The sequence below is a fragment of the Chelonoidis abingdonii genome, chromosome 11, assembly GCF_003597395.2.
Source record: "Chelonoidis abingdonii isolate Lonesome George chromosome 11, CheloAbing_2.0, whole genome shotgun sequence".
Taxonomy (NCBI): Eukaryota; Metazoa; Chordata; order Testudines; family Testudinidae; genus Chelonoidis; species Chelonoidis abingdonii.
In genome coordinates this window covers 34,682,863-34,748,984 of record NC_133779.1, presented here as the reverse complement: position 1 = coordinate 34,748,984, position 66,122 = coordinate 34,682,863, and the positions used below count along the sequence as shown (strand labels likewise).

Sequence of the window (66,122 nt, the reverse complement as noted above, 5' to 3'; positions counted from 1 at the left end):
TCCATATGAGATAGGGAGGCTGTGCCTTAGGCAGGGGGAGAGCTTTATGCATATGAGATATGGGGGGGAGGGATAGCTCAGTGGATCGAGCATTGGCCTGCTAAACACAGGGTAGTGAGATTCAGTCCTTGAGGGGGCCATGTAGGGATCAGGGGCAAAAAGATAGGATGATTTCATTGGGGATTTGTTCTGCTTTGAGCAGGGGGTTGGACTAGTTGCCTTAAAGGAGGCAGGAGCCTGGTGTGACTCAGTGCAGTTGCCCAGGGATGGGAAAGCCTTTCGCTTCCCTATCACAGCACCTCTTCCAGCTTCCCCTCAGCCCTCGCTAACTGGCCAGCCCCTCCAGCTGAGATTTCAAAGGGTTAACCCCCGTTGGGTGTCTGAATCTGACCAGTGGGTTCCCTCCCTGGTTGGGATGTGCAGACAGGCTGCTGCTGGTACCCAGGGCCCCAGACTTAAAATAAGCCCCTCCTTTTGTTTGCCTGCTGCCAGAATCCCACAAAATGTTTCCAAGCAAACGGCATTTTCCAGTGTAAAAATAGTTCCACCGAACTTTTCCACCTGCCCAACTGACCCTCTGAATCTAGCAACCAAGGCCCTGGCTGTTTTTTGCAGGCTGGGTTTCCCTGGTGTTTCCCCCATCCTCGTCTCCTGCAGCAATTACAGGGCACCGGAAAGGACACAAATGTCAAAGGGACAAATCAGCTGCGGCTGCAACTGGCCCAGCTATGTGGAAGGGGGTCAGGGAAAGATCAGGGAGCCTTTCACCTTCTGCATGCCACAGAGCTGCACAGTGAGAGCGCTCCGTGTAGACCACTGAGTGCAAAGGGAGGTGGCTGTGGGCCTGGACAGCCCCGTGCTGGGGTGCTGTACGTGCTGCAGCTGGTACAACAACCCAGAGACGTCTCAACAGCCGGCAGTGGGAGGAGTCCATTGCTCCCAGTCTGGCACTGAGACCTGGGGTAGGATCTGCCCCATGGGATGCTTTAAAAAAGGCACAGGGTGATTTTAGGCTGCTCCTTCTCAGAGGGCTCCCAGGCTTGGTCGAAATCCTGCTGCCTCCACATCTGTTTCCTGTGACTATCCATGACCAAGTGGGCCAGGAAAATATGTGTTGGTTGGTTCATTTCAAAGAAAAACAAAATATGAAATCGTGGATGTTTTGTGCCTAAAATCTCAGGGGTAGGTGCCAAAAATCCAGGGATTCCCTTAGAGAGTCACCAGGGCTTGTGCCCGTTGGTCCATTGCCAAAATAACATTAGGCACCAGGGCATTTGTTTTCCTTTCTAGGACATGGCAAATGCACAGAGGCTCCAGTTTTGGAATGCTGACAGCTGCATCTCATGGGCGAACTCGTACACTGTATCCCACCCATGAGATGGCCAGCAAAGGCTGAACCTGGCACCTCTGGTTTTTAAAGCATATCCTCTAGTGCTGCCTGAGTGAAAAGAGCCACCTCTGTTAGCTGAGGTTGTGGCAGGGTTATCAACCTCCCTGTGTGACCCAGGCACCATCAGTGGGGATCTGAGCACCACACTGATGGGGGGTGGGTTACAGGTGCTGAGTTACACTGCCTGGGCCTTGAGAATTTGGCCCCAGATCTGCAAAGGAGTTTGGTTTGAGGGACCTTGTTAGATCCAAGTTTGGCAGAGATGGGCCTGATTCTGCTGTGTAGGACAGTGGTGTAAATCAGGAGTCACTCCATGGAAGGGACACTGGGGTCAGACCAGCATAAGCAGCTGGAGAATCAGGTTGGGTGAGTCTAATCCAGAATGAACCTGTGGCTGTTAGAGCATCCATCTAGTGAATTCCAGCTTTATGCGTCATTCTGCAGCTCCCAGGCTGTTCAATGAGGCCAGGATTTTAGCTCAACACGAGGCTCGAAGGCTGTTTTCAGCTGGAATCTAGTCACAGGTGTTTCGTTGATACGGGACAGGCTCACCACAGGTTCCTTTGGCATAACGCAGCCGCACAGTAGCGGAACCCCAAGTTCCAGGCTCTTATCACTTTCCAAACTGCCTGCCTGCCAGGTGACCTCTGGAAATAGCTGGAGAAAGACCAGCTTGGCCCTTTCTGAATTCAGCCACGAGGTGGCAGTGCAGAAATGGGCAAGGATTTCAGCATCTCACATAATTATCCACTGCAATTTTCCTTGTGCGCTACAGTTTTTTAATTGTGTTTTATATGATTTTTGGCTGGGAGATGCAATGCCCAGACCGGCTCGAACTAAACTGGTTGGAGGTACTTATAACTACCAAGGCATCTGCACCAACACCCTGATCTATCCATGATCCTTACAGAGCCCTGCTGTCTAGTATCTGAGCAGCTCTCAATCTTTAATGTATTGACACCCCACACACACCGTGGGGTAGGGCAGTGCCCCATTTTATAGAGGGGAACGGGGGCACAGAGACATCAAGACTTTGTTGCGAAGGCCAAGACTATAACAGGATTCAAAAAGGAACAAGTGATGGGGGTGGGGCCTCAGGGGTACAGGCAGAGCAGGAGCAGGGACTCGGGGGTGGAGTTGGGGCAGGGCCAGGGGCAGGGCCAAGACTATAACAGGATTCAAAAAAGAACTAGATAAGTTCCTGGAGGACAGGTCCATCAATGGCGATTAGCCAGGATGGGCAGGAATGGTGTCCCTAGCCTCTGTTTGCCAGGAGCTGGGAATGGGTGACAGGGGATGGATCACTTGGTGATTCCCTGTTCTGTTCATTCCCTCTGGGGCACCTGGCATTGGCCACTGTCGGAAGCCAGGACACTGGGCTAGACGGACCTTTGGTCTGACCCATGATGGCTGTTCTTATGTTCTTGTGTCCACGCTCATAGGCACCAACTTCCTCTGGCACTGGTGGGTGCCTGTGCCCCCTGCCCCTTTCCCTGCCCCTGGCCCTGCCCCAACTCCACCCTCAAGTCCCTGCCCCTGCTTTGTCTGTACCCCTGAGGCCCCACCCCCATCACTTGTTTCTTTCCATCCCTCCCTCCGTCACTCGCTGGATCATCTCAAGGAGTCTGCCTTAAGCCCTCAACAGGACAGGCATGGAGCCTGAGTGTTCTTGGCACGCAGATGGGCGCACCGGGAGTTGGTGCTGTCAGCCACGTGGCTCAGCGTGACAGGAGGTCAGTGAGCCAGAGATTAGATACTGGCCGAGGAGCCAATAGGGTCAAAGCAAAAAGCCCTGATGGTGCCTGAATCCCCAGTCACTTGTGTCTGTCAGCACGTGGGCAGCTGCTCTGCCTCTGTTTCTTTCTCTCCTCCTGCTACTTTGTTCCTTCGCTAGACAGGGCTGGCGTCTGATGTGAACGTGACTGGGGCGATAAAAGGCAACGTGCCCCAAATAACTCACCCAGCGAGGGGTTTGCATAGCAGAGATTCTCCTGAATGCTGGCCAGGACGAGGACATGACTTTCTGCCCGGGCTGGGCCCGAGCGGTGCAGTTCAGATCAGGATCCAAAGTCGCGTGGATGGGTCCTGAACCCGCATTCTTGTTCGGGCCGTAGCTAGTTAAAATATACAAACCTGGCCCCACTCTTGGTAACCCCATTGCCCTTGTGGGAGGCAGAATCCCATTGGCAGTTTCACTAGCTGGGATCAAATTACCAATATTGGTTGCCATGCTTCAGGGGAAGGAGTTGTCAGGAGCTACAGGTCAGGAAGACACTTCCTCCCGGTGGTAACAGCAATTATTGCAACTAGACAGCAGCAGTTCTGAGCCCGTGGCCAAGAGGCCACATGTGGCCCGATTAGCACACAGCTGTGGTATCCCAGCTCAGCTGTGTGCTGAAGGCTGCAGGCTCCTGGCCTGTGGATTCTGGGCAACTGGCTGCCTCCTGAACCCACCCAGTGGGGCAGTTGGCTGCCACCCAGTGGATCTCAGGGTCCGGGCAGCCAGCTGCTGCCCAGCCCCACACGGTGGGGTCCCGCTGGGTTGGGGTCCTAGCTGCCTTAAGGTCTCATGTAGTGGGGTCTGGGGGCCCAGCAGGGTCTGGGGTTGGGGTTCTGGCTGCCCCTCGGCCCTCCACAGCAGGGTCTGTGGTTCTGGCTGTCCCCCGGCCCCCTGTGGTGAGGTCTGGGAAGCTTAAGAAACCTGCAATCTGCTGGATGTTCCTTAGTGGGGTGCAGGAGGGCCATTACTCCCCCGTAACCCATTCTAGATGGGAATCTCAGGTCAGTCTGCCATTCATGAACCACTGTCCTATGCTACACTACTGAAAGAGTCGGGCCTGAAATTCTGAGCCCCTTTCGAATAGATGGTGGGCGCAGCCACCTGCTAATAATACCTAGCTCTAATCTAGCACTTTTCACCTCTAAATCTTGCAGTGCTTTCCAAAGGAGGCCAGTATCATTTTTTGCAGGAGGGGAAACTAAGGCACGGAGCAGGGAAAGTGACTTGTCCGAGGTCATCCAACAGGCAAATAGTAGGGCTCGAATTAGAACCCTGGTCTCCTAAATTCCAGTCTTGTGAATTAACACTAGGCCACTCTGCCTCCTTGATCCCCAGAAGAAGCCAAACTTTCGGTGCCCTTGCAAAGCAGACTCTGGCAGGGGAAAGGCTGGATTTGATAGACTGTGACAGTGACCCTGCTCCTTGCTGGGGAGGGGAGGCGACTGTTATGGTGGCTTTGTCACACAGTGTTTGGCTCTCAGCCTGTGGTGTCAGTGATCGAAGCTTGTGGAACAAACCCTGTGAGTCATGCTGACCCCAGGTGAGTCAGGCCCTGTTCCCAGCTGGGTGTAGCTGATGAAGGGGACGGCCAGCTGCCAATCCGCCTCCCAAGACAGCCAGACAGTTCCAGCTTGACGGCAAGACACTGGATCGCTTGCTTACGCAAACAGGGGGTGTCGGTTTCATCCTGACACATGGAGCACGCAGGCCTGGGGATAATTATAGCCCCCCAGGCCAGCTCCCCCCACTCCAGCTGCGTCTCTGAGAACCAGCCCACCCCTAGTGCTGTGGCAACTACTGCAGCTTTGTTCATAGCTGGGCTGGCAGAAGCCCCAAGGGGTGACTCCTATGTCCTGAAGCGTGAGATTTAAATGCCCTGGCTCTATGGCCGCATCTTAATTATTGGTTGTTCTTTGTATTACAGCAGCAACTGGTGGCCTGTAACAGGGCAGGGGTCCCTCAGCCTGCGCTCCGTGTTGTGAACAGCCCTCATGCCTGGATGCAGCAAGTTCAACACCCAGTGCGTGATTTCCAGCACGCCATGCAAGCGCTTGTTCCCCATGGGTGGGAGAGCGTCGCCCGCCGACGGAGCACTGTCCACACCGGCGCTTCTGTCACTGTAACTCAGGTCAGGGGTGTGTTTTTTTTATGCTCCCGAGCGACATACATTTTACTGCTAGTGTTGACTGTCCTCTGCTGAAGAATGGAATCACCTTGTTAATGAGTTAACTGCCTGGTGCTTAATCAATTGTCTTGTTAGTTTAGCACAGGGGTTCTCAAACTGGGGACCGGGACCCCTCAGGGTTACATGAGGGTGTTGCGAGCTGTCACTCTCCACCCCAAACCCTGCTTTGCCTCCAGCATTTATAATGGTGTTAAATATATAAAAAAGTGGTTTTAATACATTAGGGGGGGTCGCATCAGAGGCTTGCTGTGTGAAAGGGGTCACCAGTACAAAAGTCTGAGAACCCCTGATTTAGCATCTGTGGGGACGCTTACTGTTCCCACTCTGTCACAGGGCCCCAGCGAAGATCAGGGCCCCACTGTGCCTGGCACTGCATAACCCAGGTGAGATGCAGTCCCTGCCCCACAGAGCTGCCAATGTAACTAGACAAGGAAGGGTTTTTTGCCTCAGCCCCCCATTGGTAAAAGAGGATGAGAGAAGTCACGTGACTGTGGCAGAGGCAGAAATTGAAGCGCGGTCTCCCACAGCCTTGTCCAGTGCTTTAACCATAAGCCCCTCCTTCCACTTTTCTCAGTGGAGCCATGTGTGTTTTACACTTGGGTGGAATCTGGCCTATTCCCTCTCAGCTCACTACGTATTTATTTGAAGGCCTCGTGTGGCTAACCTGGGTTAACTTCCAGATGGTGGCAAAAGTGGGATGAAGGCGCGACAGGGCTGTTGCAGTCAGGAGGTGGTGAAAGTTTTGCCTCTCCTGCCTTTATGCGGTGGATCTTAGGAGTTGCAGTTAAATCATTCTCCGTTTAAAGGTCCCTTTTCCAGATGTGGCTCCTTTCTCCTTGACGTGGGCCTGGAGCAGGCTGTGAAGTGGTGTCTGACCCCGATGGCCCCAAGTCCCGTACTCACTGCCCTCTTGTGTTCACATGGCAGGACTCCTGGTGCGTGTTGGGGGGTGTGCGGGGAACAAGCTCAAGGAGCAGCCCTATATGGGAGGGTGACAGGCTGGCAGCCCACAAGACCTTTCCCCTCCCATCTTCCAGGCTCAGTGAAAACTGAGACCCGGTGCTGCCTTGATCAGGCAAAGGCATTCATCAGCAGGAAAGGGGTCCCAGGGTAACCAGGCTCTGATGGCCACAGCCAGTGCCTGGGGCTGGCCTGGTCTTAAGGTGACCAGATGACAAAGATGAAATATTGAGACGCGGGGGATAGCGGAGAAAAAAAAAAAGAACTGTCGGAGCACCCCCCCAACCCTGCCGCCGTCACTGCTGCCACTGCCGCCAGAAGCTGGACTGGAGCAGTTCGCAGGGTGAGTGCTGGGGGCCACCCCCTTCCTTCAGGCTTGTGCTGCCATACAGCTGATCGGCCCAATCCTGGGAGGGAGGAGGAATGCGGCGGGGCCAGGGCAGAGATTTGGGGAGGGATCCAATGGGGCAGTGAGGGGGTGGGGCCACGGTGGGGATTTGGAGAGAGGTCCAATGGGGGAAGGAGGGAGCAGGACTGCGGGGGTGGGGGGGAGCCGGCAAGAGTCCCTCTGGGCTCTGCCTGTGCCGGAGCAGAGGGCAAAATTGCTTCTTTGTCCAGTGTCCAACGCGGGACAAACAAGCAAATATCGGGAGAGTCTCGATAAAATCAGGACATCTGGTCACCCTCCCTGGTCTCCTCCACTTGCCATCTGGATTCAGACCAGACCTAAACTTCCCCATTGCTCCTGGCTTCCTGTGACACGCTCCTCCTGCCACCCTCAGATCTCTGAAAACCTGCCAGTTCTTGCAGAAAGGGCCGGGTGACCTGTGACTGGCCAGGTGCATGCTGGAAAATGTCCAGTGACGCCAACTGTCATTACAGTGGCACGGAGAGGCTTTGGCCACGCTCAGGACGCCGCTGTGCTGGGCGCTGCACGGACACTGAGTGGGGCACCGTCCCTGCCCCGGAGAGTTTACAATCTAAATAGATCGGCAGGTGGGAAGGGAAACCGAGAGGAAGGGACAGAGCTGATCAGCGTTAAAGCTAGGAAAAGAACCCGGCTCTCCCGATTCCTCAACCAGTGCCTGCTCCATGGCACCATAGTGTCTCCCAAGCATTGCTTAGCATGTAATGCAGGAACCAGGTGAGTTAAAAATGTTCCAGCTGATCATGGCTGATCCCCCCCATCAGGGGTTAAGCGTGACTAGCTGACACAACTGGCCTCGTTCTCCCAAGGGCAGGAAATTAAGATTGATGGAAATTAAAGGTGGGAAGGGCTCCTGGGATCACTTGGTCACGCCTCAGAGCTGATACAATACAGAGCCCTGCAGCGTATTTTCATGGGCTTCTTCCAGTTTAGCTGCAGATGACGTCCTTTAAGACTGGCTTCTGTCAGCGCCCAGGAGCTCCTGCTGAGGCTGTTTTCCCCCTGTCTAGGAGCACGGCATTTATCAAAACACCGAATGCAGAGACGGTGTCAACGGGGGCAGATCGGCTGACTTCCCCGCCGTTGCACCAGGGCTGAATTTGTCTCACTCCCTCGTGCTGTAGAGCCAGCGCGTCTGCGTGGCTATTTGTCTCCACAGCCAGCACAGGAGTGGATGTCTGGAAATTCTCCAGCAATGGTTGTTTCAGGGCTCAGCAAGACTCTCACGGTGCTACAGCTTGCGGAATGTTTCTTTTGCCCACGGTTCTAATTCTGGGGCCTTGAGGGAAACAGGTTCTTGGAAGTTACCCATTGATTTACTGTGTTCTGCTTGTGGGAAATAATTCCTCCAGTCTCTGGAGGAGTTCTTTCATGGGGTAACCTGTTGTATTAATTTGGATTGAGCATATGGGCTAGCGGTGTTAACATAACCCAGTCGCTATCCAACATTAGACAGTGTTGGACAAGGTCTGGGATTGGTCTGCAGCAGAGGTCCCTAAACTGTGGGGTGCATCTCCCCAGGCGGTGTGTGTAGGAAAGTCTGGGGGAGCATGGCGGAGCCTGGTCGGGGGTGCAGGAAGGGAGTGCCACCTAGCCTCTCTCTGCCCCCGGCTCTGCTCCAGTTTTGCTGCTATTTATAGCTTGGCTAAAAAAAAAAAAAAAGGCACAGGTGACTTGCAGCATTCTTACAGTAATCTTTGGATAGGGGTTCTCAGACTGGGGGGTAGGACCCCTCAGGGGGTAGCGAGGTTATTACATGGGAGGGGGGTTGTGAGCTGTCAACATCCACCCCAAACCCCGCTTTGCCTCCAGCATTTATAATGGCATTAAATATATTAAAAAGTGTTTTTTTCATTTATAAGGAGGGGTCACACTCAGAGGCTCTGTGTGGAAAGGGGTCACCCGCACAATAGTTTGAGAACCACTCACTTGCCAGATGAATAACTGGAAAAAACCAAAACTCCTTGTGACACTTACAGCTCATGGGGTATTCTGCTCTGTTTGAGAGGAAACTTTTGCCAAGCGCACAATTTATTATGTGGGTAAGAGCGCCCCTCAACGACACGTTATTTTGGTCACAGTTCCAGCTGCCTGATTCTGAAATGGTGTTGACGAGGGTTTTGTCTAGTGCATGACTGATTAGTGCAGTCCTTGAGCATATCTTTAACTTTGAGCATGAGGATAGACCTGCCAAATTCAATCAAACTGCTCAAGTGCTTGAAGTAGATGTTCAAACATTTGCAGGATCAGGATCTATATTAGAACTTGAGACGTTTTCAGGACAAATACCTGAAAAACCTTTTCCCAGTTCAGATCCGTCTCAGTTTAATATTAAAGTCTGGGCCTATTTTACCCTCACTCACATCTGTGCAGTCCCAGCGAAGTCACGGGCAGTGCCGAAGTGCAATGGTGGTCCCGATTCTGCCCTCTGACTTTTACCCTCCATAGCATGGCCGTTTCTGCTGCTGATGCAGTCCTAGTAACTGGAGAATTCAAGACTGAGTAACTTTCATGCTCAGATTACAAGAGGAAGAGGAGCCATGAGCTCCCACTCAAAATTCTTTATCTTACAAAGGCAATTGACTATGGAGTGTGAAACAGACCATTGTGCCCGGTGTGCTGAGAGCCAGCACCTGACCCAGCCTTCCTGTCACTTACTAGTTCCCCCAGAAAAGCCCTGATTGAGGGGAGGAAGACTTAATTATCTAATCAGACTGGGGATTGATCTAAGGGGTTAACTATCCCATCAGCTGAGATGGTAGTTAAAAAGCACAGGCACTGGGTACAAAGGGAAGGCTAGCAGAGTCCAGGGGAAGATAGGTTTCTGGCTGGTGAGAGGGCTCCTGCTCCTGCTCCTGCTCCTGCTCCAAGACAGGGCTAAGGATTGAAGGTAGATCTAATGCATGGGGATGGTGGTGGTAACATCAATATACTCACAGAGGTGTTGATAATTAAGAGGCCTCCGACTGTGGAGAACTCCAGAGTGGGAGAGGCACTAGCCTCCTGAAAGCCACAATATTTTAGGGTAAATGCAAATTTGGTTCAAGCATAAAAATAATACATAGAGGTTTGACTGACATTCAGCTAATTTCCTTCCGATCAGCATGTTTTTAAAAACTTGAACTTAAAAGGTGGTGTCACAAGCAATAAAACAAAGGTTTAACATCAGCTCAGAAATACAGGCAGACCAGATGGTGGTTTTCTGAATGTTTTGTTATAAAAATGCATCTTAAACCATTACATATTTAAACCAGTGGAATATAAAAAACTGTCTGCGCCTGTGTCGTAAATAACTTCTCTTTTTTTCAATTATATACATAAGACCTTTCCCAAAGGACAGTATGTGACTGGTTTACACAAATAAACCCTCCGTGATTCTATCTTCTAATGTCTAAAGCACTTATCTACATCTGATGTACACCTGGGTCCTTCAGCTTTCCTCAGACCTTGAAAAGTAAGAAGAAAGTAATACCCGAGTGCTATTTCAGTGGGGTCAACCGATACACATAGAAGCAGATGCATATTTCTCTACGAACAATTTAAAAGCATGTTCTGAATCTCTTCAAAGACCTGATTGTACAGGTCATCTCTGGACTTCAATCCATCCAGATAAACTGAAAGGGGGAAAAAAATCAATGATTAGTTTGCAGTCAGAATGGCATTTGTGAAGGTCAAATTTCCAAGACGCTTGAACCATGTCTTGCAGGTGGCTAGCACAAAATAACCCCCGGCCCCAAAACACCTGCATTTTCAACCCAAATAAATCTCATTCCACGGAGTCTCTCAGGTTGGTTTAGACTTCTGGGAATAACTTGTCCCTAGGGCTGCATGGTTCTAAATAACACTTTGCCATTGAATGGTGTTTTCTAATCAAAGCTATTAGCTACCCCTGAGCAATTTCATTAAACTTAATGAGACTGCAAAAATTCAACTGAGCAGAATCCAGGCCAGCGTTCTTGGCTTCATCACAAGCAAAATAGCAGGCAGTAGAATGACAGGGAATAACCTCCTTGAATGAAGTCTTGACTGCCTTAAATCAGCAGCAGCGTTTGCAGCAAGAGTAACTTACCAGCATCAACCCCATGAGTCTCCATTTCCTTCCTGTATTTTAAATACATAGGCCACACATGTCCATCGAAAAGACCAGGTGGGTCAGGTATAGGATAATGTCGTGTACTGTGGGTGTTAGAATGGAAAGGAATCTGTTAGATTACCATGTTTCATTGTGTCTGGCACCATAAATGCCAACTCCGTGGGTGCAGAGGGGCTGGAGTACCCATGGGGAAAAATTAACAGGTGCTCCACGCCCACTGGCAGCCAAGCTCTCCCCACCTCTGCCTCGTCTCTTACCCCGCTCCCTCCCAGCACTTCCCGTCCGCTGCCTAACAGCTGTCTGGCAGCGCTTAGGACTTTACGGAAGGGAGGGGGAGGAGCAGGGATGCAGCGCAATCGGGGGAGAGGTGGAGAAGAGGTGGGGCAGAGACTTGGGGGAAGGGGGGTCAGAATTGGAGATGAGCGAGGGAGGTGCAGGGGTGGGGCCGTGGAATGGGGTCTCAAGCACCCAAGGGGCAGAGGGGAAGTCAGCACCTATGTCTGGCACCATGCTAAAGACCAACAGCAGGTATCTAATGGTTCTTCAATAGTATACGTGTAATGAGATTCCTTCCTTGGTGGTGTTCTGGGGAGTGGGTTAGCACTGGAGCCTATTTTATCTTTTTAATGGCAATTTTTCAGGCTGATGCCAAGACTATTTGGTGACAGGGCTGCATGTTGCCTGTTGAAATTTTGTTGGTTGCTTTCAGGTTTACAGAGCCATCAAGACACAACACTTCAACTCTGCCCTTAAAAACAGAAGCCCTCCCATCATAACCGATCCAATTCCAGGCATTCTCCCTTGCCCCCGACCCTGCTTTGCAAAAATGGTGATGTCTGAGGTTTCTAAGGTAGTTAAGAGCCCAGAGACGATAAGAGTTGGACATTTCAGGAAGTAAAGCTGTCTTTGAAAATGCCCCATTAGCTGTCCTCATCCTCTGACTGCCTTGGAAGTTTGGAATTGGAACGTCAGTTGGAAAGTGATGTCAGTATGTATACTGAACCACAACAGTCATGTGGCTAATATATCAGAGGGGTAGCCGTGTTAGTCTGGATCTGTAAAAGCAGCAAAGAATCCTGTGGCACCTTATAGACTAACAGATGTTTTGGAGCATGAGCTTTCGTGGGTGAATACATATTCACCCACGAAAGCTCATGCTCCAAAACATCTGTTAGTCTTTAAGGTGCCACAGGATTCTTTGTGGCTAATATAGGTTCTGCGCACGTATGCAAGCCTGCTAATATGCAGTCTTGCATAGGTGCGCAGAAACTATTTCAAAGCCAAATATTATTAAATGTATCTCAAGCGATTAGCTTACCTCCTCCTCCTTTTGCATTCGTCATAGGGAACTGTCAGATAGTAGCATTTGTTGAACACGTCGGTCAGTGGTCTGGGGAAGCAGGGGAAAAAAGGCAACACTAGATCACTGCTCGATCACTTATTTCCTCAGATGAGAGACAATGCTAGTGGCCATGCTGCAACAAATAAAAGCTTTCTATATTTCTTCTATAACTTGGTGTCCCGTTGCTTCAAATTCTGCAGCATACAATGTTTCAATCAGCCTGAAATTTCCAAATACTCTTGCATACTATACAGAAGTAAGGTGTTTGAAGGGGCCCGAACAGCCAGATTTGGCACAAGAAAGCTGATCAGCCCGTGATCCTGGGGAGAAAAACAATGCAGACGGGTAATTCCTTCACATTTGACTTGAATTATGCTCCTACTAGGTTCAATGAGGCTCTCCTAATATGCAGTCTGTGGAGACAACCCATTTACATTTGACGTTCAACTTCAGAAAGCAGATTGCCACTACCTGTGAAGCTTGATATACTCAGCGTTTAAATGTCAAGCAGGTGTCATTGTACATGCTGTCCCCGCAAAACCAGCCACCGAGGGTAAGGCCAGAAGGGACCCTTGTGACCATCTTGTCTGATCTTCTGTCTAACACAGGCCAGAGAACTTCCCCGAAATGATTCCTTGCGCAGATCTTTTAGAAGGACTTCCAAACTTGATTTAAAAATTGCCAGGGAGGGAGAACCCACGATGACCTTCAGTTAATTACTCTCACTGTTAAACATTTATGCCTTTATTTCCAGTCTGAATTTGTTTAACTTCCAGCCATTGGACTATGTTATGCCTTCTCTGCTAGAGTGAGGAGCCCATTATTCAATATTTGTTCCCCATGAGGGTGCTGTTAGATGGAATTCAAGTCGCCTCTTCTCCAGTAAATAAACCAGTTGGCGAGAGTTAAGTTTCTGATGCAAGGCAACTGTAACGCTTCTTGGAAGTCTCATACTTGTCAATTATATTTCACTAAAGTTACATTAAGGTTACTTAAAGTTACACTAAGGTTATATGGAGACTTTCATGTCCCTCCTTCTCCAGCCTAGTCCACTACTCTCCACCTCCAAAACTAATTTTTCACTGCAAGAAGAGTGCAGAAAAATGTTTTTTTTTTCTCAAATGTGAAATTAATTGCTGAGCTCAGTCCAGTTCCAAACTGAGGATTGACCTCACGGGTGGCTATTAGAGGGCTTTCCCGTCACCCTCTCCCCTGGTTCTTGTCACATAGACGAACAGCAGAAGACCAGAAGTCCAAAATGCAGGCAATACGATGTTTATTGGGGTTAGTTTCCAGCTAGCATGTTACGCCTTCAAGCCCTGTTTCCTAGTGTCCCCTCTCCCCCTCCTCAGCAGATATTATACCTGAAATGCATCCCCACCGTCCCACCCCTTACAGCTTAGGGTCATGTTCTGTTTTGGCTCTGGGGTCTTCATCCCACCTCTTTTGTACCCCTTGGGAGGGGTAAGGAGTGAGGTTGTGCTACAGTCAGGGACAGGCATTTCTTTGGTCTTCCCCCCACATCCCTCTTTGCCCCTCCCGAGTGATTTCTTGACCTTGCCTTAAGATAGGGGTTGAGGCAATCATAGAGTGTGTTCTCCAGTAACACTTTAGCTGTTCCCATTGTATTTACAAACCTAAGGTGCCACAAGTACTCCTGTTCTTTTGGCGGATACAGATTAACACGGCTGCTACTCTGAAACCCACCATACACAGTGTCTTTTGTCCTTTCTTTAGACATATTAGTAGAAGATATAAGAGTATCAAAAAGTCACACCCAAAATTCTATTCCAGGCTAACAAACCTATGTTGTAACAGAGGCCAAGTCCTGAAGGGGCTTGGAGAATAAAGTATCTTGATCCCGTCAGTGATCATGGCCGGTCTAGGCTGAGACACGCTGGCAGGAGAACATAGGAGGGAAGTTTTAATGACTGCTGCAAGATCAGTGGGTAAGGAGCTTTGGTCTAAGCAGAAGTCTGGGGGCCTGTCACTCCCAAATTCAAATTCTGGCTCTTGATTAAAAACTTACCTTGAATGCTCAGTGGTTTGAGCATTGACTTGCTAAACCCAGGGTTGTGAGTTCAGTCCTTGAGGGGGGCCATTTAGGGAACTGGGGTTAAAAAAAAAACTGTCTTGGGATTGGTCCTGCTTTGAGCAGGGGGTTGGACTAGATGGTCTCCTGAGGTCCCTTCCAACCCTGGGAGTCTATGATTTCTAAGTCAATCTCTGTCTGTTTCCCCATCAGTAACAAGGGGGAAATTCTTACCTACGGCACCTCACAGCAGCACTGCAAGGATCGGTTAATTAATTGCAAGGAGGCTTTGGTGCCCAGAGCTATAAATCTAGCCTTTTCATTGCCACACATTTGTCTGTAAATTAAAAAGACATTTTACTTGTAATTGTAAAGCAGGAAGCCTTCAATGACCAGGATGTGGATATCCTCTGGGACGGGTTCTTTAGAGTTAGACCTAACGTTCACCCCATGGGAGCGGGCAAACTTCCTTGGCTCCTCAATCCATGCATGCACTGTGCTCACCATTGAATCCATGTCCAATGATTCCAGCGCTAGTTAGAAGAAAGTAAGGCAGGGATGTCAAAAGCCACAAACCACCAAGGCACAAAAGTGTGTAAATATAAATTTGTAATATGGAATTATGGAAATTTACCATTAAATTTTAATATTAGAATGAAAAAGAAATACTTAGGAAAAATATACATTACTGCTTCCTACAGCGACCACTGCTCTTACCATCCCATTGTTTAAAGCCGTCTTCCCCGACTTCTATCTGATCTTGTGGCTGAAACATAGCGAGCAATAAAACAGGGCTGCAAATGCAGGGTGACTAGTTAGCTACGATGCGATCACATCCCAGGCACTGCCGCACTACACAACGGAGCAAGAGTTCACTTAACAGACCACCTGCAGCCTCCTGCTGGCAGGGAAACTTGATGGGGCCTTTTTACAGGCCCCACAGCCTGAGAGCATCAGAAAGTTCATTTGCTCTCTTGTCCCCAGGGGGCGGCTGCTGACAAAGGATTCTTAGTTTAACGTAGTCTAATAAATGCCATATCTGATTAGATCTAGGACCATGGGTTTGCACGAAGAAATAGAATCTTTTGCTATAAAAAACACAGGTCGTATTAAGTGACAACTGCTAGATCGCGTGCTCAGCGTAGTAGGAATGAGTGTAATGAACACATCCGATAAAAGCTGTAGGTCGGCATAGTAAATCTTGCTCCATCTTAGCTCCGCGTTCAAAAACCGTTTATAAATTAAACATGCCACAGTGACGTATATTTTACAGGAAAAGGTAGCGAGAACTCCACCCCCTTTACCCTCAAATCCTATTAGCATTAATGTAGCTTGCTATTAGCATTTTGAGGGTTAGGGTGAAGAAATGCTCCCAATTTAGCAGTATATGCAGACTATTTCGTTCTATTCAGTAGGGTGTGTATACTTATGAAGGTTGGACGAACAGGGCTTACAGGTTTGTCAGCACAGGAAAATCTACAAGGCTAGGGGTATCGTCTTATTACAATAGGATTGCTCCAACCGTATCATCATAACATGGCTTGATCTTCCCTATATCAGTGGGATCAAATTATGGTATAACCCAGGGGTAGGTAAGCTGACCGCAGCAAATGTGAAAAATCGGGTGGGGGGTAATAGGACCCTATATAAGAAAAAGACCCCAAAATCAGGACCGTCCCTATAAAATCGGGACATCTGGTCACCCTAGGGGTAGGCAATCTATGACATGGGTGCCAAAGGCAGCACATGAGCTGATTTTCAGTGGCACTCACACTTCCGGCTCTTGGCCACCGGTCCGGGGGGCTCTGCATTTTAATCTAATTTTAAATAAAGCTTCTTAAACATTTAAAAAACCTTATTTACTTTCCATACAACAATGGTTTAGTTATATATTATAGACTTATAGAAAGAGACCTTCTAAAAACGTTAAAATGTATTACTGGCAAGCAAAACCTTAAATCAGAGTGAATAAATGAAGACTCAGCACACCACTTCTGAAAGGTTGCCAACCCCTGGTATAACCATTATGAAAATTGTTAGACCATGAAACACAATTCAGGAACATGTTCTAACATGGCTTGGTCTTTGACATCATCTGAGCTTGATCCAACATACCCACTACCTCCAGTGGGAGTCTTTCCACTGACTTCCATTGGCTTTAGCTCAGGGTCCTACAGAGGTAAAACAGAGCTAGTGGTGTTAGACAGTCCCCTAACATAATACTCTTCCTGGCTCAGCTCCTGACAAGTATTTTGACTTCTAACTTCCATTGAAATCAGTGACAGTTAGGAGCCTGCAAACTTTTGAGGATGTGCCTAAAGGATGATAGATTGGTTTGGCTTTGTTTTAAATTATAAATGCCGACCTGCTTCCAGCTTTGTCATAAAAGATCATTTGAAAGCACCAGAAAGAGAGTGATAGCAAGAAAGGGTCAAGGTGGGGACAAACTGGGAAAATAATCTGAAATAAAAGCCAAAAAAAAAAAAAGTTTATTTAAAACCGTGGGCTGATCTAAGGTTAGATGCACTTGCTTTGAAATTAAAACTCAAGGAGATAGCGAATGATCATTTCCACAGCCTATGTTCCAACCTTGTTGGCCTAACATGCTGGGTTCCACACACTGTGTTGAAACTAACACACTAGCATTTAGTAAAAGGCAATTATATTTCAGTCTGTCCAAAACAATTCAAATATGAAATATGTTCTTCCTAAACAACTTAACCTCACAAATGCACACTGAACTTCACTGTGGTACATACTTGGCATTGTACTAAATAGATAAATACATTAATGGATTTATAAATAGTTCTGTATTTAAATAGGCAGAATACGTTATACTTACCTTGTAAAAATCATCCTGATGGACAACACAACAGTTTGGAAGTGTTTTGATAAGCCGGTTGGTCAATGTGGTTTTGCCACCGTTGGTCACACTAAATAGAAAATTTGAAGCAGCATTGGGGAAGATGCATTAGTTCAATGAGCAAGTACTGCCGACCAGCAGCGCTTCTTCAGTGGATATTTCCATTACAACCAGGTCTATCTGCTTCTGCGTTATATGAATTAAAAAGAATCTTTAATCAAGAATTCTGATTTGTGGCACGTGTTGAAGGCCAGTAGTCTCCACACTGTTTGCCCTGATGGAAGGAATGATGTTTCTTACATTAATTCCCTCACTTTCACTTCAATATTTCTTGCCCCCGCAGGATCTGGCAAAAGGAGGCTAGGGACAGCATCCCTGCTTGTCCTAATAGCCATTGATGGACCTGTCCTCCGTGAATTTATCTAGTTCTGTTATAGACTTGGCCTTCACAACATCTCCAGGGTCCTCCTCTTAAGAACCAGAGCCAAAGGGGGGGACCCCTCTAGTCAGAGGGAAAGTCCCCCTGTCCTTCAGATTGTTCCCGTCAGTCTCAACTGGGGAGTGTTCTATGAAGCCTCTAGTTAAATTGCTCCCCTTTTGGGGGCCCAGGATCTCTGCTGTGTGTGTTTCAATGGGAGCCCTGAAATCTCTCTGAGACCCATGTGGCTTCAGCCCTGAAGGGGCAAAATTGCTCACTTAAAATAAAAATAAAATCCCATCTTTAAATCCTGGGATTATGAACAAGGAACATGAGCAGACGTCTCCCAGGGATTCACTCACTGGGGACTGGCCCAGGCGGGCACCCTTTGATGAACATGCCATTTTAAAAATAGATTCCAAATGTCGTCTTATTGGCATTGCTTTAGCCCCGTTACCCTGCTCTCTGTGGGAGTTAGAATACATCAGTTGATACAGCCAAAATCCTTGAGACTTTAAAAAAATATCTGCCACAAGAGGGAAATGCTTTAAACAGCTGCCTTAAAAATAACCTCAAAGCAGGGAGTCTGCCTTTGCCATCCTGTGAATGAGTCTTGGGGCAGATCTGGATTCAAACTCCTATGTTCCCCCTACAACTGCATCCCCAAGCAGAGGGATTTTCCTCCCCAGAGGATGGTGGGAATAATCAGGGCTGAATGTGCCAACTTCAAACATTTCATTCCAAAGTTTTCACCCTCACGTGTTTTTCCAGACCCCTATAAATCAGATCCTCCACAGGTGTCAGTTGAATGGCCCATGACAACCGGCACTCGCAGAGGATCTGTCCCCTGCAGTCACCCAATTCTGGAGGTTTATGCAGCTCTACTTCCTAATCTCATGCATTTTGGAGGGGAAGTTAAAAAAAAACACCTCCTTTTTGGATCCATTTTAGGAAGCTTTTCCATCAACTTGCCCGCCCTCCCCTGTGTTTTGCAATGGAACACTTAAAACCTCACTCTGCCTTGAAAAGCTCTTCCATTTTCTTAGCTGCTTAAACCAGCTCAGAAATCACATATAAAGATAAAGCTTTTCTGGCTTCAGCTCCCTCTCTTTATTACTATATAAATCCCAGCCTGCGGAGCTCTCCGCATGCAATATAACAAGCATGATCTAGCGTTAAGAGACATTAGTGCTAGATTTTGCCTTATTTAAATCCTCGCCTTATTACCACATAAAAGTACATATCATCTTCACGCCCTAGGGCTTGCTGCGAGCAACAAAAATAAAAAGCAGGAAATAAATGCAGTATCACCTAGCGACTTACCCCCCTATACCTATGATGTATTGCATCCCTGGAGTTGCGTCCTCAGCAGCAAGAGGGAGGGAAGAAACTTGGATTCACAAGCAGAAAGGATGCAGAGCTAATGCCTAATCCTTTCTCTCCCTAAACGAGTGGCTGTCTGCAGCCTCTCGCTCTCAGTTCTGCCTTGCAAATTGCTTGACTATTTCACTGAGGTGAAAAAAGACGTGGGTGCCTTTAATTTATACCCCGTTACTGCAATGACCTCCCCCCTCCCTCAGCCTTTCTGTGCCCCACGAGGTGATGGAAAAGCACTATGACTATCATGAGATGGTCTTAGCCAGTCCTGATCTCAGTAGCTGGGTCATGCGCACAGCAGCGGCACCTGTTTTCCACCCCTCTCAGAGCTCTTTACTACCCCTTGCTAGCTGGGTTATAAATACCTTCTTGGCAAACCTTTCCTTTGCCTAAATTAGTAATGGGCAAGCTGAGACTGTCCCGCCTTTTGACATTTCCAAGAGGACTTCTGGGATAGGGGCGGGAGGTTGGTAATGGCAAAATGAGAAGCCTTGTCTTTTCCCTGAAGTGACACATACAACTTCTTTGCCTTCCTCCTGTGTTTCTAAGTATCTCACAGCGAAAGCACGAGAACTCAGGATTCCGCCTATGATTTTTAGAGGAACATTTCCAAGAAGAATGCAGAGGGAGGCGGTGAAATGGTGCTGGGCTACCACCCCTTGAGCCTTTTTTGGGATGGGCATGTTGGCTTAACCGACCACTGTTTGGGCTTATTTCTTCCATGTTGACACAAATGCATGAACAATTACGTGAGCTGCCTTCCCAAGCGCTTGCTTCTGCAAAATTGACTCCCACTGAGTAGCACTTACTCATGGGAATTGACCTAAGTTGGACTACACACTTCAACATGTGCCACTTGGTGTGAGCAAAGACTGGAGAACCTGCCCCCAAACCGTTATTCTTTCCAGAGACCCAGCTTTCTTTGTCCTAAAATAAAATACTGAGACTCAAATGCTTTTCCGGGTATAAGGAACTGGGGACCTTTCGAAGTGAAGGCTAAAAAAAGCTGATGTTAACCTGGAGATAATTTTGAACGATCTTTTTTCTCCAGATAATATGATGCTAACAGTGCATAAAATACACTTCAACCTCCTCTGTTTTGAACAGAGATGGAACTTCTGGGTTTGAATTCCCCAACCACAGTGTATCTTTTCTGTTGTGCGTTTATAGAATCAGCGGATAGACAAAAACTTACCAAAAGATGCCTTACTTTGCAAGGCTTCATATGCACCATTGTAAACGTCTATGCTGTTGATTTTTATTTAATCAGGGAGTTCTATCCTTTCTTCTCCACTGTTCTGCAGTCCCAGAGAGCCACATTTTGTACTGTGCTCTTGGGGTTACTGTACTTGTGGGTAGTTCTGAGGTTGGGGCTTAGCCAGTGGATTGTCAGGCTGCAAGCCAAGCTGAAGGAGAATGCAGGGGGCTCGGACATTCCTAGAGTACTGAGGTTGCGTTAATGGTCATGGAATGGGTTCCCAGGTGACCTGCTGTAAGGATTTTTAGGGAGCATATCTCACCAGAAGACTTTGGGAGCCTTACATTATACCTCCCACTGAGTCCTAGCTTAAGCCCATGTATCAGAGCTGGAATAAAATAAACCACCACACGGAGAAGAACTCACAACACTCTATTTACTAAAGGAGAAGGAAAGAGGGGAAGGGGGATGGATTAAGGACACTGGAGATTTGGAATATAAGCAAAGATGTTTTTCTACCTCCTTGAGGGACTGCTGGTGGCGAGGCTGCAGAATCCGGACTGGTGAGATCAGCGATGGACACTAACGGTGGATCACAGGGGGCCAAGACAGGTAAGTACAGACCCACCTTGTCCCTTTTTGCGTCATCTGTGGGTGAGTGTCAGATCTAACTAACAGGATCTAGTCTGAGAGAGCACGTCTGCTTCCCAAAAGCAAATAACTAAGAAACCCAAGCTGACAACTTTGTTCAGTGAGTGACTACTGCTGGCCAGTAACCCATGTGGAAGCTGTACCACCCCACAGAGAGACAGCTTTTAGACACCTGAGCTCCAAAGTTTAGACAAGAGCCCCTGGCCTCTCCCTTCATTTGTTTATATAGAAACCAGTTACTTAGCAACAACTGATTCCCGCTCTTTTCACTTTCCTGCCTTTTGCATGGAGGTCACCTTGTTCTTATCCAGACCAAGATGGCCACCTAATAAACAATGCCCTAAAATCCAACTGGGTGTGTGCTTTTCCCAAGAACTTGGCAGGGTTGTAATTAACACTGCAGCTTGGAGAAGAGGGAAGAGAAGGATTCTTGCTGAGCTTTTACATGGCCTTGATCATTGTAGCATCTGGATGCATACTATTTTGTGTACTGAATCTTCCAGAGAATCACTGGGCAATACAAACACACTCAGAATTGGACCCATTAAGAATAGGAAGTCTGCCCATCCCAACGATATACATCTATGGACAGTTGCAAAAAAAATGCACGGTTTGAGTGGTTTGCATATGTCACCCGTAAGCCTGGATTGGTGTTTCCCAACGTATTCCCATCACTTTAAGCACAGCACAATATTTGCAGTGGGGAGTCAAGGGGGCAGATCCTCAGCTTGGATGAACCATCATAGCTCCATTTCAGTGGAGTAGGAGTTATGACCTGCTGAGGATTTGGCCCAAGATTGGATCTTGGGGCATGTAGCTTTTCCCACCCTCACTGCACCTGTCTGTTGCCCTGCAACCCCGGGCTGGGACGCTCTGCCTGCAGGGACACCCGGGGGGGCAAGTGGGGCAATTTGTCCCGGACCCTATAGGGGCCCCGCAAGCCCTGGCCCGGTGGCAGTCTGGGTCTTCGGCGGCATTTCAGCGGTGGGGGGCCCTTCAGTGCTGCCGAAGACATGGAGTGACTGAAGGGCCTCCCGCTGCCAAAATGCCACCGAAGACCCGGACCGCCACCAGGTGAGTACAAGCGCTGCAGCTCCCCTGCTTTGCCCCAGGCCCCCTAAATCCTCTGGGCAGCCCTTGTCTGCCAGAGATAAAAATACCAATGTATTGCATTAGTTTGTGTAATCTGGTGTTTGCATAGTTGTACTTCAAACATAACACATGTATGTAAAGTTTTAATTTAAAACATCACTAACGACATTTCTCAATGTATCATTATTTGTTGGATCATCTGAAACTTCCTTTTCCTTCCCTGTGTGGAAATAGTCTCTTTACTGATACTTTATGCATACAAATACCTCCCATCAACTCTCCCCAGATAAGGAATATGTTACCTCTCTTTATATTACTTGTGTATTAAGAATGTTTACAAATAGTTAAGAGGGTTAAAATATTTTGATAGTTAAAATTTTGGAGCTGATTTGAATTGTATGTGAAAGGAGATAATTTTACATAGAACTTGATGCTTTTTCCAAAGAACTAAAAAAGAAAATAACCCAACAATAAATTTTGTAACAGCAATGTGTTAGCTTGTTCTCCTCCTGTGACTCCCTTCTCAAAACTCACTTCTTTAGTTGGTGTTTTATCACGAGAGTGGAGAGTCCCAGGGCCCCTGACTGCTCTTGCCTGTAGTAGGACTAAAAGACAAATCCACAAAGTCTCAAATACCCCAAGAAGCTAACAATCAAAGCTCAAAGTTCCTGTATGTGACACACCAAAAACAAACATAAAATGCTCCGTCGAAGACTTTCCCTCTCTCCATTTGCTGTGTCACTTCATTAATCTCCCCTAGTGTTGAAATTTCCTTTACTCATGGTATTAATGGTGTATAATTGTAAGCTCTTTGGGGCAGGGATCTTATCTTGTTTTCAGCCTAACACCCCATGCACATCTATCATGACATATAGCTGATGATAATGTATATCATCAAACATGTTGCTTCATTCACAGGCTACCTTAATTTTAAAATAAACAATATTGACATAAAATGGGGGTGGGGAGAAGGTGAATTTTCTGTGATGGTGGCTGGGGTGGAACTTAGCTCTTTTCTTGTGGGAATTTGGGTAAAAAGGGTTTAAAAACTCCTGGAAGATTATGGGAAATGTTGAAGTGTCACTTTAAGGCTTAAGAATTGAAATGATTTCCATAGTAGTTGATTATATGTTTTTGGGGGGCAAAGCTTTGTTTTTTATCATGGTTTATTATTTGTCTGATGGTCTGGTGAGGTATTTTTCTTGCTCAAAGTTATAGATGTCTGTGAACTTGCTTCCCTTTTAATGAAACTAAACTGAGAAATATTGGCCTCCCAGAGTAAATTTGGGTTAAAGTGGCAGATTTTGACTTGAGTTATAACATGATGTGCCATTCCTGTATATGTCTCATTAATTCCTCCACCATTTTATATGTCCAACTATATGCTCTCTCTAAACAAGCAGAAGGCAGTACCACAATAGGTGACTTTAGATCGAGAAGGAGAGGATGGACTTTCATCTATCCCATGTGGGCCGGTTCATAGACCTTAGTGAGAGATACAATCTTATAGGTAGGATTGGCAGAATTTGATTTGTATTGTTATAACTTTGATGGATAATGTTTATTTTTAAGCATTTTTTCCAATTTTTATCAGTTTACATTTTCATGGTTACATGAAATTGGGGGGAAGGGGGAGTCAATATCACATGTCAAAATATACTTAGTAAATAGCCTTAGCATTTTTCTTATCCTGCTCGTCTCTACATTTCAATCATCATCAATGGAAACATTTTTTGCCTGTTTGTGTATATACGGTGAAATTGATGTTTACTGACATTTACTCATAAAAATTGAATCCATCTAAGATTACTTTTAAGTCATCTACTCTATCCCAGAGCCTGACAGGATTGTTTCCTACAGTGCTTTGCCAAGTTGCTGATTTATGGCAGAATTTAGTAGTATAAGGGGCCTATGATCAATCATTGGACCTGTCAATGACCTGTCAGGTCCCACCCACTTGTCATGCTAAAACCCACCCTCTCTGGGGTATTACTTCCGGGGTCAAGATGGACACATTACCGGAAGGAGTTTAATGACTCGGACTTAATTTCTATTAGTGGTCTTATTAAGATTTGGTCTTTTACAGTAACTGAAGGCATGTCTACATTATGGCACTACAATGACATAGCTACCGTGTTGAAGTTATGCTGCTGTCATGCCATAGCATAGATGCTTCATACAGAAATGGGTGGCGGTTTTCTCTTGATGCAGGTCATCCATCTTCCCAAATGGTGGCAGCTAGGTTGATGGAAGAATTCTTCCATCAACCTAGCCATGCCTATTCTGTGGATTATGTTAGATTAACCTTGGCACTCCGGGGTGTGAATTTTTCACATCCTGGAGTGCTATAGCTATGTTATCCTACGTTTACACCCAGCCTGTGTGTGTGATCTTTTCATGTAGGAAGGGAGTGATGGCCTGCAAGTGTGCACTTAAGGAAAATATTAGCAAAGTGATCTGTTTCACAATTCTTTTATCTACGGAATACACATGGATGATTTCCCAGGTTAAGTGAAACGAGCAACCTAATTCCCCCCTAAATCCCAGTACATTTCAATATCCCCACAGGGTTTCTGAGCTTTCCAGTGAATCTCATCTTCTGCACGCCAGCTCTCAGACTATATTTTTTTGTCCCAGAGATGCTTGTCTTTTTATTTCTGGTGCAGAGAATACTGTCAGTGCTTAACAAATGCTAAATAAGAATATAAACATGCTAAAGTAATCTGTTACATAGAAGAAATCATTGTCATTTATGGAAAAATACAGCAAAGACTGCGCAAACGATGTGTGTTTTCCCGAGAAGGACATTTTGCCTTTTGATTTTTCCTTCAGTAGAGTAGCAATTCATTTCATGCCACTGAAATGAAATCCTATTTCAATTGCACTGTGCAGTCATGATGTGGGGAGCGTGCAAACTTTATCTGTTACGCTGGTCACATTCCTAGCTGTCAGGATGTGTGATTAGCATACCTTAGTCAGGATTCCCAGCCTCCCTTTTTGTAACCACTGACCCAAATTCTTCTGATGGCAAAACAGTGAGGTTAATAACAATCTGAAGGACCACTTGACATATTTTAGAAGTCATTCATATCCAAGTAACAGGCAATGTTTTTGTCTCAGACAGCATGTTACACAGCATTACTTCAGTCAGCATACTGTTGTTAAGTCTCTGGAAATAGACCAAATGAGAAGTTCATACACTATTACTTCCAACTTGCCTTAAGTTTTAAAATACTACTCTCTAAGCACGGTATTTCATCTGCTTGTACCAGTGCTTTTGATAGAAATATAATTTTAAATCAGAGATGCTCTGTAAACCAATATTAAAAAAAATGGGTTCAATTCTGCTCAAATTCTGCTCTCAGTTTCTGCTCTTGTGTAACCCAATTGTAGCCCTAATAGTTTATATGCATATTAAATGTTATGGTAAATTTTTCACAACATACATCCAACAATGCTTGGTTTACGATGATATTAATTTATATTTTAAGTTCTCACAAATATCTAATTTTAAAATGTTTTTAGCATTCAAGTTAGGATCCTGACATCTTAGCTATATGTTGGTTTACAACAGAATCTCTTGTGATTGAACGGTGAAGCACATATGCCAATTAGACTGCAAATGAAATCTACAAAGAACAAGTCTTCTCAAATTTCAGTTTTCGTGGCAGAGTACGGTTTTGCACAGAGTGGATGACACAAAGCTAATAGGACAGTTTTTCTACAAGTGTCTTCTGAAGCAAAATGTAGAGAGACACTTGTAAAAATCATATTGATGTAGTAAAGGAAAGTTGCTATTTTTTCAGTAAGAGCATTTTGAGAGCTTCACTTTGCAGCCTCAGCATTAGAAATCTGGCACTTTGTGACTTGTTTTCTAGGAGGAAATGGTCCTTAATCCAAAGAAACTGAGATTTTTCTCCCGGTTTTACATTTAAGGCCACTTTGTAAACAAAATATGTAACAGTGAAATTAGATGCACACAAAATGTAGGAGAGGTATTTTCCTTTAAGGGTCATTCTGATTTTAATTAAATATCCACAGATTTGTATGGCATAATACAAAGCAAAAAATAATAATACATAGTTAACAATCATCTAGGTCTTCTAGCATAAATCACCTAAATACAAACACTTTAGAAAAATGACAGTTCACACATTTTTACACGTAGGTATGTTTTGGAGGGCTCACTGCAAAAGAAGAAAACTGAGATTGATTATAACCTTCTCTTACGGTGGCTTCAAAATTCACTTTAACAGTAGCATGCTCTATTTTTGATTGCCAGTAAGTATGGAAATAAAAAAGAAAAAGTGTCTGCATTTTTAAAGCAATCTTGTCTGTGTATATCTCCTGCTACCAAGCCAATATAAGCTTAAAACAACCATTCTTGTATTAACTCTTCTTTTTTCCTAGCCAGGAAGGTGAAATAGAGGAGCGTTGCTTTTAAGAACTTTTAACACTTAGGAATATTGTTTTTCTCTACCAACATGTAGACACATCTGTAAGCAAAGAGTCTTTGGAAAAAGTAGATGGAAAAAACTGCCATGAGGTATACTCTAAATGGACACTCAGATTTACACAGGACTGTAGACAAGAAATTGAATTCATTTTTTAACTTGATTAGATCACAGACTGTCCATTTCATTTCTGTGTCTTGTGGGACCAAAAAAAAAACAAAAAAACTATTGGATAGTCCTGAATTTGGACACTTTCTAACAATGCCAGCACACACTACTTTGATTGCATAGCCCTGTTGACTGCTGCTTAACCCTGGAAAAAATATCTGCAGTTCAGAAGGATTGATCCTGTCCACCTCATCCTACTGATTTTGTTGGGTTGTCAGTAAAATACCGCGGAACAACAAGTAGACTGGAGAGAAATCACTGAAGCTCTTAAACGAACTTACAAAAAGATTTCCTTCACTGTGGCCCACATCCAAAGTTTACTGAAGTCAAAGGAAAGATTCCCATGGACTTTAATGGACTTTGGAGCAGGCCCTTAGGGAGTATGCATGAATACATTAAAAATTGAATTAGGATGTTTTAAACTCTCTCCTTTAACTATCTCGATATAAAGACCAGAATCTGATTTTTTTAGTTTCTGGTTTTCTATGACCTGGATGGTAGAATTCAACCACTAGTAGCTGTGAGTGGAATACCTTGTTGTTGTTCTTGGAGCTGCTGTCACAGATATGAGATAAACTTTCCCTCTCTCAGAAATGTTGCTCTGGATAGACTCAATATTTGAACTAAATCACATAAGTGGTAGAGTCCAGGAGTTGCCACACCCAGGAAAATGTGTTTGACACTTGTTATTTGATATCATACAGAGTATTCATAAGTCAAAATAACTCATCTTCAGAGGAATAAGGCAGGAATAAGACCAGGTCTACACTAGAAACTTTTCTCGTATAGTAATTGTGATATTTTTACATTTTTATACCAGCAAAAGCCCTAAAGTAGATGCAGTTATCCCGCAATTGTTGCTTCTGCTGGCCTAGCTGATTTTATTTGGGGAACTGATTAAAACCTGCAGCAACACTAGAGTTTTTTGCTAGTAAAACTGTACCATCTTAGCTATCTCATTAAACACTTTCTAGTATAGACAAGGCATGAAAGTCATCACTGTCAGGCCTCTTTAAGTCAATGGCAAGGAAATCTCTTGCCCTACCTCCAATACTCTTTTCAGTTGGTATTCTGTATAGCAGAATCACATCCAGGCGTAACCTTTGGGAATGGCAGATCCATTTGGCCTTGGAAAATAATGTTATTAACATCAATTGTATTTCTCCAGCATCGAGTAATAGTGGAGCTTCAGTGAGATGTGTGGAAATAAATCCACCAAAGGCTTCTAATGACATCATTAACCTCAACAGTGGAGCTTGAGTGATGCCACTCGATTTCTAACATGGCATTATGTGCTACCATGTGACAATTTGTGCATCTCTAGCAGCTCCCTGCATATCTTAGTTCTGCAAGGAGGCCCAGGTATGTTAAATACCTTCAGCTACCTAAGAAGTACAGCTGTCCAGTATGACAGGACTTCATGAAGCGTTATTACTGTCATAAAGTGTATTTGGCTATAGTTTTTAAACAACTGGTTGAGGACTCCAGGCCTATGCAGTTATACTAGATCCCTGTGCTTTCAGAAACTTTGTCCACCATTCTGATTCTCTTTTGGCAGGCCAAATTCAACTCTCTTTGAAATTCACCGAGTCTTTCTATTGTCTTCATTGAGAGAATCCAGCTCATAATGCTTTCTTTAAAATGAAAGCAGCCATTTTGTGTTGAGTATTTTTACAGTCTAGGGATCTTGTATTATGTTGATGTATAAAAATATTTTAAAATCACACAAGGCAGTCAATACCAGTCTTAGATATGTGGCTGCATATCTTGTTAAAGGGATACTGCCAGTTTGAATGGCACATTTCCATCTCAAACTTTTGTAGCTACTACGGTTACAAGTAATACCTAAAATCGCCACAGCTGAAAGAAGTGATTGATACTTTCTTGTTTCTTTTTAAAATTTACTTTGTGCATTCCACAGCAGTGTGTGTATCATCTGTTTCACTTTTTCTATTGTATAGTCAGTTTCTTTCATATTGAAAAGATCCTTATAAAGACATCAGCTGGAAAGCAGAAAATCTCTCAAAAGTTTTTTTAAAAAAAATCTAGGATATCCTGTTTAAAGAGTGCCTTACCAGAAAGTGTACTTTAAAAAAAAATCAGCTCATTTTATGAAATTCAAATTGACATTCTCCATTTCCATGAATTACCTTCCCTGTATGTGCAATGAAATAGATGATGTATATTTTAATATCCTCAAACCTCAACCCCATTGTGGAGGACCTACCTCATAAGGTCACTAATACTTCAATCTCCAGGTCCATCCTTTCTGTGGTTTCTCTGCTAACGCTGCAAATGATGGTGTTTAAAAAAGTTCACCTATTGTGCTTACTATTCATGATCAACGTTTTAGTTCTCAAGGTCCCAAGATTGAAGATAAATCTTTTTTTCCCCAGCAGCATGTGTGCCAGAACAGTGTTAGTCCACTGACTGGGGTGTTGTGAACATTTTTGCTGAAGTATTGAGTTACTACAGATGCGGTAGAGGTTTCTGGGGTTGGATTTCAAACATCTCTTTAATGTTCTACCAAACTGCCCATGATATGACTTTACAACTCCCTTCCACCCTGCAATATCATTCAGTTTATTGCATTCTTGACTTCCATTGTAATGCAGGAAAGTGTTCTCAGAATGAAAGCAAAAGTCTAGGCCCGAGAATTTCTGATGGCAAAGGGGAATTCACATGTTCTGCACCACAGTAAGAGCTGTAGCGATTTATTCTGAGTGTGTTCCAAAGTTCTTTGAGGTCAGGGGGAGTCTTTCTATGCACTCCAATGGGTTTTGGATCAGTCTGTTTGTGGACCAGATGGACCAGATTAACCCTCACATATTCTGACCACTGCTTCTTGCCTTGAAACTAAGTGACTGCTGAGTTTTTTTGGAATGTTGAGTACAAAATGTCCTTTTTTTTGGTCTTATTTAGTGTAAAACTCAAACTCCAAAAAAATTGAAGCTGCTTTCTTTTGTTTGTAGCACAGAAATCCTACCTCTACAGCCAGCAATTGGCTACGAGTGAAATTTCCAGGAAGCCAGGTGGCTTTATGAACGATTGGCAAATGAACGGTTACTTCTTTTTAACATGCCTGCAAGAGAAAGCATCAAGTTATTTTGCCCCTGTGGGTCATGATATCACTGCAGTTCTCCTCTCCTTCCATGCATATGTATGCCCAGTAAATAAATCCATGATTGAAGAGTCATGCATCCCACTGAAAACCCTCCGCCCACAATATAGGAGAAACATGCAGAACATGAGAAGATAAGAACATTGGCAACTATATGGTTAGCCAGCGTACTCTCTGCTCCTCTGCCATTGTTAATGATGGGAAAGAATAAAAAGCAATGCTCTGAATTTTACAGAAAGCTGATTCCTTTGTTCAGAAAATCTTGCTTTGCCAGTATTGCCCTCCTGTGGGGTTTTACAGCAGAGTGAAGTGGTATTAATTTCAAATGGGAATGAATAGCTGGACTGTTGGGGCTCTATACACAAGATCCACCAGGGACACCAGTTATAAAATGTCTCTTGACCACTGAGATTCTCAGATAATTCTTCAGCTGCAGAACTCATCCGTAAGGAGTTTTACCTTGTGCATGTGCGAGATTGTTTGTTTGCATAGGCTGACCCTGGGCTAAGACAGGGGTTTACAAATCACATTGCCCGATTTCTGCTTGTTCAAATTCTTCTCTCCTCTGCTGAAAAAGCCTCATGAGCCCCCAAACCACATGTTTAAAGTCCTGATACCATGTCTGCATCGCTTCAGAGCTGAGCACCTGCATGTCCATACAATTCCTGGTCTTCATATTTGCAAGTTTCCCAACCTGCGTTTGTGCTGGTCACGCTGTAATCCGCCCTTTGCTCAGACAAGACTCTCACCACCCAGGAAGAGAATGTAGGAACATTTAGCAGCTTGTTCTTGCAACAGGAGGTATAAAGAGTGGATGATTATCCAATGTCATCTATATAAAGAAGAAGTGTGAAAAACTTCCCAGTCCATAAGGTCCCTTCATAAGAATAGGTCTTCCTTTGTGCCATGCTGTGAGAAAATGCTTATAGAAGGATTCTGGCTAAGGTCGCATCCGAAATAGAGGATCCCTCTTTCAGACTATAATCTTTTATCTGTGAGAACCTTATGAAGAGGGACAGGACAAATTAAACATCATCACACTCATTCATAGATAAGTTTCACCATGAGCTAGCTAGCAAGCTGAACCAGCAAGGATGTAGAAGGTGCAGGAGCCAGGCATGGGGGTAAATGTGTTGGCCAAAGGCTTGGTGGACACTCAACATCTACTGGAAGAAACTTACACCATATCTGTAAGGGAGGAAAACTCACTCTTCCCACTCCCTGCGTTAGTTAACGTCGGGCCATGGCCATTGGAATCACTATGTGGAGGAAACTGATGTGCAACTGAAAGCAAAATCGCACAGTGCTGGCCAGCAGCAAGTTGGGGAAGGGGTTTATACATTTAAAAAAAATAGGCCTCTTCTTTTGGGCTGGGGGCTGTGATGGACTATGGGGTGATGCTCACGTGCTAAGAGGAAATATTGTATACGTTTGCATTATTTATCTCTTGCCACAAGCCATTGTAGAAACAGGATCCTGTCCTAGAAAGTGCTATTCTTGGATTATTCTTTCCTTAAATAAAATGTTTCCAGAAGCTTTAAAGGACTTTGCATCTCTGAGACGGGGGAGGCAGGTTCCTTGATCTTACAGGAGTTGGAATGAGAAGATGACTAGATCTTGTACCAGGAAGGGCATTTACAGTGGGTGACTGCCAGGCTGCATCGTTCTCCGCTTCCATTCATTCCTTGTTATTTCTGTTCATGACATGCTAGGAGGGGAGAGAAAGACAGGGACATTTTAGAGGGCAACTTGTAAGAAATCTTATGCTTTGAAAGCCAAATAGCTAAGCATCCCAAAGAATATGGATACGCGAGAGTTTAATCCTCCATAAAATTCTGCAAGCCAAATACTTGTCAGGCCACCTCATGAAGACATTCCTTTCCCAAAACTCCTATTCACTTCAGGGGGCATTTTGCCTGAATAAGGATGGAGGGTCCAAAACTGGAAAGTTTTATTTGCTCAAAAGTAGTGCTTATTCCTGCCTATAGTCCATTGATGGCTATGGTCTACTCATATGAGTAAGAGCGGCAGGGTCACGTTTAATGGGGCCCTTAAGAACACTAGGTATTTCCTACGCTGTGATCTACGTTCCTTTATGTGCTGTTCATTACAGCTGTTCCACTTTTTAAACGTTCTGCGTGTTGTCCAGTAGACTTTTAGGGGATTGATGTTTGTTTGTTTCCTTCCACCAGTTGTATGATCCTTGATGTTAATGAACATTTCTAACTGGTTACAGTAACTTCTGATGGCCAGTACTTCAACATCATCAATGCAGGCCACTCCTTGGGGCCCGCTGACTAGCCCAGCCTCGCTCTCTGGTAGCAGGGCAGGAGATGAAAAAAAGTTCCCTGGCTCATCACTTTTTGCATCTCATAATACATACTTTCCTGCAGCGCGAGATCATTCGAAGCCCAGTGTCTCCATCCAGCAGCTCAAGGACTCGCTAACACTACACTCCGCCCAACCCTTCCTAATGGGTCACGCGTTTCCCTGCTATTAAACTCCGTCAGCAAGATGCTTTTGTCTCCAGCAGGTGTTTCTGTGCTTGAGGATAGTGGAAGCATTAAGGAATGCCAGTCAGGGCACGTCTACGCTGTAGCACTTCAGTGCAAACACTTGTTACAGCGATGGGAGGGGTTCTCCCACCGCCGTCATGAATCCACCTGTCCCCGAGGTGGTTGCTAGGCTAACAGAAGGACTCTCCCGATGACCTAGCACTGTCTACATTGGGGGTTAGGTCAGCTTAACTACATCGCTCAGGGGCGTGGACTTCTCACATCCCTGGGCGACATAGCTGGGTCTACTTTTGAATGTAGACCTGGCCATAGTCATACTTGATGAACATCAGCTTAATCCCAAGAGACAGCTCTGCTAATACAGATAGATGCAGACCAGAGCCAAGATCTTTGCATTCCAATGAATGGCATAATTAAGGGCAACAAAAATGTTGGCAGGGATTTTAAACCTTGTCCTTCAGGGATTAAGCCAATCTCTAACCATTACACTCCGGGTGAGCCTTATGCGGAGGGCAGATTAGCCCACAATGTCTGCAGCAGGGTCTTGCACCTTCCTGGAAAGCATTTGGCACTGGCCACTGTCAGAGACAGGACACTGGGCTACATGGACCTTGGATCAGATCCAGTCTGGGAATTCCTATGTCCCTATAAGTAATATAGTTGCAGCATTTGCTGGTAGGAATGTCAAGAAGTGTCATTGCATGGCAGAAAGAATGAAAACAAATTTTAGATTCTGAATTAGAAATAGGTTTCATTCCAACCTGGTTTCCTGATCCTCCCTCGGCGGCAGCACAGGCCTGCTTGGGAGAGAAACATTGCAGTGAATACGCAAATCTGCACTACACATCTGTCATCCTCGGCTAATGGTCCTAGAGTCTCATGGGGTTCTTTGGAGTGACACAGGCAGCTCTGGTGGCATCTTCCAGGTTTGATCTTATCCTGGGGAGGGACTAGCAGGAAGACCCACCTTCCCCTTCAGGAGTAGAAAGGAAAGACTCAGTGTTTAAATAGAGGAACCAAAGCTGTCAACTAATCATGGCATGAGGTCTTGACACTGCAGTCTGGCATTTGTCATTGCTTTGCGATGATGCTGGAGGGTCATATTCTGTTTCTAGCTGTACCCAGGAGTTCCAAGGAGTTGCCCAGCTGTACCTGGCAGCAGAATTTGGCCCTGTCCTTTGCAGTGATGCAACATCAGAGACAAACATTGCTACACAGGGTCAGGAGACCACTCCGTGTGACACTGTGGTTCTCTGGCTCCATTCCCTGACCACAGTGTGCTTCCAGCTCTTTGAAGTTTAAGAGCACTGCCAGGAATCCATTCAAACAGATGAAAACCAATAATGGAGCAAGATCAAGCTGATCTATGTATTCTTTATACAGTCACAGATGTAAATATTTCAATCTCTAGAACAGGAGTTGGGCTCATCTGAGTTGGGACCCGGGGGAGGTGATACAGCGAGGCCTGGTCCTATTTGTATCTAGGTACAGCGAGGCCTGGTACTAGGCTTAGAGAATTCGCTAACTTGGACAATTCCAAAATGCCTGGGAATCACCCAGCTGTGTTTTAAGGTCATTCCCCAAACGGCCATCTGATAGTTTCAGGGGGTGGCTCTTCAGAGAGCTACCCATCAGCTGCACCCCTCTGCAAATTTCTGTTTCCAGAAGATTGTTGCCACGTTTATGTCTATAAAAATGTTGACCTACATCCATGGGTGGGGTTTTTCCTGGTGTAAATGGGAAAGAGAAACTGGCAAAGGCAAAGTCCCAGGCTGATGGAAGGAATTAAATCTTACTCCAAATGGGGGCGGAATGGCTATGATGCAATAAAGGTCTCCCTTTATTCATTGTCTTTAGGCTAAGAGCAAGGTAGAATCAGTTTCCCTGCAGGGACAGCATGGATTCCAAAAGTCTCTCGTTTCCTTTCTCACTAAATCTTTTTATGATTGCCAGGTGTCCGGGTTTCAACTGGAAGGTCCAACTGAAGACACCAAAAGTCTGGTTACTGCTCGGGGAGGGAGGAGGCACCAGGTCATTAACCCATGCTAGTCCCTGCTCAGCCAGGACCACTTTCTACCTGCATCTTGTGGGCAGGCAGTATCTGTGTCAGGGGCTGCAGCTCCTGACCCGGCCCCAGAGCAGAGGGAGGCCAGGATCTAGTGATGAGGAAGGGGGAGAGCAGTGAGTGACAGGAGAGGGGTGGAGAGGAGAGAGCAGGGGTGTGGCCTCACAGGAAGAGGCGGAGCAGGGGGTGGTGGGGGAGGGGAAAGGTTCTGACACTCCTGCTTTAGGGTCCAGTTTTCAGAAATTAGAAAGTTGGCAACCCCAAAATCTTCTCTTAGTTCCCAAGAACAACACTCTCTGCCCCTGGTTTCACATCCTTTGATATGCGAGTCCTCAGATGAGTCCCAGGATTATCTAGGCCAGAGCTCCCGGGTTTCAGTGACTCAGGAGGGATTTGCATTGTAATGTTGTCTTTTCACTGTGGCTCATGAATACACAGTTGAACAATCACATGCATTGGGGTGTGGGGTTTGATGGCAGCAACTGACTTTGTGAGCTGCTACACAATAGGATTGTTGGTTATACTAAGAGCAGACTGGTCTTTAGTGGGCTTAGAATCTTCTTGAAGTCCCGCTAAGTCCCACCGCCAAGTGTGTTCCCTTCCTTTTCTTTCTGGAGATCTTGCTGATTTGCTACCTAGATTTTCCCCGCTAGCTTTTATCACAATATTTTCAATGACTTACACCATCTTTTCAATGGAACGCAACCGAGAACAATGAACAAGGCAGGAGCTGAGGTGCAGTTATTGCATGCAGCTTGCCGACAAGTGCAGGGTATTTACCTTTCTTTCTCTGCCATGTCTTGTTTCTCCTCTGCCCTGTAACGATAAAATGTATTTAAAATCTACCGCCTGGGAGCAGCCAATGTGAAAGGGATGCACTGCCTTCTCCAGTACATGCAGCTTCTAAATCGAGACTGGACATCTTTCTGAACAAGATGCCATGTCTCCACCTAACGTGATTTGGCCTGATGCAGAAGTTAATAGGAAGGGTTCTTCGACCAGTGTTATGTGGAAGATCAAACTAGATGATCGTAATGGATCCTTCTGGCCTTAAATCTACGATTCTATTAAAATACCGAGATCCAGACCTTTCCATTTTCTCTTGCTTATTACAGATCAATTTCGCCCTTATGGCAGGGTATAGTGTTCTGAAGATGTAAAGTGCTATGTACTTCTGTTGCTCATTGCGGTCCTGATCTTGCAGCCGTTACTCGAGTGAGTCACCTTGTCTCCCAGGACTAGCCCTTTGAGACTTTACATTTGTGGCAGTTTTTGAGCTTTAGAGAGTCTTGCAGTTTTTTTTTGTTTGATCAGCTCAAGCAATTTAAAGGAATACCGCACTGATTACTTCTAATAACTTTGGGCTAGAGCAGGCAGGGGATCTGGAACAAGCTCAAATGGTCAGTTTGTGGACTATGTACATAAGCATTACTAAAGACAAACCTACAGTAACTGTCTCCAGTTTGTGAGGGACCCCATGGAATCAGTTTCTAGGAAACAGATACATTCATGGAGGTTAAATCCATTAATGACTATTAGCCCGGATGGGTAAGGAATGGTGGTCCTAGCCTCCATTTCTCAGAGGGTGGAGATGGATGGCAGGAGAGAGATCACTTGATCATTACCTGTTAGGTTTACTCCCTCTGGGGCACTTGGCATTGGCCACTGTCCGTAGACAGGATACTGGGCTGGATGGACCTTTGGTCTGACCCAGTATGGCCATTCTTATGTTCTTAGGTTGTAACCTAAATGAACCCAAAGTTATGGAGACAGATATGAGTCAAGGAGGCCAACAAAGTATCAGAAACCTGGAAAAATCTCTGACTGGATAGGCTCAGGCGTTTGGTCACAAGCTAAGGTGGTTTAAAAGTTTTGTATTTTTTTAAAGCAATTTTAAACAATCAAACACAGCTAGCAGCAAATATTTGGCCGCACACTTCTGAAACCCCAAATCATGTTCAGCTTTTGGCAGACTATTTTCAGCTTTTTGGTTAAAAAAAACCACTACAAATTTTGAAGGAAAGCAGACATTCTCTGCGTTTTTTTTCTGCTTTTTAAAAAGCCCTAGTTTTCAATCCAAAAAAAGTTTTGATGGAAAATATTTGTCCAACCCTTTTAATGAGCTTTAGTGCCTTTTGGCACAAGCTGATGCTGAGAACCAGTGATACCTTGTAAAAGTGACTTGAAAAGAAGTTTTCTTGAAAGTGGGTTTGTGCTGAGATGCGGAAGGTTTTTAAATGTTTATTTTTCCCAGGGCCGCCCTTCCAGCTAGACTGCGAACCACTGATAACTTCTCTCTGAGTACAGGATTCCAGTCAGTTGTGCATCAGCCCTATAGTAGGGTTGTCTAGGTTATATTTCTCTCATTTGTTTATGAGAGGGTCATGTGCAGTGCCGTCACTAGCTATGCAGCCCCCCCTGAGTGTGTGGGGCCCCAGGCCTCTGCAGCGGGGAATGGGGGGGCTGTCCTCAGGCCTCTGCGAGGGGAGGTGCAGGCCCCAGGCCTCTGTGGGGGGGGGCTGGCTTAGGGGACAGGGGGGCAACCACTCACCAGCTGCACAGCTGGGGCTGGGTCCGCACTTCCTGCCGCCGCTTAATGCAGGCCAGGCCATGGTGCAGAGCTCAGGGGAGTGGGGTGGGCTGAGCAGAGCAGGGGTGTTAAGAGGGGGGCTGGGGCAGAGCAGGGGCAGCAGCCCTGGGGACGAGGCGGAGCAGGGGCTGGAGCAGCACACAGCTGTGCAGAGCACCAGGAAATGTGGTTCCCCAAATTTCCTGGTGCGCGATGCAGCAGCGTACTTTGCGTATGGGTAAGGACGGCTCTATTCACATGGATACAGTTACTTGTGCACACCCAATGGGTGTATTTGCATGCCAAAGTTTTCTCGTGTGTAAGAGTTTGCAAGTCAGGGGCATAATTCTGACTTGGGTTGTCGTGCTTTTGCTATGGAATGGTCACCATGGCTCAGGCCCGTGGCAAGCGTTCCTCCTCCCAGGTTGTTAACATTTAGGTGACCAGATGTCCCAATTTTCTAGGGACAGTCCCGATTTTGGGGTATTTTTCTTATATAGGCTCCTATTACCCCCAACCCCCTATCCTGATTTTTCACACTTGCTGTCTGGTCACCCCATTAACTTTTGATTTGCTCTGTCTATGGTAGTGAGACCCAGGCATAATGAGACATTTTGTTATAATAAACCTCCCTGGACGCATGCTAACTCAGCTAGCTTGGCTTCCTTCCCTTATCCTCCTCTGCTTTTTGCACAGGGTACTGTAATGTAATGTATGCTATTGGCATTAGTTGTGGCAATAGATCCTAATTCAGGATTATTTTTTTTATCGGATGGGGTGGCTTAAAACATGGAAATAAAACAAAGTTGGATATAATGGGCCCAATTCTCATTTATAGTAAGGTCCCTTTACACCTGTCTGGCCTTAATAAGAGCATAAATTACATTTCCTGCCACTTTACACCACTGTGGTGAGGCAAAACAGCCTTAAAGAGGCTTTAGAGCTTGTCTGGATGGGAAGTGGTTCCTGATTAATTCCACGTGTGGTATTCCAGAATAAGAGTGTCCACACATGGAATTAGGCAGGGACAGTTAAGCAGGAACAACTCCTTGTGTAGACAAGCCCTTTGCCTAACTGAGACTCGGGCTCAGTAGTTCCACAGCAGGTTTATTCTGGGGGACTGTTTTTGTGCAGTGTTGAGGTGTTAGCTGGGGGACAGGTTCTTCCTCTGGATGGAAGGTGAGGGTTGAAATTACCACAGGGGGCATCTTCACTAGGGAAAACATATGTTGTTAACTTATGTTAGCTAACCAGAGGTAAAATCCTAGTGGGGACTAGGCAGTTGGCAGGTTTCACACAAGTTAACAATTTGAGTTAAAACCTATGGGGAAGCCTGGGGTTTGTATCGTATGTCTGTTGTGGATGAATATCAGGAAAAGTCAAATACAGACCAAACGGGTTGCCTGGGTTATGAGGAACACACAATTTACTGGCTGTAACTCCCATAAGAGAAATCTTTAGGACAAGAGGATCCCCGTTCCCCCCAAGTTGATTTTTTACCTTTCTTTCCTGGCTTTGATTCTTTCTTCTTCGTACCTGCAATGAACAAGAGAGATTTCCTGAAATGTCGCCACCAGGAAAGCGCAGCACTCACTTTAAAGGCAAAAGAACCTGGGGCAAGCAGTGGCTCCAGAATACAAAGAGTTAATGTGTTCTCTCTCTTGCATTTCCTGCTTGAGGCACAGAGCGGGTAGGACTTGCCCAAGGCCAAGCACTGAGTTGAGCTGGGACTAGGCGACAGCCAGGCCTCCTGAACAGGACCATCCTTCCTCTCTGAAGCACAGGGAACAGGTGCACATGGTGAGGCCCCCCCTGTGGCCCCCAGAGTTGCCAGGTTTTCAAGTAAGAGCTCCCTGCAATACTCACTGTAGGAGGCAGTCAGGAATCTGGACGTGCTCCATGGGGATAATCTGCTCCAGTTCTTCCAGACTGTGAACGTACTGGATCTTATTGATAAACTTCACACTGACAGAGGGAGAGAAGATGCACCCTTGAAGAGCTTATTCTGACTTTCCCCCTGCACAGAATGGTGACTATGTGGGACATGCAGCCAGATCCTATTGAAGTCTATGGGCGTTTTGCTGTTGATTTCACTGCAACTGGGATGTGACCCAAAACGAAGGCTTCCCTTTAGCCAGAGGCTGCGAACAGTTCAGACATCTAGAGTGGGGTTCTCCTGCTCCCAACTTCATTCCACTCTTTTGACAGTAACTTTTGCTGGGAGAGCTGTGAGTGCCTCTCCTATGAGTTCTCTACACTGACCCCTACTGGGAGAGGCTGGGGCTAAGGCATCTGGAACTTCTCAAAGAACCAGAGCTCTTGCACCAGGTCTTACACTAACTCCTGGGGGGAGAGAATTTGGTTTAGAGTCCTCCATGCTAGAGCACCCACCCAGCCCACGTCAGGAGCTGCCCAGCCATTCCTTTAGTTGTTATAAGAACTTGATAAAAATAAAACAACCCCCCCCACCCCAGCACCATCGGGACACCTTTCCCCTCTCCCAGTGAGCAAATTTCCGGCCACAACAACCCAGCCTCCATTTCTGGCTGCCTCAGTAGGGTAACAGGAACATGGGGCTCGCCAGGCTCAATCAGAGCGAAGGTCCATCAAGCTCAGTATCCTCTCTCTGACAGTGGCCAGTGCCAGATGATTCAGAGGAAGGGGGGAGAACCCTGCATTAGACCCAGGTGGGATAATCTGCCCCTCGTGTCGCCCTCATCCTGCTCTCTAACACGCAGAGATTGGCACAAGGTTGAATTGCCTTTCCAAAACCCACTGGGATGCGGGAGAGTTCTTTGTTCACCTGATGAAAGGCCTGGATATAGCCAGCACTGTCCGGATGAACCACGAAGGGTGCACGATTATCAAAGCTTTCAGGTTTTTCCGGAGCCTGTGGAAAGGCCAGAGGTGAAAGGTTAGACGCAAAGGCCTTGCTTCTGAACTCCTGGGGGACTCCGTGGATTTCAGGGATTTACTCCGGTGTCGGGGCAGGATTGGGCCCACAGGATCACATAAGTTAGGGAAGGAGCAGACCTGCTAGGGCAGAGTCTCACCGCCTTTAGCTGTTGTAGGAATGTTCCTACAGTGTATTTTTCAGCACTTCACCCACGCCTTGTTTGAGACACTCTGATGATAATAGGGCCCCCACCAGGGCTGGTGCAACCCATTAGGTGACCTAGGCGGTCGCCCAGGGCACTAGCATTTCGGGGGCGGCATTTCGGGTCCTTCGGCGAGGACCACGGTGGCTGGATCTTCGGCCACCCTGGTCGTCATCGGCATTTAGGTGGAGGGACCTGGGGCAGGGGGGCATGGGGAAGGCCCCCTGCAGCAAGGGGAGCGGCACGCAGGGGAACCACTCCCCGCCCCAGCTCACCTCTGCTCCGCCTCCTCCCCTGAGCACACTGCCCCGCTCTGCTTCTCTTCCTCCCAGGCTTGTGGCACCAAACAACTGATTGGCGCTGCAAGCCTGGGAGGCCGGAGAAGCGAAGTGGCGACGGCGTGCTTGGGGAGGAGGCGGAGCAGAGGTGAGCTGGGGCGGGGAGCTGTTGCACGGCTCCCCGGGCTGGGGGGAGCTGCCACGGGAGGTGGAAAGCTGCCACAGGGCATGTGGGTGGGGGGCGTAAGGTGGAAGTTTCACCTAGGGCGCGAAACATCCTTGCACCTGCCCTAGGCCCCGCCACGTCCCTTGGAAGAGAAAATCTGATCTAGTCCTAAAGCAGCAATGGGCTAGTCACCCGAAGGGTCTTAGGCTGGCAGTGCACGTTTAGGTGCCTAGAAAATCGCTGGGATTCACAGAGCCCGAGTTCGGGGCCTGGGCTCCCTATACAATGAATGGGGACAGCCAGGTGTGAAATGGAAATCACCAAAGCCAGCGCACCAGGAGGCTCCTTGCCCAAGCTAGCTAGAGAGAGGTGTCCCGCCCTGCCCCTCTCATGGAGATAGGTTCCTTTTTCTGCCTGGGATTCTCAGCCGCAAGACGGTGGGGTGGGATGGGGGGCTCCCTTATAACTTTGAACCCAGTCGGTAGCATACTCAGCTGGGATGTGGGAGAGCCCTGTTTCCAGTGCCCCTTCACTGGAGGAGGAGAAGGAGGAGGGATCTGCCACCTCTCAGGTGAGCACAGGCGTAGTTTGACTTCTATATTTGGAGGGGGGTGGTTCCAGTGAGGCAACCAGGGCTGTGTGTGGTGGTGGGGGGTCATAAATTCCATGCCTGCCCCCACGGGGCGCCATTTCAGATTGGGGGACAACGACATACACAACTTTAACCAGGATTCCAGGGGCTATTTAGGCAACTGAAAACTTTAGTGTTTTTGTAGATAAAAACTTAGAAATCTCTGACGGGAGCATTGTATCGAATTCCTATATCAAGAAAGAAAATTAAATAAATATTAGACCCACTCAGCTCTAATACTAACATGGTTTGACTTCTTGTGGCAAGACCCTGGTTAGGTTTAAAATGGTAATGTCTATTCTTACTCAGTTTCAGAGTAGCAGCAGTGTTAGTCTGTATCAGCAAAAACAACGAAGAGTCCTTGTGACACCTTAGAGACTAACAAATGCATTTGGGCATAAGCTTTTGTGGGCTAGAACCCACTTCATCAGATGCATGGAGTGGAAAAAAAAACAGTAGGCAGGTATATATACAGAGTGCATGAAAAGATGGGAGTTGCCTTAGCAAGTGTGGCGGGTCAGTGCTAATGAGACAATTCAATTAAAGTGGAAGTGGGCTGTTCTCAACAGTAGAATACCAAGGGAGGAACAATCACTTTTGTAGTGGTAATGAGGCCAATGTAAGCAGGATGGCCCATTTCAAACAACTGAGAAGGTGTGAGTAACAGTAGGGGGAAATTTAGTTTTTATAGTGACCCATCGGCTACTCTTACTAAAGTCAGAAGGGACCATCATGATCATCTAGTCTGACCTCCGGCACCTCGCAGGCCACAGAACCTCTCCCACTCCTAATCTCTGCCTGAGTTACTGAAGTCCTCAAATCATGGTTTAAAGACTTCAAGGTACAGAGAATTAACCACGGACACTAGTTTAAACCTGCAAATGATCGGTTCCCCCCGAGGAAGGTGAAAACTGCCCAGAATCTCTGCCTATCTGGCCTGGGGGGAAATTCCTTCCCAACCCCAAATAAGGTGATCAGTTAGACCCTGAGCATGTGGGCAAGATGCATCAGGCAGATACCTGGAAAGAATTCTCTGTAGTAACTCAGAGCCTCCCCCTCTAGTGTCCTATCTCTAGCTTTTGGGGATTTTTGTTACTGGCTATCACCAATGGGCCACATGCCAATGTAGGCAGTCCCTTCATACCATTCCCTCCATAAACTTGTCAAGCTCAGGCTTGAAGCCAGTTAGGATTTTTGCCCCCACTGCCCCTCTTGGAAGGCTGTTCCAGAACTTGACTCCTCTAATGGTTAGAAATCTTTGCCTAATTTCGAGCCTAAACTTGTTGATAACCAGTTTATATGTATTTGTTCTGGGGTCCACATTGATGCTTAACTTAAATAACTCCACTCCCTCCATGGTATTTATCCCTCTGATGTATTTATACAGAGTATCTCCTGTCAGCCTTCTATTGGTTAGACTAAACAAGCCACGCTCTTTGAATCTCCTCTCATAAGGTCAGTTTTCCATTCCTCAGATCATCCTAGTAGCCCTTCTTTGCACCTGTTCCAGTTTGAGTTCATCTTTCTTCAGGGCTGCCCAGGGGAGTGGGGGCAAATGGGGCAAATTGCCCCAGGTCCTGGGCCCTGCAGGGGCCCCCATGAGAGTTTTTTGGGGCCCCTGGAATGGGGTCCTTCACTCACTCTGGGGGCCCCGGAAAACTCTCACGGGGCCTGGGCCCCCGGAGCTTCTTCCGCTCTGGGTCTTTGGCGGCGGGGGGTCCTTCTACTTGGGGATCCTCCACTGAAGTGCCCCAAAGACCCGCGATGGGGGGTCATTCCGCCCGGGGCCCCGGGTCTTTGGGGCACTTTGGCAGCAGGTGTTGGAGTGGAAGGACCTCCCAATGCCGAATTACCACCAAAGCAAGGGCCCCCTGCCGCTGAAGATCTCATGCCTCCTGAATCCTCTGGGCGGCCCTGTCTTTCTTAAACATGGGAGACCAGAACTGCACACACTACTCCAGATGAGTTCTCACCAGTGCCTTGTATAATGGTACTAACACTTCCCTGTCTCTACTGGAAATACCTCGCCTGATGCATCCTAGGAGTGCATTAGCCTTTTTCACAGCTGCAAGAGCATTGACGCCTCACAGTCATCCTGGGATCAACCAATACCCCCAGGTCTTTCTCCTTCTCTTTTACTTCCAACTGATACGGGCCCAGTTTATAGCAAAAATTCTCGTTGTTAGTCCCTAAATGCACGACCCTGCGCTTTGCGCTACTAAATATCATCCTGTTTCTGTTTCACCAGTTTACAAGGTCGTCCAGATCATCTTGTACGATATTCCAGTCCTCCTCCATCCTGGCAATACCTCCCAGCTTTGTGTCATCTGCAAATTTTATTAGCACACTCCATCTTTTTGTGCCATTTATCAGTAATAAAAATGTTAAATAAGATTGGTCTCAAGACCAGTCCCTGAGGAATAATTCCATTAGTAATCTCCCTCCAGCCTGAGAGTTCATCTTTCAGTATGACCTGTTGTTGTCTTCCCTTTATCCAGTTCCTTATCCACCTTTCAATCCCTATATTAAATCCCATCTTCTCCAATTTAACTAATAATTTCCCATGTGGAACTGTATCAAATGCCTTACTGACATCCAGGAAGATTAGATCTACTGCATTTCCTTTAGCTATAACATCAGTTCTCTTCTCAAAGAAAGATATTAGTCACTTTGTTACCACCTCTTGAATACAACCATTGAAACAATTGTAGAAAAATCAGCAAACAATTTTCTGTCATTTAGGCTTCTTGCAGTTCACCAAGCTTGGAACAGATCATTTAACTTTAGGAAACACCCTAACAGCCCTTTCTTATCTTAATCCCCTGTTTATAAACAAAATTCTGTCTCCCTGCATATTTATACTTGCCTCTGGAAATTTCCATCACATGTGTCTGATGAAGTGGGTATTCACCCAGGAAAGCTTATGCTCCAATACATCTGTCTTCGCTCTTTCAGTTTTGCCACAGGACTCATTGCTGCTTTACAGATCCAGACTAACATGGCTACCCCTCTGATACTGTGTTATTATAAGTTATATTAGATCTAAGGGTTGGAGGGACTTCAGGAGGTATCTAGTCCAACCTCTCGCCTAAAGCAGGACAATCCCCAACTACATACGCCCACGGGCTTTGCTACAGACTGCACACCTTAAAACCTCTAAGGAAGGAGATTCCACCCCCGCCCCACCAGTTAACCCATTCCAGTGCTTCACCACCCTCCTAGCAAAATAGTATTTCCTAATTCCAACCTAGACCTCCCCACTGCAACTTGAGACCATTGCTCCTTTTTTCTGTCTCTGCTACCACTTGAGAACAGTCTAGATCCATCTCTTAGGAACCCCCCTTTCAGGTAGTTGAAAAGCAACTATCAACCCCCCATTCTTCTCTGCTGCAGACTAAATAATCCCAATCCCAATCCCAAATACATGCTTGTATTTAATACTCCTGTGAAATATAACCAGTAGAAAGGACGACACAGCATCAAAGTCTGATGTGAAAACAACTCTGTGTTTTCTTGTTTATGGACCCCCGGTCTGTATATGCTGCATCTTTATCTTCATATATAACAATTTGGGGCAGGTTGCAACATGTGAACATGGTAATCAGGAATGAATGACCAGTGTGTGTAATGAGGAAGCAAACCCAACAGCTCCTCCTGCTAGGGCCCATTCGGCACTGCAGTCTGGCTTTCCCAGTGCATCGCTTTGAAAGAGTCCCTGGTGCCTCATGTGGAATGATACCAGGTGAGAAACAATTCTGCTGACTTTGTCCCTTTTTTGCTCAGCAGGATGGATCCCTGCCCCCGGGACTTGTCGTGCTCAGCAGTTTGTCTGCTGCTGCTTCATCTACACTTTAAGTTCCACCCCCTAGAGGTGGGTTCTCAGTCCTCTGTATGCATCCAGTCCTAACATACCTTACTTGGGCGCCGAAGAGCCAAAATCAGCATTCAGCTTTGGGGCTGAGTCTCATGTACACTAAGGTTCCTTTGTATTGTTTTGGTGGTGCCTTACGCTGGGTGTATAGGGCAGTGGACAATCATGGAAATAACCTGCTCACAGAGGGCGTTCCTCACCTTCTGTCTATCATCTGGTAGCATTTCTTCAGCCAGCCCAGACCCGGCATCCTCCGACGTGGTGTGGCTCCATTCAGGTACACGATCATGTAGTCCTCGGCCACCAGCAGCTCCAAGCTACTGATCACGTACCTATCGGGTGAAAATCCAAAACAGCAATGGAGTGTAATTGCAGGGATTGAAGCTTCAGTACACACAGCGGGGTTTATTTGTATATACCCTCTCTCCCAGCCCCACCAGCCCCACCATTTTCCAATCTATTCTGACTCTGTATTGTGACCCAGGTCGCTGGATTTGGCCAAAAGAAGGTTCAAAGGAACATTGTAACTGAAAATCTGACCTATCTATCCTTGCGGGTTTTGAGACTTGGAGATGATGTTTCAAATCCACTGTGAGGCATCTTTGCAGGAGCCATGGAGGGGTGAGCTTAGGTGGGGCCTAGAGATCAGGAACGGTGGTTCATACATTTATGTCCATAAGTTCCTTTGCACAGAAGTAGCCTCAGATGGATAATTTCTACTCTGGGCATGCATTGATTGCTAGCCAGCATATGGGCGTACCCTAATGCTATATATGAAGCCGCTTTGAAGTATCTGTGTTGGGTCAGAATTTGGACCATTGGGCATGTAGTAAGACACTGTAGACATCAGGTCATCCAGTAGTATTCAGCCAGATACACAGCAGCACCCTGTATAACTGGCATGGATTCCACCTTGCCTGGTTTCCCAGTTGAGGTGCTCATATAAAGTCCCAGTGAGTGGCACAGATACTGAGGTTACTCAGGGACCTGGGACACTTCATGCCTCCCCTCCATCATGCAACTTGGCATAGTAACTTACAAGAAGAGGTTCTCCATGATGTAATGGTAGTCAGCTAGATTGCTGTCTGGGAGATAGCAGGCAGCAAAGACAATGATAGCATTGAGACCTTCTCCGTAGTACCCTAATAGAGAGAGAGACGTACAGCATGGCCACTTGAGTGAGACAGAGGCAGGAGGTCAAAACGGAAAATAACAAAGTGCTTCTGCAGCCAGGCCTGTGCTTATGCTGTGTTGTGGGACACCACCCCATCCACAGAAAGGTGTCCTGACCCTGCGCAGAACTCCCACTGAGCTCCATGCAGGAAGAACTAGGCAGGATCACGGCCCGGGAGAGATGAAACGCAACATTCGCTTTGTTGTATTAGTTTATAAAGCTCCTGTTGCTGTAGCAGCTCAGGGCTTATTTGTGAATAACTACGGTTTGCAGAATGCCACAAAGCTGTGCAGATTAAAATTTTGGCAAATTCCCAAGGGAGCTGAATTCCAGAGGTAGAGGCCATTGACTGAGAGAGCCCAACTTATGAACCAGTCCAGGAAAATTTTACCCAGGGGATGAAAACAACAGCCTCCCAGTTGATCTTAAAGTGCTCTGTCAGGCCCCATATTCTGAATAGTCAGCTCATTGTTCAGTCTTTGGATATAGACCAGTCTTTGTATTTGGGGGAAATATGGTCTGATGTCAAAGCACAGGACAAGGAACGCTATTTCTGGTTGTACCATTGACTCATTGCTAGCCACAAATTTTCAAAAGTGGCCATGATGTCTGATGCCTTAGTATTTGGGTATCCAGCCTGAGACACCAGGGTCTGGTTTTCAGAGCTGCTTAGATCCTGCAGCTGCAGTGGACTTCAGTGTATGTTGAAGGTGTCCTGCACCTCTGAGAAGGACCAGACCCGAGATCTCTTGCTGCCCTCAGTTCCTGTATGCTTTCTATTATGTAGCTAGGTTTTTTTGGGTGACATACAGAGCTGGGTAGAAAATGGTTTTCCCATCCCTGGAAGATTTTTGATATTTTGTCCTGTCCTAGGATGAAAAATCAAAATCTTGAAAATTTTTGCAAAAGACCTCCAGTTCAAGTCAAGCAAAACATTTGGTTTCGACCTTTTAAAAATTTGTTTTACTTGAACTACGAATTAACTTAAATTTTGAAACAAATAGTCGTTTTGGACCAAATGAGGGAAACCTTTTGCTTTGAAAAGGTCAAAACAGAATGGTTTGACAATTTCAAAACTTTTTTTCCCCAAACATTTTTCCAGACAGGCAGTGCATTGAAACTGGCCCTTTCCTGAAAAGTGTCAAAGGAAAAAAGTTTAGTTAAAATAATCCCAACCAGCTTTAGTGATGTGAATGTTGCTGTGCTGAGTGGGATAGCTACTGTGTACGATATGGGGAACTGGCTCTCCTTACTGATGGCCAAGACAACCAGTTGCTCGTGGGTAGTGGGTATCAAAGGCCAGGGAAGGCTGTGTGGCCTTGTGTGACCCTGCCCACGTTCCGCCCCCAGGTTCCCTCCTGCTTCCCAGAGCTCTGCAGCTCTTCCTCCATGGCCCCGGGCTCTGGTCTGGGGCTAATGGGGGCCGGCCTGTGGCCAGGGACTCCGGGGGGCTGGAGCTGGTGCACATGCTTGCCTGCCCGCCCAGCACTCCGGGTTTGGGGGCGCTGGGGGCTGAGCTGCCTGCTCAGTGCTGGGGGGCTCTGGGCTCCGGCAGGGGAAGAGGGAGAGGAGGGATGGGGCCTCGGCCACAAGGATCAGGCCGGAGCTAGCCTCCCTGAGCCTGTGGTTCACCCACTGCTTATGCGGTTGCTACATCTCTTCCAGCCCTACCATCCCAAGAAGCAACGTTTTATAAGGAAGGCCAACAGGCCAGTGCATTTCTGAGGCGCCATGGTCTTCCCAAACCTCACCTCCATGTGTCACCACTTTCATGTACGGTTTGATCATCTGCAGATCAATGCGGTGTTCCTGCTCTCCAATGATAACCGTCCTCCACAGTCTCCCATTGGTAGCGCTGCCGTCTTCCACCACCCCGTCCCCAAAGAGGTCTGCGCTGTTCCCAGGCAAGTTCTTGGCTGTGGCCACTGGTGTATCATCTGGAAGAGGGAAAGTGAAAGCTCTGGTGAGCTTCTCCTTGAGACCGGACAGAGGTCTAAGGTGCTTATCTAGGCTGCGCTGTAACAAACAGCTGGTTGGGGGACAGGGAAGGATAGCTCAGTGGTTTGAGCATTGCCCTGCTAAACCCAGGGTTGTGAGTTCAATCCTTGCGGGGGCCATTTAGGGAACTGGGGTAGAAATTTGTCTGGGGATTGGTCCTGCTTTGAGCAGGGGGTTGGACTAGGTGATCTCCTGAAGTCCCTTCCAACCCTGAGATTCTATGATTTACCCTGAAAACTTACATCAGCATAGCTGTGCCTCTTCAGGTGTGAAAAATCCCCTGCAACACAGTTCAGACAACATCCAGATTCAGAATGTATGCCTTAAGAATACAAGCTGGCGTCTCAGTGTGCTCTCCACACAGGACAATAAGAGACCACAACACCCACAAACTGAGAATCTGCCACCTCATGATGGGATGCAGAGATAAAATTTCTAGACACCATTAATCATGGCGAACTGAAGCAGCTAAGCCTGGAGCCCACAACAGGAGAGGCAATTCTTGCTTTAGTCCTAAGTGGTGCACAGGATCTGCTCCAAGAAGTGACCATAGCTGAACCGCTCAGTAATAGCGACGATGGTGTAATTAAATTTAACATCCTGGTAGCTCTATTGTCTTCACCGGAGTGCTGACAATTGATTACAGCTGAGGCTGTGCCATACCGTCAGCCTTGAATGTACTGAGGGCAAATGGTATACAACGGAGCTACGTGTCACAGCTGGGGAACAGCAGAGTCAAAAGAAAGAGGGTTGAAGTTAATCCAAGACAAGCCCCAAGTCCAGCAAAATCCACCCAACATTGGCCTTTTACCTTCCCACTCCAGTTCATTCCCGTTGCCCAGGAACTCCAGGGAGTCCGTCTCATCCGGGGTTTCAATGTCATCCACGTTGATTTCCAGGTCATCGGGCGTGTCCAGGAAGTCATCAGACAGGATGGAACCCTCACTTTGGTCCAGGGAAATGTTGATTTCAGGGGCTATGAGCGTCTTGCGCTTCCGATGAGCCCCGTTAAAGTTCAAACTGTTAGGGGGAGCTGCAAGGAAAGAGGAAAGTAAGCGTCAGCTTGTCCTGGTTGTCCACCCTTGCAGCAAGACTTTGCTTTGCCCGATCCTTGCATCTGTGCAGCATCCTTACACTCCTGTGCAGTCAGTCATTTTATCCCCATTTTAAAGGGGGGTTAAACTGAGGCACAGAAATGTTAAGCACGTGTCCAAGCCAAGAGAGTGGCTCAGCAAAATACCCTCTTCGAAGCCCAGCGAGTCAAGGCTGATACTTACAGGATGTGTTCTCATCTGTGGGGCTGCCCAGGGAGTCCATTCCTGTCTCTTCTGGAAGAGGTCTGCAAGCCAGCCAGAGCAAAGGGTCCAGGAGGCAAAGAAAGCACAATTAGCAGGAGATGCCACTATTAAAGTCCGTTCATCCCAGTTCCCTGGGCTTCGTAACGACTATCTTTAAGTATATTGGGCCCATCGTATTTATCGAATTCAAGGTACAACATCATTTAAAAATCCATCAGGAAGACATTCTACACCCTAATACCAAATAGGACAGGACCAGCTATCCTCAAGTCAATGCCTCCTCCCACCCAGCTCCCTAGCAAAAGAGATCAATTCCCAACCGATGCAGAGGAGTAGAGGGGAAAATGGGTCATAGGTGCAAAAAGCTCTGGAGCAAGCCACAAAATGGAGAAGAAGAGAGCAGCCAAAGAAGATAGTATCTGCCATATATCCAGAATAAGCAGGCAGCGAAGGATCCTAGGGAAGAGAGTGTGTCAATGCAAAGAGCTCTGGATTGAGAAAGATCGAGTCCAAAACTGGTTCATCTAAGGATGGAGAACAACAGACCTATCTTGGCCAACTCTAACTGCTGGGCAGGGACATAGGGTCAGAAGAGGCCTTCAGCTCAGAGTATGAGGAGCTTTAGAAGCTAATACTTGATCGTGAGCTATGAAGCTGTTGCTCAGTTGGCTTTGCATCCCTGACCTTGTACACATGGGCAGACGGTGCCACCCACAATGGAGTGAGAGATTGATAGCGTTGTTGCTGTGCTGGAGAGCATTTCAACCAGACGCAATAGTTGAGTTGGGTCCATCCCATTTGGAATAGACTGGGCACAACCTAATCAACTGTCATTTATTTTTATAGTATTTTGCGTTCCAAGGTACTGTAGGAACTATCTATATGAACACACATACTTACACATACACATCACATCCCCACTGAAATGCAACCACTTCTGGGGTGCGAGGCAGCAGCCAGACATACTGCTGCCACTCAGCAAGAAGAGTGGACATTTGAGCCAAAGGCAACAGACCAAACTCTCTTGTACCCCCCAAAAGTGCCAAAAGACATCCTCACTCTCCCTTATTAAACTGTATGAAACCCACAGATGGGATGTTGACGGACAGGTGAGTCTAGCAGAGCTGCTGAATCTGGATGACCTGTTCCCTCCCCTGCTTGGTGGATTCTAGTTTAGTCATTCTCACTATTGCAAGGTACCTTACACTCTTGTTTCCTTGGCCACCCAGATGAGGCTCCTCCCTGAATATAATAATAATAATAATGAATAATAAAGTATTCACATAGGAGACCCAGTCATGGGCCAGGGCCCCATTGTGCTCAGCAAACACAGAACAAACAGATGGTCCATGCCCCAAGGAGCTTCCAATCGAAGTATAAGACAAGACACAGCAGATGGAGACAGTGCGATGGAGGAGCACAAGGAAACAGTGGGACCAGCATGGGCTTAGCGCAGCAGCAGCCGGGCTGTTGTCAAGCTTTACGCATTACAAAGTGTGTTGACATGTTCTCCTGGGTTTTCATTTAAAGGTTCTGGTTTGGTTTTAACCCTTCCCTGGCTGTGTCTGCAGCCCAGACAGCATGGCCCTGTGTGCGCCCCTTGACAGCTGGACGGGGAAACGGACTAAAGACAATGCCCCGCTGACGCCTTGGAGCTCAGCTACTCGATGGGCTGCACTCGCTGTTCAGAGCAGGTGGGTTTGGCTGCTGCATTCACCCACCCTGGCCTTCCCTAAAGGAGCCCCCAACCTTCCTGTGTCCTGCCAAGAAGTGTAAAGTGAACAGACTCTGGGCACGTCAGCACCCACCCTGGGCCGGTCAGCTGGGGCCTGACTTCATACTTCTGCCCAAGGAAGGTGGGGGGAAAATTTGGCCCATGGCCCACTTTGCAATTTTTCTACCCACAACTCTGCGAGTCGCACCTCAGCCCTAATCTGCAACATACCCCGGCAACTGCCTTTTACTCGTTCTCTTCAAGGCACATGGGTGGTGGGTGGAGCCACCTTCAGGGAGGGAGTCCTGACTCTGCCCCTTCTGCCTGCCCCCCTCCCTCTCCCTGCAGCCAGAGCACCATGTCCCATATGCCCCCCATGCCCGGAGGAGCCCTGAGTTCCACCCCTTCGGCTGGAGGAGCCCCGAGTCCCACCTGCCCAGAAGAATCCTGGACCAGCTGCAGCCACGCCGTGTCGCCCCACCCCAGACCCCAAGCCGCCCGGGGAAAAGGGTCTGGCGGAAGCTTTTGCTATGCCCCAGGCAGGTTCCGGGGCAGCTGAAGAGACGGGATTTGCTACACAATCCAGAGAGATTACTGAGGAACCCAGGAAGTTGAATAGCACATATCACCTCCTCAGCAGTCCCCAGAACTGGCCTGGGGCATAATAAATCAAAAACTTCCCCCCAAAACCCCACAACCAGGGGTCTGGTGGCACAGCCTCCCCTGGCCTATTATACCTGCCACCCTCATCAAGGCACCTTGTAGATATTAACTAACGAACCCTTCCAGTATTATTGTGGCCTTTATATAGGTGGGGAAACCAATGCCGAGGTTCAGTGATTGGGGCCAAGGGAGTCCGTGGCCTTAAAACTCAGGAGAACTCGGGACCTCCATGCTATGCTCTGCCTCAAGCTGCTCCCATTTCTATCCTGGCCCTCCCTTGTCCAGAAACTGACGATTCCCAATTCCCCCACAAAAAAAGCTGCAGTGGTTTTGTAATACACACAGATAGGACCCAGGCACACAGTATCGTTTCCCTACACAAGAATTTACAGCCATGTCTCGGGGAGCAAAATGCCAGGACGCTCACTCACTGAGCAATACCACATCCCCGGTCACAGCTCCAGAGGCAGCTTCTGACTTTCGGCTGGGCCGTAAACCTCCCTTTTCTGCAAAATGGTGGCTGCTAGCAGGAGGTTTCAGCCATGCCAACGTAACAGAAAACTTTGCTTTCAGATGCAAGGGCCAGGGTCAGATTCTCCACTCAGTCACACAGGTGCAAGTCCTGCATCATTTCAAGGAGGCCCGTGGATCTACCCGAGGGTAAATGAGATCAGAATCTGGCCCAAACTTTGCATATGTTAAGCAACACGTCTCGCCCACGCCCACTTGTAGTCTGCCCAGCTGAGCTCTGTAGGCTCTCGCTGGCGCATGAATGACGTATGTTATTCTGACATCCAGCACACTGTGCAAAATGCCAGGCTGCGTTCCTTCTGCCTGGTGCTTAATAACCCGAACTAGAACTTGCATACCACCATCTAGGGCTTGGTAGGGGCTGCGGTGTGAAGATTTGCGAGTTCAGGGACGGAGGCCCCCCAGAACAGACCAGTCTCAGAGCAACCCTGTGCAAGGGGGATAGGCTGCACATGCCCTACAAAACTAGAGAGACTGCCTTTTGCACTGATACACCACCACAACCATCAAATGAAACTGTATAAATATTCAAATGAAGGGATAATCTCCTTGGAGCCAGGTTGTTGGATATTAATGAGTGCACGTGTTCTGATTAAAGGCATATTGGCCCTGCCTCTAAATTCCAGCCCAGTGCCCGGCAGACAGCAGTACCCTAAACTGGTAAGAAATAAGAATGTTCCTAAATCAATGCAAACGATCCACCGGACAGACGGATGGACGGACACACACACACACACACACACAGAGTCTTTCTCTCCCTCTTTCCCTGGTTGGTTCTGTGACTGGTCTAACCCTCTGATGCCTGACACAGTCGGGTAATGCACCGTCAAAAAAAAAAAAAGCCATCGGGCTCGGGGGGTGTATCAAATACCCGCTGCTGTGGGGGTCATGACGCTGATGGAGGATTTCAGATCCTTTTCATTTACAATAGAATCTGTCTAAAAGTCAGAGGTATGGTGTCTTCCTTACCTTTCCAAAGGATGCTTAGACTGCTGTCTCCCACTTCCTAGGGTAAGTCTGCCCTTGGATTTTCCTTCCCACACAGCTAGCTTAAGAATCTTTCCCTTTTCCAGAGTTTCCTGAATAAAGCAGCTTTTCTAAGGGTCATGGGCCACCATTTTGCTCCATACTGATCATCTGCTGGCTAGTTTCACCCTATGAGGCACCTGCTCTCAGGCAGCGAACAGCCTGAGCCTCTGCTGTGATTAGATGGATGCTAGAGACACAGTGAGCATGCTCCTGCATCCACCCTCTTGCATCACTATAGCATCACTGCAGGACCGGAGTCACACAAACAGCTGAGACATACCGAAGCCAGGAACTTAAACCTTCAGGGAGCTCTAGGGAAGAGGGGCGGACTCTATTCTTGCCGGTGCAACTTAGCTTATTCTCAACCTGGGTGACAGAGCTCAGCCTAGTTGTGCAGTGGTGGGTACCACCCTTTGCTACCAGGGAACAGGAAAGTCACCCCAAGAACCAGCTGGCTTTGGGGAAAGTTCATATTCTGCCCTTGGCCAGGCGCTGAATTCACTTCACCCAGTGTGGATCTTTGTAGGGACAGCCAGAGGGGCTAATGGCAGCTGAGCAAATACAGTTGCTCAGCACATCATCCAGCAGAGAGATGCGGGCTCAAAGGCAAGCCGGAAGGGACAGCTTTTGTGATTTGAGTGTGAAAATACCTTTAAATAAATTCTCCAACGCCAGCTAAATTCTGCCAGTCCAGCGGGGGCTCCTGTGTCAAGTGACAGATCTTGGTTAGGTTTGATTTACATTAAAGGTCTTTCCCTGTTTAATCCCTATGCAGTAGGCTGGAGTGTGGTCTAGCGGCTAGGCCAGGGGAGCCTGGTATTCAAGGCACCCGGGCTGAGTTCACAATGCCGCCACTGATTTGCTGCGTGGCCTTGGGTACATCACCTCAGCTATTTGTGCTTCCGTTTCCTATTCTGCAAAATGGGAATAATGGCTATCGACCCTCCTTGAGATGGAGGGGGGAAACCCACAAGAAATGCTTCGTTATTATGAGAAGATAGTGAATTTGCTGCAACTGAAGAAAATGGGGCTTTGCGGCTCCTGCATAGACATAGCAGTGTGACCTAGTGGCTAGTGCACTGGACCGGGACTCAGGAGACGCGGGCCTGTTGGTCACGGTGTTTGTACAGCACCAAGCACAATGGGGGAGAGGCGGGGATCTGAGCGCAGTTGGGATCCTAGTTCCTCTAGATGCTTCTGTCATAGAAATAAAAAGAACGTTTGGGGGAGTCACGACTGCTGTCCATTCTTGTGGCAGATCCCCGGCTCAGGGCCAGCTTTGCCATTTTGCCCCTCCCTGGAATAAGCAAGGGCTGTTCCCATCTTCTAGCAACACAAAGACCTGGCTGAGTCTCGTTCTTGTGCTTGGGGAGAACACAGAGTGAACAAAACCTAGCGGGGTACAGTGGGCTGCAAACAGAGGTGCTTGGATGAGCCCTGCAGCTGGAACTTGCATGAACAGAGCCAAGCGAATCATCCAACAAGGAGGACAGGAGACCTCTGACTACAGTGGTTGGCCTTGCCAAGGTACCGGACTTAACAGGCCAAATTACACAGCGGGCCCACTGTCCTATGAACACAGGTGGCTGTAGCCCCGGCAGTAGCAATTCCGCTGCAGCTGGGAAGAGAGGCTCGCTGCTTGAAAGGCGTCCTCACAGCATTCAGGCAGCACCACTCCACCCTATTCATTGGCGCCAGCTGCACGCTGTGTCCCGAGAGATACGGGTGTAGCCAGGTGCTGGGTACAGGCTGAAGCCTGGAGCTGGGAGAGATGGGTTCTGTGCTAGGGGCTGGAGGCAAAAATTCAGATTGGGCGCTACTCGGAGTGGATGCAACTCCGTCTTTCTCTACATGGCTGGCTGACAGCTCAGGGTGGGAGCAGTTAGGACCTGATTCTGCAACTCATCACTTCGTCGTGTAGCAATTACTCACCCAAGTAGTCCCATTGACTTCAATCGCCTCATTGGGGCTGCTCGCTTGAGTAAGTACTCGCAGAATTGCTTTCTTTGAGGAGCTACTCCCTGCATCTTAGAAGAGAGAAGGAGGCACGTCCACCTGGCTAACTATCACATGACCACCAGGCCCCTCACTCTGGTATCTGAGTGCCCAAGGAGGTGTGAGCGTGATGAGAGATTATTGCCATGCAAACATTTTAAAAAGGGCCGTGAGCCATCCTTGCAAAATCCCTGCTTTCTGAATGATGGTTTGCCTGAGCTTTGTCAGACCCAGGTGTCTATTTTCCCTGGCCTTTAGCTGCAGCGTTACCAGAACAGACCTGGGGAAGTCCTCATCCTGCCACTCCTCCTTCACCTCCACGTTCTCCATCCGCAGTGTGGCTTCGGTGGTGCCCATCGCGCTTGGGGGGAGACTCTGGCCGCACTAGGTTTCACCTGCTGAGGGGCTTGGTCTGGAACAGGAGACACAGCTGTATGGCAACAAGCTGAATGCCGAGCGTAAAGCTACAGCCTTCAGGATCTGCAGCCCACTCTCAGGAGTGTGGGAGTCCAGGGTTTTGATTCTGGTCTGTTCCAACATCAGAAGCTATTTGGAAAATTTAGCTCCAGATATGGGTCAGGGGTGAGGGGAGTCTTCAGATCTGACGTGACTCTCTAGACTTTCTACATAAAACACAGTGGCTTTATAAAAGCATGAGCCAGTGAGCCCCTGGGCATGGTGTTTTGGGGCTATTGACGCCCCTGGATAAAAACAAATCAGCTGGCCCTGGAGCATAAGCTCTGGACAAAATGCAACCCCAGCAAACGGCCTATCGCTCACCCTTTGAGATGCTAGTTCTGAGCAGAGCTATTGCAGCAATCCGCAGGGACCCAGCATGCTCCGTTCCGTGGTGTGCAGGCTCACCTTTCAGATTTGATTCTGCCATACTGCTAATATTGAAGTTAGCCAACATGTTGGCCAATGGACATTCAATACGGGTTTAAAGGATAACTTTCAGGTTATGTGGCAGTGACACCTGTTTCTATGTTGCTGTCTCCTGTGGATGTTAATCTCTTCTGCTGAACAGAGAAATTTCTGGGCGATGTTCTGTATTGCCACCCAGCTAACCCTCCACCCCACGCTGAGAGAGGAAGAGAGGGGTCTATGAGGAAGGACTTCTGTGAGGAAGATGCTGGCTCTGCTTCACTCAGGAGATACATGTTTTAGCCTTGTGCCATTCATCACTTATCTGGGGTCCCATTTTTATAAAAACACCTTATAGGGACATGACTGCGTATGGGCCTTGGGTCTGCGCCCGCTTCCATGTGGTTTATACTGACATAACTCCATTCACTTCAGTGCAGTCACTAGTGCAAGGGAAGGCCAAATCAGGACCAATGGGGCCAGGTTCTCATTTATATTCAGGCCTCTGGCAGTGCTAAGGGGTCTCAGAGTGACCGTGACTGTGGCTGACTCTCGCTTGGTGACCTCTTTATGCTGCCGGGCAAGGAAACTCATGCCCATTGTATCTAGGGCCTGACCCTATATTCCTTGCACACCTGAAGCTTGAAATGAAGTCAGCAGGAATTTAGGGCGTGCAAGGATTCAGGATCAGGACTGCATGTTGTCAGATCCTTTAGCACGGCCCCATACACCCCTCTGGATTCCATTCCCATTGATCTCAACAGCAGCTGAATTTAAAGGGAACAGGAGCAGACCCACTGTCAGAGCTGAATAACCGACCAGGGCTGCCTGCGGGTGGGAGGGGGCAAGTGGGGCAATTTGCCCCGGATCCCACAGGGCCCCCCACAAGAATACAGTTTTCTATAGTATTGCAACTTTTTTTTATGGAAGGGGCCCCCAAAATTGCTTTGCCCCAGGCCCCCTCAATCTGGGCAGCCCTGTAACTGACATGACACACCTGTGCATAAGCGCGGTCAGCATGAAAGGCACATGAATGTTCAGGCTGAATCCAAAGGATCCAATGTGCATGAGATGTCTGTGTATTTAGAGGCTGGCCAAATAGTAACACATTCTTAATACAACGGGCCAGATCCCAACCTCAGTTACATCAGCATCAAGCCTGAGTGACCCCACTAAAACCAGTGTTGCTCCTCCGGCCCACTTGATGCTGTTTGTGAGAGCCAGTGCGGTTGTGAGGGCCTTTCTAAAGAGGGCCTCCATGATGATGGATAAGCAGGAGACGCGGTTCTGTCTGCATGCTGCTTTAAGGTGGTAAAACTCTATGGATCACCGAGGAAATCCGGTGTTCGGATTTACTGTGGACATTATCAGAGGTAGGAGCCAGCCCCGGAGGAGGCTGGCAGAGAGCTGTGTGGCGAAGGGTTACTGCATTCTCCCCACCCCCCCTCTCTCTGTGCGGCGCTTCCTGCATTACATATTTGTCTTTATCCTGGTGCATTGCTGGATGCGCTGCTCGGGAAAGGAGCATATTGGTGCCGAGGGATGATTTCCAGCATGTAGAAACCAGCCATGCCCCAGCACTGATGCAGATCCCTCTTCCTCAATCCCTTCAAAGCATGACGGAGGAAAAAACACCCCAAAAACTGGACCCAGTGTCTCCATCATCAACCCTTTCCCCGGCAGAACAGACGCACAGGCAGCGCCTTGTACTTACCCTCTGAGGGTCTCTTCTTGCTACTGACGAACAAAGAAGCTCTCTCCTGTATTCCAGTTGGGCATTCCTCCTTCTGTAGCAGGGGGCTCCTTAGGACGTCCAGGATTGGAATAAAAATACTGCTCAGCAAGGCTGTCGCAGCTGGGGAACGAGGAGCTGCATCAGCACCGGCCTTCAGTGCAGGAGCTGGCAATTTGCTTTGAAAATGGATGGCAGTTATTTGTATTCTCTTAACACGGCGGGGGCCACCGCTGCCTTCCTCAGAGGTATTCGATTATTTGCAGCTCACAGCTGGCTAAGCCCCTGCTCCCTTAAGACAGCTAATTGCAGTGCTTTTGTGTGCTGGCAAGGGAGGGAGAGGGGTGGGTGGAGAGCTAGCAGCATAAAGCACCCCCTTTTCAGTGCCGCGTTGCCTCTGATTGGATAGAGGACAGCATATGTCTCCCTTGCCATCCTGAGCATCCTCAGCCCCTGGCAGGATCCAGCCCAGGAAGAGAGGGGCGGGGGGAGAGCTGTTTAATATAGAACATCATTGGCTAAGGAAAGGCAAAGGCGGAGTGGTCCAAGCCAGGTTCTCTGTCCTCAGCCTAACAATGCGCCCTCTTCCCCCCAGCATCTCTCTGCACCAGGAACAGAGGGGCTCTCCCTGCTGCTGGGAGCTGGAGTGGGGGTGGCTAGGAGGGCCACGGGGGAAGTGCAGACCCCCAGAGGGCTTTGGGGAAGCTGAAAAGAATCAGCTCTGCAGAAGGGGGAGGATGGAAGGCAGGCCTATGCAGATGCAGCCCAGAGTAGATGGCAAGTGGAAATGGCACCAGCTGAAGATTTAGGCTCGGGGGGTTTACAAACGGGTGGGTCTAGGGTGTCCAAACCCCACTGGCAATGGGAAGCAGGTGCCCAATTCCCTTAGGTGCCTATGAAAATCCCTGCTTCAGCTTCAGCCAGGTTCTTGGAAACTTTCCTCAGGCTTCCAGGAAAATGCTGTTTTGAACGCCAGGTGTTAGTGCTGAGGCACACGCGTCCGCTGATGAATTATTATTATTATTAATGATTTGTCTACCATTGGGCCTAGGAGTCCTGGTCATGGACCAGGTCCCCTTGTGCCAGGGGCTGCAAAGGCACAGGGCAAGAATATCATCTCTTCCCCACAGCTAATAGACTGGCTCCCAGCTACTTGCATCCAGCACATCAGGTAAAGCTTTGTAGTCTTTCAGATCATCTTTTCTGCCCCTCTTTCCTTGCTCAATCCTCTAGCTAGATGATATAATACTCTGATGGACCTACTGAGCAAATCCGGTCCCTCAGCCCCATCCTTGCACATTAGGAGGGGTTGTTGGGGTGACATGCCAAAGACGAGTTGGGCAGGGCTCCACATTACTTAGTCACACCCATTCCCCTCCTTTTCTGTGCACTGGTTTGGTGCCAACCCCATCATACACAGCCCTGGAGTCCACGTTGATTCTGCTGGACTGCGGGCTTCCAGCTGCCCTTCTGCTGATGGAGAGTTGCCAGGATGAGGCGGAGGCTTTGGGGCAGGAATCTTGCCAGCGATCACGATTGAATGGCTTTGCAGGAGGAGCGTGTCTTGAAGAGCGAAGTGAGGGAGGAGCAGGAGGGGGTGGTTGGTCACTTGAGAAGCAGGAGTCCATCTGATGTGTCTTTGCTCTTTACACAACATTAAGCATAAATCTTATTTATGGCTGAGCTGGGTTCCAACTACAAACACTAACTGCAGTGTATACAAACATACACCCCCCCGTTACACATATGCACCCTTGCCCCTGTTACTTTTTGGTGGCTTCTGCAGGAGAAGACAAGGAAGCTCCCACACTATTTAAAGGCAAAAGATTTATATGAACTGAAGAGAAAGCAGAGTACCCAATTCCTAGTCTCTACACTTCCCCAAGACCAAGCTGGGACAATGAGCGAAGGGTCACTTTAGAACATGACAGCTCAGATATTGCTGATCAAAGTGGGTGTGTAAATATCCAGCGGAGAGGGACATTTCGGTGTTTTCCTCTGTTTTGTTTTTGCACAAGAAACATTTTCCTCTTTTGCAGTTTTGTGGCAATCGAAGTCTCATGCAAAGCTTATGAATGCCACCTACTGGCTCTTGCTCCCATAACTATTGTCTCTGGGTGCTTCTTGTTCAGGCTTCTTATCAGTCTGGTCATTTGCTAAAAATATGTGATCCTGGATGTAATCACTCCCACCTTGTTTGCTGTGCCAAAATATTTTAAATCCCTTCTTTGGTGAGGCGATGGATTCATTCTCTTTTCATGTTGTCGTTTGTGAAAAAAAATTGAGCAATTTTAAGAACATAAGAACAGTCGTACCTGTTCAGACCAAAGGTCCATCTAGCCCAGTATCTGTCTACCGACAGTGGCCAATGCCAGGTGCCCCAGAGGGAAAGAACCTAACAGGCAATGATCAAGTGATCTTTCTCCTGCCATCCATCTCCATTCTCTGACAAACAGAGGCTAGGGACACCATTCCTTACCCATCCTGGCTAACAGCCATTTATGGACTTAACCACCATGAATTTAATCATTCTCTTTTAAACACTGTTTATCGTCCAACCATTCACAACCTCTCAGTACAGGAGTTCCACAAGTTGACTGTGCGCTGCGTGAAGAGAACTCCTTTTATTGTTTTAAACCTGCTGTATTAATTTCATTTGGTACCTCTGGTTCTTGTATTATGAGAATAATGTAATAACTTTTCCTTATCCTTTCTCCACATAACTCATAATTTTATATACCTCTAATCATACCGCCTAGTCCTCTTTTCCAAGCTGAAGAGTCCTAGCCTCTTTAATCTTTCATCTATATGGGACCCTCTCCAAACCCTAATCATTTTAGTTGCTCTTTCTGAACCTTTTCTAGTGCTAGAATATCTTTTTTGAGGTGAGGAGACCATACCTGTACGCAGTATTCAAGATGTGGCGTACCATGGTTTATACAAGTGCAAATAATTTATTCTCAGTCTTATTCTCTATCCCCTTTTTAATGATTCCTAACATCCTGTTTGCTTTTTTGACCGCCTCTGCACACTGCATGGACATCTTCAGAGAACTGTCCACGATGACGCCAAGATCTTTTTTCTGACTCATAGCTAAATTAGCCCCATCATATTGTATGTATAATTGGGGTTATTTTTTCCAATGTGCATTACTTTACATTCATCCACATTAAATTTCATTTGCCATTTTGTTGCCCAATCACTTAGTTTTGTGAGATCTTTTTGAAGTTCTTCACAATCTGCTTTTTTCTACAATTTTCTTTTAAGCCTTTTCATTTCACCTGGTCATTATTTCAGGCCCTGATTCTGCAAATACTTATGCAAGTGCTTACTTTTACTTTCATGACTAGCCCCATTGACCTTGATGAGACTCCTCCTGTGAGTAATGTTCCATACGTGCACTGGTGTTTGCAGGATTTGGGCTTTAGTATAGCTGAGAACTGGAGACCCAGGTTTTGTTAATTTCTGTCTCTCTGTCTCAGGTATTTATCTGGCCTCCATCACGATAGTACCTGAGCATCTCACAATCTTTAGTCTCACAACACCCCTGGGAGGTAGGGCAGCGCTATTCTCATTGTACAGAAGCACTGATTTTACATTGATACAATGACATCAGTTAAGGCTGTGATTTTTTTCCTGATATACCACTACAACCACTAATGTGGATGTAGTTATACTGATATAAAAGCACCTTATACAGGTATAGCTTGTTCTGCTTTCTTTAGAGGAATAAGTTATACTGGTATGACAGCGTGAACTGTCACATGGGAGAGAACCCACCCCCCTGAAGCAGCTGACTTCCATTAACCAATCTTCTCAGAGGCTGCTGGGAGTGGGAGGAGTCTGGACTCTATATAAGCCGGACCCTGATCATTCCAGCTAGGGAGGAGGTAGTGGTATTAATAATCAAGAAGGCTGGAGGACAACAGCACCAGAGAGGGGCAGGAGGCCAGGTGATCACCCCGGGGGAAAGGTACTGGGTCTGGGAAAAGTTGGGCACAGGCTCTCCGGGAAGTTTTGGACTTGCCTGAGAAGTAAGAAAACTTATGTGGAAATGGGACTAAAGGCTTTGGGAGTAGATGCTGATTGATTGTTAGGCCTCAGGGTGGCCCTGCCTTGATTTCCCTCTCCTGGTCACTTGCTGTTGTAGGAGCAGCAGTGATCTGTATGCTCGGTATAACTCTGCTATGTATAACCTTTATGCTCAAATGGTCAGTTACACTCCCCCCACCCGCTTGTCTCCTCTCCCTCTCTGAATACCTGTGAAGGTGCTTTCCTCCTCCCCCTCCCTCCTGGAATGCTTGTGGGATGAATGGGCTGCTTAAACAGCTGGAAGATCCGAAGAGCTTCCAGGTAGACAAGGTGTTTGGGACTCTAATTAGGCAGCACTCACACCCCAATGCACGGACACACCTGAGGTGGAGCGTGACCAGCCAGACACGGCCAAGTCATCTCTAGTCGCAGGCCCTGAGGAGCAGGTCTTTAAAAGGGGAAAGGGCCATGTGCTCGGCGGCGCACTCCCAAGATGGTATCTCCCGTGAAGGCCCTTCTCCTGAACGGCCTGGCCAATGTTTGCCGCGTTGCAGTCCGTTGTGCCTCGGGAAGACTTACCTTCATCACACCATCCATTGCTGTGCTGGGGGTCAGGAGACACTTACCTTCAAGGATCCTGACATCTCTGGTGCAGTACCTGTCCTGGGAGCACGAGTATGCAAGTGTGAGCGTGACACCCCCTGCCTCCCTTAGCTTAGCTTAGTGCTCAGTATAATAAACATGCTGCTTTCTGCCAAACTCTGGTGGGTCATTAGTCCTCCCTAAACTTACTAGCTGGCCCAATTTTGGACAACACTTGCCAGGGCTGATCACCTGCATGCCTTCTCTACCATGTGCCTACCTCAGTTTCCCCTCTTGTTCTGGAGTCCCCAGTACCTCCAGCAAGTTTCCAAGCATAACTAGCTCTTTGTGGGGTTATCATATAAGTCCCCCCAACTGTAGTCCAGATTTCCCTAGCACAGTCCAACCAGCACAGTCTGTCTTTCAAAGCCTAACACCAAGGAAGGCTCCAGCATCTCTCCCTATGCCTCTGGCTCTCATATATGGCTCTGGTGTCTTCCTCCTGATCTTGCAGCTGAGGTATTCTCTACCCTCTCTCCTTCCCAGGTATGGCTCTAGCACTAGCACTCACATCTCCATCATTCCCCAGACTTCAGCCCTCTCTGGCATCAGCTCTCTGGTCCAGAGAGCCAGCAGGCATCTGCCTCTGCAGCTGCCAACCTTCAGCCCTCTCTGGCCAGGAGCAGTCTGCAGGTGACACCGTCCCCGACTGCCTGCCACTTTCACCAGCCTGATGTGGCTCCACTACTCTGACTGTGTCCTTCTCCGAGGGTGTCCCCGCCCTGACGTGCTCAGCCCAGCTCTTCTGAGCTCTCTCTGCTCTTGGGACTCGACTGTCTCCCCATCTGAATTCTCCCTCTGTGTCCCCTCTACAGCCCAGGTGCCCGCTTTTAAGCCCAGTTGGAGTGAGCTGGTGAGTCGCAGGCACTCTGGCCTTGCCCCTTTAAAAGGGCCAGTCTCACCCTGTGACACTGATGCATCCCTTTTGTAAGTACTCCCACATTCTCACCGGCTTCTGAATTTCTTCTGAGGTGGTCAGCTCAGCGTGGTGGCACTTGGTGTGGTGGGATCTAGGGCTTAGCCACAGGGCCAATATACCTAATTAGCAACCATCTGCTGAACTCCCTGGGGCTGGTGAGAATCCACCAGTTCACAGCTGGTGTAAGCACCTTTATACCAGTATAACTGTCCACACTGGGGGATTGTACTGCTTTAGCTATACTAGTAGAGTTAAAGAAGTATAACTCGTGTGTAGACAGGCCTGCATGATGTGCCCAAGGTCACACAGTTATGCCAGAGCTTCCAGGCTCTCCGGCACTGAGCCTGGAACCTGAAAAACCTGGTAGTGCTGGCTATTAACTGAGGCAGAAGGGAGCCTCAAACATTGGCTCAAACTGGGGCTCTCCTGGCTTCCAAGCCCCCCCACCATTCACTCAGCATAGCTTGTTTGGGACACATCGCTGGTTCGGAAGCAAATTTTGGGGGGGATTTTCCGCTTTGCAGGAAACTTTGCAAGAGCAAAATTTCCCACAAAATGGAAACACACACAGAGAGAGAGGAAATCCTGCATTTCAGAGAGCTTTACACACACCCCACACCCCATTTTGGTCACCAAGCAAAAAACCCGGTTCAGGTGCTAGCCTGGAACTTGGAAGACCATTCCCTAGGTACCATTTCCTGCTCTGTCACAGACTTCCTGTATGACCCTGGGCAAGTCACTCAGCCTGCCTGTGCCTTAGTAAAATGGAGCTATTAGTGCATCCTTGCTTCCAATGTGTGTTGTGGAGCATGTTGCAAAATGCTGGTAAAAAACACTATATAGGATAACACTACTTATAGGAATTATTATTATTTAGGAGCCTAAATAGCATTTTTGGGGGGCACAAAGCTCACTGATCGCAGAGCAACTAGCTCCCAGCACTCCTACTATCAGGCAAGATCGCAGGTGAACCAGGCAGAGGAAGAGAGAGAGGCAGTTATACTGGAAATATGGTCAGATAGCCTGGTCTCTAAGGAGCGTGAAAGTTTTACTGCTCTGTCATGGCCGTGGAAGATGACGATCAGCAACCTCTGCATTGGACTTGTTACTGGAAGAAGCAAAACCTTTAAAAAAAAATCTGGTCCCTAGTCTCTGTGCCTCAGTTTCCCCTCTGTGGCACTGCCCATCTCCCAGGGAGTTTGTGAAGGTAACGGCCTTAAAGATCGTGAGGTGCTCAGATACGCTGGTAATGGATTGTATAGATTTTTTTTTTTGCACAGACAACTAAAACTGATCTCTCTAACGAGTTCTCTCCATGTCCGATTAAGGGCTAGTTTATTTAGTCTCCTTCAATTGCTTTTGAGAGAGGTCAGAATTTCTGTTCTGTATGAGCAGTTGGATATTCTGGGGAGCAATACTGAATACTCAGTATTCTCAATGACTCTCTTAAAGACATTGCCTCTCTTCTGTCCTGGACAGAGATGCCACATTTAGTCCTTATGATGGAGATATAACTCATAGCTTTTATTGAATTTTTGTATGTTCTAAAGCAATTCCTTTTGTCAGTGGCGGACTCACAATAGGATTCTGAAATGCTGACGAATCCACAGAGTCTCGCAAGGTTTTGCACTGAGTCAACAGAGGTCAGTGTGCCCTAATTCGAAACCATTTTGGAAAAGGACCCTTTTTTTAAAAAAAAAAAAATCTCTTCTTAGCCAAAATTGCTTATCCATGAATCTGCCTGAAGGGGTCACACTGCACCAGGAGATCACAGCTGCCAATGTTGCAAACATCATTGGAAAAAGTTCCTAACTGTCAGGGTGGTTAAACACTGGAATAAATTGCCTAGGGAGGTTGTGGACTCGCCATCTCTGGAGATATTTAAGAGTAGCTTAGATAAATGTCTATCCAGGATGGTCTAGCCAGTATTTGGTCCAGTGTTTGGCTGTAGTGTAGACACACCCTTCATAGCCTGGCCCATTGGGTGGTGGGTCCTGGTGATTTTCAGGTTATTTTAAATGGCTCTTCTAACAACTGGGGGCCCCCCAAAAGAATGGGGGTTGGAACAGCATCCTGAAGTTCGGGGAGGGGATAGTTCTGAGTGTAAGGGGTGCATGTCTATCCTCCGTGCCCAAACAGCTCCCCTGCTTAGTGGCCTTTGCGGGGAAGGTGGCCCAGCAACTGGATACCCTCCAAATCAAATGTTCACAGGAAAATTTGGGGAACCTCCCTCTCACCCCACAAAAAGCCTCAAACATTTTTCAAAGCTTCCCCCCCCAAAAAACAAAGGGCATTTTTTTCAACCAGTTCAACAGGGGCCTTTGGTCTGATTAGCTTGGAGTAAGCAACGAGGAGAGGAAGACAAGCGTGCCCCAAAATCATGAGCTAGGCTCAGTTCTGGAAGGTGCACTCTGGCCATGTTTTCAAGCCCTTCTCTGTGACTACGAAAGATAGATACTTCATTCAAAATGCAAGCTGAGATTCTTGCATATTTACGTGACTCCAGGAGCTGGGGTGTTACAGGGCCACCCAGAGAATTCGGGGCCCTGGGATCTTCAGCAGCGGGGGGCCCCTGCCACTGAATTGCCACCAAAGACCTGACATTTTGGTGGCGGGTTCTGGGGCGGAAGGACCGCCCCCCGCAGCAGGTCTTTGGGTCACTTCGGCGGTGGTCCTGGAGCAGAAGGACCCCCCACTGCCGAATTGCCGACGATGACCCAGAGTGGAAGAAGCTCCGGGGGCCGGACCCCGTGAGAGTTTTCCGGGGTCCCCAGAGCAAGTGGGGC

At 47.4% G+C, this 66,122-nt stretch overlaps 2 protein-coding genes across 4 annotated transcripts; both read right to left on the bottom strand.

The window, feature by feature from the left end:
* Positions 1 to 9,626: 9,626 nt before the first annotated feature.
* On the bottom strand, positions 9,627 to 19,072 carry NMRK2 (nicotinamide riboside kinase 2). The gene is made up of 7 exons (XM_032762300.2): positions 18,814 to 19,072; positions 17,052 to 17,142; positions 14,927 to 14,975; positions 14,571 to 14,742; positions 12,154 to 12,225; positions 10,812 to 10,918; positions 9,627 to 10,356 (listed from the first exon to the last, which is right to left on the bottom strand). The coding sequence occupies exons 1-7, from the start codon at positions 18,837 to 18,839 to the stop codon at positions 10,271 to 10,273; spliced, it is 603 nt and encodes a 200-aa protein (XP_032618191.1). The 5' UTR covers positions 18,840 to 19,072; the 3' UTR covers positions 9,627 to 10,270.
* A 9,805-nt stretch (positions 19,073 to 28,877) lies between these two features.
* On the bottom strand, positions 28,878 to 58,104 carry ATCAY (ATCAY kinesin light chain interacting caytaxin). Of its 3 annotated transcripts, none has more exons than XM_032805490.2 (13): positions 57,726 to 58,104; positions 55,428 to 55,559; positions 49,195 to 49,256; positions 48,729 to 48,950; positions 47,671 to 47,856; positions 45,785 to 45,887; positions 44,946 to 45,077; positions 39,505 to 39,591; positions 38,568 to 38,666; positions 38,202 to 38,237; positions 34,913 to 34,948; positions 32,829 to 32,864; positions 28,878 to 31,259 (listed from the first exon to the last, which is right to left on the bottom strand). In XM_032805490.2, the coding sequence occupies exons 2-13, from the start codon at positions 55,502 to 55,504 to the stop codon at positions 31,250 to 31,252; spliced, it is 1,086 nt and encodes a 361-aa protein (XP_032661381.1). In that variant the 5' UTR covers positions 55,505 to 55,559; positions 57,726 to 58,104; the 3' UTR covers positions 28,878 to 31,249. The 3 variants fall into 3 exon arrangements, with proteins under 3 accessions (XP_032661381.1, XP_032660593.1, XP_074926970.1); XM_032804702.2 differs by having other exon boundaries at positions 32,829 to 32,867; positions 57,726 to 58,103; XM_075070869.1 differs by lacking the exon at positions 55,428 to 55,559 and having other exon boundaries at positions 32,829 to 32,867; positions 57,726 to 58,103.
* Positions 58,105 to 66,122: the final 8,018 nt, after the last annotated feature.

Coding starts and splice junctions, on each gene's coding strand:
- NMRK2 (XM_032762300.2), bottom strand. CDS start 18,839: ATGCAATACATCATAGGTATAGGGGG. Junction 17,143..18,813: donor TACATCATAGGTATAGGGGG/GTAAGTCGCTAG, acceptor TTTTCTATTTAG/TGTGACCAACGGTGGCAAAA. Junction 14,976..17,051: donor ATCAGGATGATTTTTACAAG/GTAAGTATAACG, acceptor GCTATGTTTCAG/CCACAAGATCAGATAGAAGT.
- ATCAY (XM_032804702.2), bottom strand. CDS start 55,504: ATGGGCACCACCGAAGCCACACTGCGGATGGAGAACGTGGAGGTGAAG. Junction 45,888..47,670: donor GAAAGTGGTGACACATGGAG/GTGAGGTTTGGG, acceptor TCTCTCTATTAG/GGTACTACGGAGAAGGTCTC. Junction 32,868..34,912: donor GACATGGCAGAGAAAGAAAG/GTAAATACCCTG, acceptor TTCTCTCCCAAG/CAGGCCTGTGCTGCCGCCGA.